The sequence below is a fragment of the Manduca sexta genome, chromosome 9, assembly GCF_014839805.1.
Source record: "Manduca sexta isolate Smith_Timp_Sample1 chromosome 9, JHU_Msex_v1.0, whole genome shotgun sequence".
NCBI classification, from domain to species: domain Eukaryota; kingdom Metazoa; phylum Arthropoda; class Insecta; order Lepidoptera; family Sphingidae; genus Manduca; species Manduca sexta.
In genome coordinates this window covers 11,673,243-11,745,331 of record NC_051123.1, presented here as the reverse complement: position 1 = coordinate 11,745,331, position 72,089 = coordinate 11,673,243, and the positions used below count along the sequence as shown (strand labels likewise).

The 72,089-nt window shown below is 35.8% G+C and overlaps 2 protein-coding genes across 3 annotated transcripts; both read left to right on the top strand.

Moving 5' to 3' along the window:
- The first annotated feature begins 25,421 nt into the window (after nt 1–25,421).
- Nucleotides 25,422–59,800, top strand: LOC115442386 (4-coumarate--CoA ligase). Its single transcript, XM_030167410.2, has 12 exons — nt 25,422–25,650; nt 35,660–35,838; nt 43,320–43,524; nt 44,310–44,496; nt 48,095–48,214; nt 48,772–48,946; nt 50,282–50,416; nt 50,961–51,092; nt 52,128–52,205; nt 53,577–53,720; nt 58,085–58,235; nt 59,599–59,800. Exons 2-12 carry the CDS (start codon nt 35,662–35,664, stop codon nt 59,739–59,741), a joined length of 1,647 nt encoding a protein of 548 aa, XP_030023270.1. The 5' UTR covers nt 25,422–25,650; nt 35,660–35,661; the 3' UTR covers nt 59,742–59,800.
- A 2,538-nt stretch (nt 59,801–62,338) lies between these two features.
- On the top strand, nt 62,339–66,272 carry LOC115442387. Of its 2 annotated transcripts, none has more exons than XM_030167412.2 (4): nt 62,339–62,448; nt 64,183–64,344; nt 64,692–64,853; nt 65,608–66,272. In XM_030167412.2, the coding sequence occupies exons 1-4, from the start codon at nt 62,401–62,403 to the stop codon at nt 65,782–65,784; spliced, it is 549 nt and encodes a 182-aa protein (XP_030023272.1). In that variant the 5' UTR covers nt 62,339–62,400; the 3' UTR covers nt 65,785–66,272. The 2 variants fall into 2 exon arrangements, with proteins under 2 accessions (XP_030023272.1, XP_030023271.2); XM_030167411.2 differs by lacking the exon at nt 62,339–62,448 and adding an exon at nt 63,348–63,620.
- Nucleotides 66,273–72,089: the final 5,817 nt, after the last annotated feature.

The window sequence follows — 72,089 nt, the reverse complement described above, 5'->3', positions numbered from 1 at the left end:
AGTTCGGAACGTGTCCCGGTTTGGACCACATTCTAGTGAATAATTACTGGGCGTTATGAGTAATCGATTTAATAGTTTGTCAGCGTATAAGTTCGAAATATTGTTTCAGCCGCGTTTTTCAGGTTTGGAATGCGTGAAATTATCGATTCGATAAAATATGTGTTGCCTAATAATCAAATCGAGGCCAGAGAATGTCAGGAACATTCTCGTCACAAAATCGTGACACGGATATGAACCCTGCTAATTATGGGTGAACTAGTAGCGTCCCTTGCTAGCTCTTTAGCTATTAGAGACCTAATACTTAATGGTTTTTATGGTTGTCAGTTATGAGTAACTACAAAGTACACTTTTGCTGAGCAATAACTATTGTATAAACAACAGTTTAAACAGATAAAATTTCGGAAATGATATACATTTTATATAAAACGAGCTAACCCGACAGACGTTGTCTCTTAACTATGAATTTGCAGCGCGCATTCTGTCAATCGCTGACAGTTATTTCAAACAATTGACAGTTATATAAAATTAATATTTTCGTTAAGTTTACTTAAATTTTCTAATTTTCCGCGCAATTTTTTAATTTTTTTCTTTCATAAGAACCTTTTCCTGACAATAACAAACAAAACAAAAACAAAATTGTGAAATCGGTCCAGCCGTTCACGCGTGATGGCGTGACCAAGGGAAATAGGGATCCATTTTTAAATATATAGATAGATACATGAAATGATAACTCGGTATCTAGACGGCACAAAAGCAAGCACGTTTGAGCTGAAATAATACTAGAACAGACCTAAAGCAAATGTAATATTAGGTCTGAAGTGAGCAACTGTTAATGAATCCGTATGACGCAGCGGCATTCTGAAATAGTGTCTGCTTTATCATAGAAATATTTTATTACTGGCACTGCATATATACATAGCCTTCTGAGTTTAGTGGTAGCGTATACTGTGGACTGAGAAGTCTTGCGTTCGACTCAAGGGTTAGGCAATACTAAATACAGTACATTTCAAATTTAACGCCTAATTGTGAGAGTTTACTTATCTCAGTAGCCAGTAATCATTGCTCTTTAGTTTTATATAAGCTCACCCCAGAATGGACCTTTAGGAAGAATCATATCGATGCTAAAAAGATAATTATATCTAAGCGTCAAATTATAAAATTTATTTTATAAAAATTTATTAAATATATATATCGCCTATAATTAAATATATCGCCAGGTTTTTTTAGCTTCGGTTTTGTAATTTTAGGACCATTTTATAATAATTAGACTATATTTTTATAAACTAACCCCTTATTCTCTCTTTGTTTATCTGACAGCGAACTAGATTAAAGTTGTATTTCAATATTAGCCAATCACAACGGCCTTATGTCTACGCACTGTGATGGCTGCCATGCAGTCAGCACTGAGAAACAGACTTATTATCACAGCAATGCTCCGTCCTTAGATAAATAACGTTTATGCATACGGACGTATGTGTTTAATTATTATGAATTTTCTTAATAAAATTAAAATTTTATCTCGGGTATTCAAAAATTGACTAACTGTCGCTTAGACAAGGAAAAATATCTGGTTTGCTTTCTCCAAGAGTATTTAGATCTTTTTATAGATGTGTGTTTTTGTAAGGAATGGCGATTTTACAAAAAAACTAAATAAATCAGACATAAAACAACTATTCAAGAACTCATCATGAGACATGAGTGATAAAACAGTTAAAGCCAGAAACTTTTGAGCACGTAACTTTTTAATTTAAAACCTAGGATACGAGTTTCATGCTATTAAGAAACTACTTATAAATTATCCTTTCATCTACAGTTTTACTAATTTTTATGTAAAAAAGAAGAAAGAGCTTCAAAATGACCTTTTTATGTGTGTGGTATAAGAAGAATTATCACTGGCTGGTTAAAGTCTTTAATTATTTACGTTTGAATATAGAACATGAATGCATTATTTTTTACAGAAGTTTTTTTTTATATAATCTTAGATCGTATTTAAAAGAACGAGGGTTAATTCTGAAGAATTAAATGCAAGAAATTGCTAAATAACAATTGAGATATGAATCGAGTCTAGAAAATTCTTGTTCACATTATTTTATTAACATAAACGTACATAAATACCCACATAAGAAAAAAAATCGCAATCATTTAACCTCCGGATATAACCCCTTACTTGGTGAATCAAATGAGAGCAAATTGTAATACACTCAAAGCGGAACACAAGTTCAATCTGCAGCGAATTTAATCTCGTCTCGGGCTAAACTTGCCGGTGCATATTTCAAACGCAATATCCATAAGAGGCTCGTTTGACTCCTGCCTCCGTCCTCTTCAGTAAACATAATCTTGTTCTGTTCTCCAAAGCGACGTCCTATGAATTTGTTTCGAGCTTTGTACACGCAGAGATATTTCATATCATATTTGCTAGGACCAGTGGATGCAGTTTGGAAATTAGTGTTTATTTATAATATAATATATTTATAATACTGTACTAGGGGAGATAGTTGTGTTACCATACTTATGATTTGTCGTTGATATCTTACAAGAGATGCATTTCTGTGTAAATATTTTTGAGAGCATTATTTCTATTACCAAGCTGTATGGTAAAGATGAGGTCATGAGTTAAACTATTTGGTTAACGTGAAATATACACACACACAACATCACGCATTTATCCCCGAAGGGGTATGCAGAGATGCAACCAAGGCACCCACTTTTCGCCAAGTGTGTTCCGTCCCATGATGTGATAGGGGGGCGAGCCTATCGCCATATCGGGCACAAATTCCAGAGTCCGGGCTGATACTGAGCAGTAAAACCTAAATATCACTTTGCCCGAACCAGAATTCGAACATAGGACCTCAGAGCGCTGTCGTACCGCGCATGCAGTACAACTACGCCACCGAGGCAGTAACGTGAAATATGACATATATAATTATTGTCTACGGATGAAATGAGTATTCATTTTAAAAAGCTTGTCATTGTTCTGAGTGAAATTCACAGTGAATTTTATTTCTATAATTGTTTATGACCGATTTCTTATGTTTACACGAATGTTAGACAATAGAATAAAACCATTTTGGGGTCGCGAGGCGGATTCACCACGAATGCCGCAAAGTCTGTGAACCGTCGGGAAAAAAAATATAATATAAAAAACTGTGGTAAAACTCGTATAAATAGTTTTATTCAAATATTTATGAGGCTTCATCGTGATCAATCCTTCACCAATATATATTAAAAAGGAAATATAACGTATAAAGCTACACATTTATAAGTATTGCTAAAGCATTAAGGGCGAACATTAAAGGTTAATTTACAAAAACCTCGAAATCAAAGTGACGCCGCCTCGAGTCCGTCCAATTGACTTTTAAATGTTTTTTCCGTATACACTTAGAATGTTTCCGTGGTACACTGTACAATACGATTCTCAGTTACGATATTTACTTTACGACTTTGCTTTTCATATTCAAATAACTAGTAAGCTAATCCAAACTTATATTATATAATTTGAAAATCTGAGAAAGATATGGGCTACTTTTATATTGAAAACGCTTTCTCACGCTGACGGAGTTTCATGCATAAGCTAGTATATACGTTTTTTTTTATCGCTTGTAAACACTCAACTCCGTAGACATTATTAATTTTTTTTGCACCAGAGTATAGGAAAATGAGCAAGATTATTGCCTGATGGTCTGGTGTTACCATCTATGCTGCTACAGAAACTGCTTCCAGACAATTAAGGAAGACAAATAGGGATATAGAAAGACGGACGGCATTTATTCGGTATCCGGTAATCTAATTGTCAATAGAAAGACAACTACGATGTCATTTTACGCAGAATTTCTATAACACGTAGATTCAGCACTAAAGGTACCGTCTCTATACTGAATCACAAAAATATCAGCTACATAATTAAATCAAAAATATGTAGTGCTTTTTAATAATGTATAAAAATAGTATCAGCCTTGTATTTTATAAAATATACTGTCTTGCTGCTGGGCACGGTCCTCCTCTAATACTGAGTGGGTTTGGGCCCCAGTTCATTACGTTGGCCTAGTGTGGGTTGGTAGTCTTCACATACCTTCGAAAATATTATGGAAAACTTCTCTGATATATGTGGGTTTCTTCACGATATTTTTCTTCTGTTAAAGCAAGCGATAATACGCAAAGTATACATACTTAAGAAAATTCAGGGGTGTGTGCCCTTCGTTTTTTTTGTTGATTGAAAGGACATTGTTCTGTGCCCATACATAATTCGCCCTGGAACCAACAGCAATGGGAAAATGTTTGTAATATTTAGAATCATTAATAAATTCTCATGACGTATTATTTATAAAACGGACAAGCTGGGATATCGCATCAATCCAAAAAAACGATGAGATTTTGAGGTTATAATTGATAGTAAACATTGAAAGCTTTTCAATGTTCAAGGTAGATTTATAGTCCTATCATTTACGCTTTAAATATGATTTTTATTGATATAAGTACCTATCTAATATATATAAGCCCTAAAGATTCATCACTATGTAGGTATCTGATTATTTTAAATCAGGCTATTTTAAGACATGATTCATATATTTTTTTATAAGTAAAAAGGTACCTAATTATATAGTTATAGTATTTACATCTTCTAAGAATACCCTTCAGATTTTATGTATTTTCTATATATACGTACGTCGTACGTATTCCCCGAAGAGACAGACAGAGGCGCACTGTTGAGCATTCACGCTTCATCAGAAGCATGGCATATTTTACACACTTTTGGTAGACTCTTAGGGCATGTAGGATTAAATTAAACAAATAAAAAAATATTTTTAGTTCATATTATTTATTTTCTCATCACCTACATTGTTTTATAAAATATTATCTGAGTATTGTGCAGGAGGGTTGTTGTTATGGTATTATTTATCAATTCAGTTTTGCCAATCACAATCACCGAGTCCGGAGTTCCAACATTCTATTACAGAGCACGCAGCTTCTACTAACATTGTTACAGCTGAAGTATGTATAGGCTCTTGGGCCGTGGTCCAACATGCTGTACATATAAGATCAAGGGCTACAACCTGCAAAAAAAAAAAAACAAACACATTATGCTCAAATTAGAATGGCAATATATTAATATTGTGTCACACGGAAAGCAGATTTATTTATTATTTCAAATCTTCCAGCTGAATTAAATGTAAGAAACCTTCAAACATATGACACACATTTTTTAATCAACAATATTCTTGCTAGTTTGCTCTTAAGTTGTCACAGCCACATGCTAAAGTGTGTAGTAGGTAGTATACAGACTCTGTTCGCTGTCTCCACGCAGTTACCAAGAACAGGAACTGAGGAGCGAACTAGAAGTTTGGCGGCAGTTAAACATGTACGATTAAAGAAAAATGTGCTTACCAAACGAGGCGCTGTCCATTGTTGTATAAAATGGCGAATCTGCTCGTTCTCCAACACCATGGATCCGCCAGCAGAGCCACAATTAATGCAAAAAGCAATTTCCATTTCGTATCCGTTATCAATGCCAGGTAAATTGTTACATCAGTTCACAAAGTCCAGAAATCACAGCCAGTGTATGTCGATATCGTAATCAATCGCACAGAGTCTTTATAATAGCCGAATCGTCAATGATATAGTGAGAGTCAGAGAATTATAATATATTATATGGAAAGTGAGAGTCTGGTTTATTTGTCTCTGATGAGTGAAGTGTGAGCGACATTAAATTGAATTGAAAAATGAAGTAAGAATTAGGGATACTACTCGACTAGATTCTGGATCGATTATATCGATCATTTATACAAAAATCGATTTTATTCAACATGGGGTTATTTTTATTCGGATAAATATTTAGCGGGACCCTTTTTTTTTTTTTTTTTTTTTTTTACGTAGGTAAATCGTCAGTTGACTATCTCCCGCCTTGGGATGGGCGGGAGAGCGTGTCAGACTTTTACTGACTAAGAACCTACGGTGTTCCCATCCTTTGCCTATGTGCCTAGGTCCAAGATCCGGTGGCATTGAGACCTAGGCAGGCACCGGCCCTAAAGGGCCCCGCAAATTATGCTGACACTGCTCTTCGAGGCGCGCGTGGAACACTACGCGCCGTACACACGAAGCCGTTGGGGTGTTTCGGGCGACGAGCTACCCAATGCTCGTCACCCGACGGTCCGCGCCTACGGAGGCCGACGATCCTCAGCAGACGTTCGACGCCCGCGTCTTGTGCGTCTGCCGTGGCGGATGGGACGTTGGGCGCTTTGGCGCCGTATCCGTTCCGCCACCTCCTTTGCGAGCATCACGTCCTCGCAGAAGGAGGTGACTGCGTCCCACTCTCTCGCCCCGGAGCATGGCTTCTACCAGGCCCCGACGCGAGAGGTCTCCGCCACCGATGGCCGTTGTGAGAACACGGCGGTGCTCAGCCCAAGCTGGGCACACCTCCACCGTATGCTCCACCGTGTCCTCCGGCCGATCCGCACAGTAAAAACACGCGGGCGTGTCCTCCACCCGGATCCGATACAGGTACCTGCCGAAGCAGCCGTGACCGGTCAGCACCTGCGTCGTCCGGAAGAGGGACCCTTATCCCGGAAAATCTTTCACACGGGCGGATCCGATAGTAATTTAATATGGAGAGAGTTTGAGGCCCCCGGATGGAGGGAGAGAAAAGAACGCTACTTTTTATATGTATAATTCATAAATATATTGTACGACCGAAAAATAAATGTTCGCATAATATATTATGCTCTGCTATCTGTACGAAGCTAGGACGGGTCGCTAATATAGAATCTAAATAAACAAAGTAAATCAATATGAATTAAAAACTAAAAAAAAAACTTTTTTCATAGACGACTTGATCTATAATCAATTTAGTCCTAAAACTAACTACTTATTTGTTTGAGACGCATCCACTGCTCGATTAAATATTATTATAATAATTAAAAAACATATCGCCTCACAAATCGAATATATTAAAATGTTTCGATAATTAATTATCAGTAATTAGATTTATCGTTTTGTCGAACCGGTACATCTCTATACACAATTAGTTGTAAACATGTCGGCAACTTTGACTTTAAGTCGTTACAATACTTTTATATATTCATTTTGGATGTAGCAGCTTGTCCGTTTTATACACATATTTGCAAATAATATAAAAAAATACATAAATAATTATGGTGCTAGTCACACCTTTGTTGGTTCTGGGGCCGTTTTCGACAATGTCCTTTACTACAACTGAAACACATTTCTCTTTACAATTTCCTGTGAAACAAAATCCATAGAAAAGGTTGCAGAAATCGTTATCGTATTTTATCGTGTCGTGTGTCTTGGTAATGTTCATTCTCTAACACCACTTCGATATAATGCCTTCTCAGGAGAATTCCTCGGTCAACTATCAATGGATTGGGTTCCAAAAGAAATTTTCAGCACAATACATTATTTATTACCAAGATCTTTGATCTCGTTTATTATTTTTAATGATATTTCTTCTTCTTCTTTTGTATGACGACCCAAGGGTATTTCTTGAGGTACCTACTTGTTATGAGCGGGTTTCTGGTTTGAATTTGACATTAAGGGATATTAAGGACCTACTATATAATCTCGCGAACATTTTATTACAATAAAGGACAGTTGTGTGTAAAAATGTTAAGCGAAATATACTTAGCCCCTATTAACATCTTATGAGTTACGACAAGGAAGCTTGGTTTACAAGTGACTCGTGAGTTTACTACTATGGTACGTGCTCACCCTTTTTAACCGACTTCAAAAAAAGGAGGAGGTTATCAATTCGACGTGATTTTTTTGTATGTTTGCATAATGATTTTTTATGTTTACGCGAATGTTAGACATTGAAATTAAACTAATTTTCGGATTTTATCGCGGTGTTCGAATTTTATTTTCTCCCGACGTTTCATATGTAAGAGGAGTCACCGACAAGATTGGCTACATCCTGAAGCGTGCTTCCATAAAAACTTATTTTAAGCCGCCTAAGAAGATTAGTCAGTTTTTACCACCTGTCAAGTGTCACATACCTCTACAAGAACCGGGAGTATACAAAATAGATTGCAACTGTGGCCTCTCTTATATCGGGCAAACAAAAAGAAATATAGGGACCCGCGTAAAAGAACATATAGCTGACGTGAAACACCGACGCTCGACGAAGTCTGCAGTCGCTGAACACTCTGAGGGAGGCGCCAATCATTATCTGCGACTAGACAAGCCACAAATCCTCGCCAAAGAACACCGATTCCTGCCTAGGATGATTCGCGAGGCTATTGAAATTAAAAAACATCCTAATTTCAATAGGGAAGATGGTTGGAAGCTTGCACAAGCCTGGGATCCAGTTCTACATTTAATTAAATCGGAACCCAAAAGACCGGCTGGCAGACTTCAAGACACTGTGAGCTCATTATGCGTAGATCGGACCACCAACAGCTAAAATTTAAAAAATTTAAAAAAGTTGTATAATTGTAAAATGTAGGTAGATATTGTAACTTTCACTTTACGGATGAACAACACCTCAGTCCCCCCCGTGACCATGAAGGCTGCAAAGTCTTCGAAACGTCGGGAGAAAATAAAATCCGAACACCGCGATAAAATCCGAAAATTAGTTTAATTTCAATGTTTTTGTATGTTTGTTATACAAGATGACATCGCTTGCCTGGTGTAAGCCAAGCTTACTAATACGCGGTAACAACACTATCTAACGCATACGTCGACTAATGCGGAGAATATACAAATAACCAGTATCATCAGATTTGTCATCACTCCGGTGTCACGGTCTTGTAGGTGAATTAATACCTTTGCTGGGGTTAGGATATATATATATATATATCCGCCCAGATATTGACCACCGCACAACAAGGTGCTTAAGCCCACCATAATGGTCCAAGTAAGTGTGTCGCGTTCCGGGATCAGCCTGTGTATGTCGATTTCAACAGGCCGGCATAATTAAGTCGACTGAAGGAGTAATCATCTCTCGTCGGTCGATATTTTATTGGAACCCACTCCGCTTACCATCAGGTGCACATTGCCGTGCGTATATTAAAAAAAACCATACACATGTTTCATTCTATAACCGCTATAATATAATAGGTATAAGTGATACTAATACGAATAGAATTACAGATAACATCAGTAGACAAACCCAGAAAAGATCGTTAGTAAAAGTTGTTTGCCCTCAAAAACATCAAACTTCTTTAGCCTTCGGAAGGTCGATGCTAAACATAGAATTCCGTTAAAGATTTTCAGAGGAACTCGTTAAAAACGGCCTGATTCCATCAAACTATAAATCTATAGTCCATAAAACATTATAATCAATCATGTTTCAGATTTCACACCGTCATGTGCGAAATAAACAACAATCCCTCGGGACGAGTCGCGTCACGCGTCGCGCGTGTCTACATCACGCCAATATTACACAACATGTTTGTCACGTGGCACGTTGTACTACAAGTTCCAAATATAAAAATGCTGCAGATAGTGACGTCATAGTCCGAGAGATCTTAGTATTTGCTCTATTTATTTTTATTTCAATAATGAAACGAGGGTAGCTTTTTGTTATACCAGTTTATAATACGCTTCAAATTGCAAACAGCATATACAAAGATACTCTCAGTCAACATCTTGAGACTTGGGAAATTCGTCTCAAGATGACGAGCTAAGCCACAATGTGCTTCGCATTTATTTCATTGCTGATATTTCTAGTGTACTAGGCCAGTGCTTATCATCAAACAAGACATTATCAGTTCTTGATTTATAAACAAAAACATATAGTGTACTATTGTCACAGTCACTCGAAACAGAATCAAAGATCCCAAACACTCTTACAAGATTACCGTCAACAGCCTTTAAAGATAATTTCATTTAATTTCATGTCAGTTGCCAGATTACGGCTGAGTGCGACTGGAGGAGGCTTAAGTGCTGTTTTACGACACGCTCGCTGCTTTGGATTGTTGAGATTTGATCAAATGTTTGTTAATAAACTCACGCTTTCATTTGACAAGACGATTTTAACTTTAAACAAAGGCAACTAGCTTGTACAATCACTTGCTGCTTATAATATGCTTTCCGTGATATGATCGGCAGTGAGCCTATCACCATATTGGTCAGAAATTCCAATAATATTACTTTTGTTCATAAACAGTCGTATCGCTCACCATCTAGGTAAGGTATAAACATATCACTGTACACAAAGAAAAACATAGACTCTTTCATCGCCATTTGGTGCAGACGTATACTGGAACAGTCCCCAAGTTCTTAAAACCTGCCATAGTCCTCATGTTAATGTGTCACAATCCGGGATCAGCAGACTTCAAACAGACCGGCATAATTATGTCAACTAGCGAGGAATAATTATCTCACGTCAGTCCACTTTTTATCAGGACTCCATTTCTCTTACCATCTGGTACATCAAATTGTCGCGCTTCTATAGAAAAACAAAAAGGAATTCTATTGTTATACCCTTGTAACAGAATTACGACGTCTACTATAAAATTCTGACTTAATATAGTTGTACATGTTACTTAACCTCGCCTGTACGTCAGGGCCTGTCTTGTAACACTATAATATTTCCACAAACATATGACGTCACTAGTCCTTGAGAATATATAGGTAGGGGATCGTTCGAAATACTATTATGAAATTGTATAGTAATTTGTGCTTTTAAATAAATTAATGGTGATAATAGTATGGAATAACTGCTAACTCATTACTGCAGATTCTATGGAATGAGATAAATCATGCTGTTATCTACGAGGGTTTGTGTGGATTCTGTGTGTAGTGAAACTTAACTATGTTTATAACAGCTCAAAGTAATATCTGTAGATCATACAAACATAAGCCTTTGCTTGGGCATTGAATCCGCCATTTTCCGTTTACATCTGAACCATCGATGCGCCAAGCAGGAACCATTATGAAAATAACAGAAAATACTTTGAACAAGCGAATTTCATACTAATTAGAAATCCATAAACTTTTAAACGTTGTTTAAAACACGCAATTAAAAGCATAGCTGAGCATAAATTATGCTTTAACTGTTATTACCGGAATTTCATCGCAACAGCAGCAGAGAGAAAGAGGGGAAAGTATTCCCGAGCGGACTGCATTCAGTAGAATAGCTTCCTAGGGAATAAAATACTTGTTAAAACACGGAATACACACGCGGGGAAAACTAAAATTTACATAATTTGTATCGCAATTGAATGCCGAAACAAGTATGTCGCTCGCCTGATGGTAAGCGATACGACCGCCCCTAAACAGTATAACCATCGACATAATTATTTTTTATAGACACGAATGTCCATATAAAATATTTGTTCAAATCTGAACTAAAATGGCAACCAAAACGTCACTGTTATAACCTATTTATTTATTTGAACAACAAACAATTTTACTTATTTGACTAATATTTTTTTATTCAAATCCAGGTTTACATTTAGACTCGAGTTTTTATATCATGAACCCCACACCGTACACAATCAGAAACTGTCAATACTGACCATACTAAAGTCAGTTTGAAGGGATTACAGTTCATTTGAGTTGAACTCAGTGAAAGTTTGGAATGCCAAATTAAGTACGTAGTACATATTAAAGCGGCGATAGCCTAGTTGGGTGTGGAACGGACTGCTGAGACGAATGTCCGCACGTTCAAATCCCAAGGGCACACATCTCTGACTTTTCTAATAAATCATGTGAGTATTCTTTGTGAATTTATCGTTCGCTTTAATGATGAAGGAAAACATCGCGAGGAAACCTGCATATCTGAGAAGTTCTCTATAGGAATTTCGAAGGTGTGTGAAGTCTACCAATCCGCACTAGGCCAGCGTGGTGGACTAAGGGCTAATCCCTCTCAGTAGTAGACGAGGTATATAATAATAGAGGTATATATAATATCAGCCCTGTATTATATACTTGCCCACCAGTGGCGAAGGGTGAACATTTTCAAAAGGGAACCCGACGAAATATTTTTTTCTACAGTTAACATAATATAATACGCTGTTCACAATAAATTAAAATCAGTAAAATATCATAATTATTTCCTTCTAACATAAAAATTATGTTTAGTCTCTAAATTTACAAAATAATCATATATTTTGAACATAGGTACCTAAAAGAACCCAACAAGAATTAATAATGCACAAAGACTAATTATACATTCTAAATTATTAAAAATATTTCGCGCCAATGGCTCAACATGAAGCCTCAAATTCTCGGGTTACCCTGAAGTACACAGACACGCACGCACACATGTATTTTTACGTCACTTCCAAAAGATTAGACAAAGACACCGCGCTGCGTGTGAAAGAGACAACAATATCGCGAGGGAAGCTATGCGCGGCCGGGTTCACTTCGAACACTATAAGGCGCGAGCACTTTCCAGTATTATATATTAGTCTATGGCGAGCACTGCGCGCAAGTTACGATTTAACAAATTGATATGAACGGCAGATATCATTGAAGTATATGAGTAAGGTGTAGCATTACGCTAACACAGTAGTATATATATATGACTTAGTATAATCAGACACTTATCACACTAATTCACTATACCACTGGTAACATACGCACTCTACGACAGTTAAGGCACAACTTCCCCTATTCGCCCAATGCTGCCTCTTTTATAATGTTGTTTGACAAATTATGTGTAGAGGGGGAAAAACTGGTGTTAGAATATGAAAATGAAGGTAGTTTTGATAGGTGCGACAACATCCGGCCGTCCTGCTTACGCGTTCGTCCTCGAACAGCGTTTTGGTGTAATATAGAAGCTGGAAACGTAATGATGCATGAATTAGTTATTTATATTTTATATATTATTTAAACAGTTACATCGTGCCACATGTAGTGTGCTTGAGGTTAGTAGAGTGTGTTATCCCATCGTCGGACAACACACTCATCACCTGTGGTTTTAACTAGACGATGTTCATTCAGGATCGTTCTAGTTGTATATCACCACCTGTACTACAACAGCGTTCACAACGGATGCCTGTTGCAGGGTGTCCAACCAAACAACTATACATGGCCTCATTATGTTTGAAGCGGATATATTAAACCTTTTAATCATAGGTTTGTTGTACTGTAACAGTCTAAATATTTAAAAGGGTTAAACTGAATTAATACTGATTAAAATTGATTACCTTTCGACAGTTTTGTCAACAGCAAAATGTCCTACCTCGTCATGATTGGCTCGAATCACGAACCAGATACATTGCTTGGGTACTAGCCAACGTCGCCCAAACTCAGTTCTTCGATAAACTTTGTTTCCCAACGATTCATACTCATTGAATATTGTTTATTTGTCTCGGCCTCACCTGATTGTAATATGTCCCTAATACTACAGATGTCAGGGTCTTGTAACTAGACTGATAATAACCAATCGCCTTCCGTTATGGTGTTAACGTTTTCTGTTACTGGAGTGTTGTCAAAAACGACGGGGTTTCTACTTAATGCATCGACGTGCTGCATTTGTGACCCGGCTCTGCGGAGGTTTGTGAACCCTTGCGTCGACGGCGCTTACTTTTTCGTCGCTGTCGGTCACTGCTACTACTCGAGTAGGAAGTAGACGAGCTCGAGCTAGTTGAAGATACTGTTCTTAATCTTCTTTTGCGACTACGCGACATAGACACACTATTCGGTGAGCGTGGCATTACGTATCCCACTTCTGATATGAGTAAGGTGTAGCATTACGCTAACACAGTAGTATATATATATGACTTAGCATAATCAGACACTTATCACACTAATTCACTATACCACTGGTAACATACGCACTCTACGACAGTTAAGGCACAACTTCCCCTATTCGCCCAATGCTGCCTCTTTTATAATGTTGTTTGACAAATTATGTGTAGAGGGGGAAAAACTGGTGTTAGAATATGAAAATGAAGGTAGTTTTGATAGGTGCGACAACAAGTATTGATTTAATTTAATAAATATAAGATGACTTGTTTGAATATACTATTTTTATTCTAGTTATATTGTTATGTTTTTCTTTTATTATTTTTAGTTAATTTACAAAAGGTAACCCGGTAGGAATCGGCTTGTATGGACGCTTCGCCACTGTTGCCCACGTGCTTAGCAGTGGGCAAGTATATAATACAGGGCTGATATTATATACATATTATATATCGATGGTAGTGACACTATAAAGGAATTTGAATTACAAAATAATAAGTGGGACTCCACTGCGCCCGTCACCTTGAAACATAAGATGTTAAGTCTCATATTGATCAATAATTATGCTGGCTACTTCTGATGTGTGCTTAGTACAAGTATCTTCAAACAGTAACCCAACAGTACTTGCAAAATTCGTAATAAGATACCTTCCAACCATAAAGGAAAAATAAATATCCACTAGTTTTATATTCCGTGGCGAAAACTCAAGGAATCAAAGTCTTCGGTTTAAACTGCAGTCGTACGTGACGGTTCAACGGGCGATTTCCCCGGGGAATCCAGCACACTGGCTCTGATTTGGCATTGCGATGTTTTGATATTTGCACGTGTGTATCAATTCGTTTATGGTTTTATAATGAGCTGGATTGATTATATTAGGTCCAGAATATATTTGTTACAAAGCATGATATTTTTGTTCGGTCTGATTGCAAAATATTATTAACGGTAAAAAGCAAATTGCCTAAAGCGACATACGTTTCAAAAATTTAAATAAATACGTTTAAAAAACACAAAATTGTAAATAGTGAAAATTTTTAGAAAAAATATTGCTTAAATATATTTTAGCAGGTGATATAAAAAAACACGGAAACATTGATTCCAAATATATAACGCTGTCGCACGCACGCACGTCGCAAAAATATAAAATCATATGAGTGTTACCGCTTTATGCCCAATAATAGTCGAAGAATTGGTAAATAATTGGAATACACAAATTTTATTTTTTGTTTTACGTTAAACAATTTGAGACCTCGATGTTGAGAACAGTATAGATATTTGAATTAGAAATAAATTAGTTCACCAGCGAATGCATTCGTTCACTCCCCATCGCCCTCACTACTCTACAGCTCCTTATATCACAGACATAGGGTGTGAACACATATTTTATATATTTAGGCCATGTTTCACGTGTATTCTGGTCTTTTGAGTACTAGGAACGCATAAAATCGAAACGGTATCAACACTACCTCGATGGCGTAGTTATATTGCGTGATAAATTTCCACTTTCAGGTGTTGGGTTCAAATTCCGGTTCGGGCGGAAATAATGGGTATTTCCTCTCAGTTTTAGCCTTGAGTTACATCATGGTATGGTATACACTCAGGAAGAGTAGGTCCAATAGTTAGAAGATATCATCAATACATATTATAAAAGTCCTGTCAATTTAATTTTAATACTGGCCGTTGCTTAATGAAATATGTTCGCTGTGAGATATGAGTAGTTTTTATATGTAACTAGTTAACCCAGCAGACGTTGCTATGAATTTGCAGCGCGCATTTTGTCAATCACTGACAGTTATTTCAAACAATTGACAGTTATATAAAATTAATATTTTCGTTAAGTTTTCTTAAATTTTTTAATTTTCCGCGCAATTTTTTGATTTTTTTCTTTCAAAAGAACCTTGTCCTGACAATATATGTAGGTTTTGAGACAATTTTTAGGGTGTGCATATACAAGTATTTACAAACTTACAGCTGGGTATCTCGAATTCCGAGATTCTTACCTAATTTAAGCTTAAATGACTGGACTATGGTAGATGGCGACAAAATCATATCATGGAAATAAAAAGGGATGGGGGTCCTGGATAAGGGTGCTTGCATTATATACGCACCTACTTAAATCTTGCTTGAGCTGTGTCGGGGCGAGAGCGAGCACGTGTTTCCGACATCGTTATACCAGGGCAGCATAAACGTGTATTAGTATAATCTCGCAAATTGTGCATCATCTATCTAGTACAAAAGCAGTTTACCGAAACTTATTATTCAGTTTAATTAAACTGTATTTTACGGTGTGATAGTAAACTTACCAATAACGTATTTTGTAACTGAATATTTAAGTAGTTTTTTTTAATAGTACTAATATTATAGGTTGTTTGACAAGAAAATAGAGAGTGAGATATTATGAAGATTATCTCATAAAGTCTGGCATGATCTAATGCCGTCATTAAGAAACCAGCTATGATCAAAAAATCTCAAGAAACCGTGAACTCAATAAGCTTTTGTTGGAAGTAATCTTTGAGCTTTAGTATCGCTCAATGGGAAGATTCCCGAAATCTCGTCTTTCGGCACCTTTTCAAACCGATTCTGAGTTAACGCGATAACGAAGCCTAGATTCGTAATAGAGCATTCAATTTTCCCATCGAATTTAATTAAAGGTTATTGTCGTTTATGGTTCAAAATAGACTGTAATTTTTATAATATAGTACTTGATTTGAAGGAACCACAACAGAAAAGAGTGTTTCTTTTATTATAATTAATTTAAGTCATTTTAATTTTGAAGAAGCTCACGGTCACGGGGCTATGCTCAGTGTTTTTCTACGCGGTCAATCAGAAGTGAAGAGATCCGTATAAGAACGAAAGTCATCGACATAGTCCAGCAGATTAGTAAGCTAAATTGGCAGTGGGCCAGGCACATAGTTTGCAGAACTGACGGCAGGTGGGGCACAAAACTTCGGATGGAGACCACGTACTGGCAAGCGCAGCGTTGGATGTCCACCTGCAGGGTAGACAGACGACTTGATAAGGTCGCAGGATCACGCTGGACGTAAGCCGCTTTCGACAGGTCCGTTTAGAAACTTTAGCGGAGGCCTAAGAGTCACTGGACTTTATGTGGTTAATGATGAGTGATCATGAATTTCGAAGCCAAATTATTTTAGGTTGTAAAAAGGCAGTTCAAAAGTATCATGATCCGGCAAATGCAGAAGATGTTCGAAAGTGGAAAAAGCGAAACAAATGTGCCAGAATCGGCAAAAGCAGCAATCCATAGTCTTTATATACAGGTTATACACCCATCGGATAGGAGTTTGTTATTTTGTATGTATGTAAAACCGCCTTGTTACTGTTGGTTCCCAGGTTCATCAAACTTTTGTAATCTAGAATTGCGTTTGATATGACGATACACTCTCTTCGCCTCTACACTATGGAACGAGAATACCAATTTGGAATTGACAGGCCTAGAGTCAGAAAATGTAAAACAATCAAAATTAAAACACAAAACTTTCCTTTTATTAACGTCCTTATTAAGTGTTTTAATGAACCACAATCTTATTAGTTACTTACATGCATGTGTTAGATTTTAAGTAGAGACATTTTAAAATAATTGTGTATTTTTATACACAGATCACTTAAATAAGCAAACGAACATATGTATCAATCATTTTATACCATCAGGACATCAGTGATAAATACGTTACGTCAGTAATCAAGTAGGGAAGGGCGGATGCGTTTTCAAGGAAACAAGGACCACTATATTTGTTATACAATATATTTATTACCTATATTATGTTGATATACATCAATAAACATAGTCAGTGATATAATGTTTCATTAACATTAGGCATTAGACATTATTATAGCACCAGTTATATATCTATTATATCTTTTGTATATTATACAATATGTTAGGGTATACACCCTAACATAGGTACGACTCCCAAATTATCAAATGTTTAATCATATTAATAATAATATTTAATTGTGAAAGAAACTAAAATAAAATAAAGTATATTTACTTAACTTGTCACGTCTCTTAGTATTGCTCCGCTCAACGGCTCACGATGAAATGCCCCGTATCAACCAAGTGGCTGGTATTTATATCATTTCGAACGTCAAAACATTTAAGGCGATACCTCAAGATCCATTTTCATACATTTTGTTTCACCTTTAATCTGGGTAACTAAACAAGTATTGGCAAGTAAAGAATTTAAATTCACGTCTAGTTAGTGATTAGTTCTCGCAGTTGAAAGAAAAACGTAAAAATAATTAATAATCATGGATATTTCGGCCTTTAAAATTTCGTCATATTAAATTTTAAAGGCCGAAATATCCATGATTATTAATTATTTTTACGTTTTTCTTTCAACTGCGAGAACTAATCACTAACTAGACGTGAATTTAAATTCTTTACTTGCCAATACTTGTTTAGTTACCCAGATTAAAGGTGAAACAAAATGTATGAAAATGGACCTTGAGGTATCGCCTTAAGCACTACCGCCATTTCAGACAAATGTTTACAATTTCTATTTTAGTTACCTTAATGCATTTGTTTACAATAACTTACACAAATAGTCACATTATAAATAGTAATATAGCTTTTTATAAATAATCTATGCTATTACATGCTCATATCCCGCTTACATATCCCAAGATGATAGGCAGACACGAAACGTCCATTACCTTTTTCCTACGAAATATAACTCAAAATTAAAAATAAAGCATTGATTAAGTTATCACTATGTTATTGATATTTAAAAGGCCCTTCATATTCAAACAAATTTAGCAAAACGCCTGTGAGTTTCAAATGGCAATTCCGCTCAATTTGTTTGACATAATATAATGTTCTTGCAAGTTTTGCAAAGCGAAGTTAGCGAGTTTTTTGCTAAATGTGAAGGCTTTATGACTATCGCGGCTGTCTGCCGGGAAAGCGACAGGCGTGTCTATTTTTCCTTTTGGATTCGTTTTTCTGCTGTCAAAAACGGAAAGATAACGAATATGAATCTTTTTTATAGAACATAATAACGTGCTATATTTTTTAGCTGATAAGCGATGGTTATTGGAACTAGAAAATCTTATTTTATGAGTGTTTTATTCTCAGATAAAGCAATAGCAGTGTTAACCCAGTCATATTAGGGGTTTCACCTCGGAATGAAAGATAATAAGCTGGAAATTGGTAAGAACCTTTGTTTTGTCGCCCTAAATATTGTCTCAAAAGTCACAAATGCTATTGTGTCCGCGTCTTAAGATATTGAAGGTCAAAGGTCACAAAAAACGATTTTTCGCGAATATCTCGGTTTCTATTGCTTAAATGATATTTTCACCTATCATCAAAGTTGTAGAGTATAAAATTCTCTACAACTTTTGTCTAAACTTTTTTTTTATACGATCAACCGTTTTTGAGGTAGAGCGCGAAGAGTGCGCAGCGTACAGTCTATATAAGCTAATGTAGGGTCAAGCGTGAGTTACGGTTATCAGTACGTAGTATAAAGTCAATTATTGACAAAAAAATATATAATTATTAAGCAATGCCCATTATTTCTGTACTTATTATTAATTATTTATATTTAATTATTCAACTATAGTATATTATTAATTCTGGATTATCTATTTTAATTATATTTTAAAATGAAAAGACAGTAAGGAAATATATTTTAGATATACCTTTATTTATCATTAAATATGGCATGTTATACATTTATTAAAATGTGAGTTTAAATATTAAAATAATTTGTGAATCGAATGAAATTGCGAATGGAAGCTAGTTATCTTCTTCTTCGTCGTATTCTTCTTGTTGACGCTCTAAAATATTCAATTCATTGTCATCATCCTCATTATCGGTCATATTCATTTCCAAACCTTCTAGAATTTCAGGATCGTATGTGCTTTCTTCATCGGGATTACTTGGATATAGTGGAACGTTGAGGCAAGCTTGTCCATTGCACTGGCCACAAGCTAAAGAACATAGTAGCCCTGACTTTCTGCATCCACAGCGGGAACCACAACCATTTTTGCAATTGCAAAATATTGTGTTTAGTAGTTCGGCTGGTGCTGGAGGTAATAACGTTGTTATGGGCTCCAGGATTTCATTTTCAAGCTTCCAGCCCCATTCTTGAGGTTCTAAGTTCTTCCTTAGCCACGTTTGAATCTGGTAGTAGACATGATTGATATGTTGACGGGCTGCTACACTTGTTGGTGGAAGTGTTGACAATTGTACGGGTTTATTTAGTTTTGTTAATTTGATGAATAATTACATATAAATAATTAATAATAGGTACAGAAATAATGGGCATTGCTTAATAATTATATTTTTTTGTCAATAATTGACTTTATACAACGTACTGATAACCGTAACTCACGCTTGACCCTGCATTAGCTCATATATGACTGTACGCTGCGCACTCTTCGCGCTCTACCTCAAAAACGGTTGATCGTATAAAAAAAAAGTTTAGACAAAAGTTGTAGAGAATTTTATACTCTACAACTTTGATGATAGGTGAAAATATCATTTAAGCAATAGGAACCGAGATATTCGCGAAAAATCTTTTTTTGTGACCTTTGACCATCAATATCATAAGACGCGGACACGATAGCATTTGTGACTTTTGAGACAATATTTAGGGCGACAAAACAAAGGTTTTTACCAATTTCCAGCTTATTATCTTTCATTCCGAGGTTGACCCCTTTTTTTACCTAATTTCACTGGGCTATGTGAGTTTGACAATTTGAAAGATACCGTCATCTATATCACATCCAAAACATAAAGAAATATGAAAATCAAGTCTAATACTAGGAATTGACGTGGTTGTCAACTTCCCTGATAAAAGGATAAAGATCTAAATGAGTGTCAAATTTTGGATCATAAATTGTTCTAAAATTAGTTTAAAACATATTTCTTTTATTTTTTCTGAGTCAAAAAGTTTGATATTTAATATGAAGAGTCAAATTATTTACTCAAATTTAGGATAAAACCAAGTCAAATCTTGAGTTATCCAGTTTATCTCAGATGCAAGCACGTACTGCTTGTTGCAATGTTTGATAATGATGATTGTCAGTCCAGTGATTTGTACCCGCGCCAACACTGCCTACCATTTCAGGGTAAAGTGGGAATTATATTCAACAGAAACCATAGTAAATGAATGCGGTTGCCTCGAGTTTCTAAGTAGTGAGTGTGGTGCTACGGAAGCGGTCGCCGCGGCCGCTGTAACCGCTGCCAGCGCTGTAAAACTTCTTAAGTTAATAGAGGAGCCGTTGCAGTAGTAGTAGGTATATAATATAAAAGATACGCACATTCGCGCATATAATACACACTTAACTGTGAGCATAGAGAAATATCCTTCCGTGCATGGGCGTGCATTTGATGTGGAGACCAAGCGCGAATTCCCTCGGGAGAGATCAATGCTGGGTTGTCAGCCTTGAACCCTGTGACACAAAACATAGAGAATACAGTTGTCAGTTCTCTATTAACATAAAATATGCAGGTTTTCATTATTTTCTCCTTTGCACATGAATATCATACTAATGTCATATCATATCAAACCAGACTTTATCTTGTGATGTTATCTGATTATGTAATGACACTGCAGGCTTGTTAAGATATGGTTGTTACCAGGTACACGTTAATCGGGTTAAAAGTTTAAGCTTATCCTTTTACGTGTTACCCCGTATATATCAGTAAGGGTTTATTATTCATTATGGCCGATTAAAAACAAACTCACATCATATCTCTATCGCCATAGGGGTAGATGTACAATCAGAGGACCAACTTTTCACCACAAGTTTCGCTCAACTTCCTTAATTTTTTCTTTCATATCCTTCTCCTGACAATAACAAACACAACAAAAAAAATAGTGAAATCGATCCAGCCGTTCACGCGTTATTTCGTGACCAAGGGAAATAGCGATTCATTTATATATATATATATATATATATATATATATATATATATATATATATATATATATATATATATATATATATATAGATATATTTATCCCAAAAAAAATATTTTTAGGTCGGCGGTGCCCCATTCAAAGCTAGTATATAATAATAATAAATAATAATAATATACATCTGTATTAGACAATAATTTTCATTTGTTTTCGTATTGTAATGTCCACATAATTGCATAACAATTTTATAGTATATTTTAATGAGTTTGTAACAGTTTAGCCACTCAACTGATATTGACTTAGGTGACAAGCGATTTCCAATTATGATAGAATTTTGTACCCCAACTATAAAAATAAAATACTTTATTTGTCACGTCGGCGAACAAAGTCGCACTTATGATACGCCAAAAGAATAATAATTAATATTTCTAAATAACAATTAAAATCACTTATATAACAACGCTCATTTTAAATTAGGGATAATATTTATAGGAAACATAAGGCAGTAGGCAGCTCGGGCTGGCAGGTAGAGTCTGGTACAGCTAATACGTTATCTAGACAAGTTTAAAGCATGCTCATTATCAAGTACATAATCTAGTGGCTGTATGATTATATGCAACATAATTTCGCTCTGATGAGCGATATCAGTTGAGGTGATGCCAAATTAAAGTCTGCGTCTGTTTATCTGCATTAAAATGATAAGCTTAGGTAACTGAATACGTAGGTGTATGTTCTGTTTTTTTAAATCGATACAAGTATTTTACTATTGTAACAGCTTTTAGCAGCATATTATCTAAGAAGTGGACCTTAGACACATACATAATTGACTCAGTGTTACTAAAATTAATGTAAGCTATATTACTATAATATGAAATACATTATCTATCTGGTTGAGTTCGGAACTTACTGCTAAAACGAAGGTCCTTAGGTACAATACCCAAGATACATAAAATCTGACTTCTCGAAGTTACGTTTGTGTCATTAGTCGATTATCACTTGCTTTTACTGTGAAGAAAAATTCCGCGAAGGAACATACACACCTAAGAACTTTACATAGGAATTATGAAGGTATTTAGAGTCTGCCAACCCACTACGCTAGCGTGGTAGACTAACATCTAAAGCATCTCAGTTTTAGAGCAGGCCCACTCTCAGCGTTACCTATGTTGGTCTTTCGTTACTACATGCGCACTTGGTTCATTGAAACATTTGGAATATTTAGTTTATTTATTGATTTAATGACATACCAGCAGTATATAATACAATAATAAAATTAGTAATAAAACCATTATACTAGATAAAAAATTCCGCTGCACAGTAATTGAAGATTGATTAAGGTTGGAGGTATGTACAACAATCACGTAATACGAGTTACATTATTATATTATTTTATAAGGCAGATAATAGAGAGATAAATTAAATAGAAATCGAAAAAAAGCTAAAAAAAAAAAAAACGATACGATAACAATATTAAAATATAAACTTATTATGAATTTCTTCCATATTTCCAAACCAATTTTGATGGCATTCAAGTTCCTTCTCTTTTTCTTTGTATAAGAGGTTGAATAGAAAAATCAAACTAATTATGTGGGGACTCTGATGTATGAAAACATGACGTTGCTCATTCCCGCCAATTATGTCGTGTTTCTAGATTAAGTCACGTCTCTGCAGCACCTACGCCACATGAGCATTTAATGTTAAGTTTCCGTTTTAAAAATAAAAATAAATAAAATAAAAATGGTTTATTCATCACGTAGGCGAACATAATTGCACTTATGATAAGTCAAGGTACATGAGAATATTTAATTATTACTTAATTAAATTAGCTTATATAAACAAACACAATTTATATTGAAAATAAAATAAATGACAAATATAGTAAAAAAAAAGCCAGCTCGGGCAGGAAAGATTGCCGCCGTGGTATGATCTTTTTGCATATGCTGTACGACTAAGAATAAACTCATGGTTTGAAATACACTCGGCGGAAGGTGGGTGCACTGGTTGCACCTTTGCCTACCCTTTTGGGAATAACATGCTCGAGTGCGTGTGTTAGACCAATTAGTAACAGAAGTAGAGCCTGTTTAACAAGTTTCAAATAAATCTCAATCAATCAATTATCGTATTAAACAGCTAATGTACTCAAACATTCCATTACCATTTATTTGAGAGCATATAATGCGGTCTTTGTATTGATCCAGCTCATACATTTATGTGAAGAGTACCTTTTACTTAGAAGTAGTGATACAGGCCCTTATTATGTTAATAATCAAGTGCCAGTGACGTAACAGTAATATAGTACTATAGTAATATAATGGAGACTGTCTAATTGGTATTACTGTACCTGATTTTACCATCTTGCAAGCAAACACTATCGTGTATTAGGAACGCGGGACTTCACAGCACTCTGAGCCAGCATAATGTTTCCTTTCAAAAAATAGTCAAGAGACAAGTGCATCGAGCCTGCTATCTTAATCCGTGTCAGAGCCGCGCCAGGGCCTTTTTTTTATTTCTTTGTATGACGAGACGAGCTTGTCGTTCGCCTGATGGTAAGCGATACGACCGCCCATAAACAGTACAAACACGATCCAACACCATGAATTACAAAGTATTGTTTGGTATTCCACTGCACTCGCTATCCTAAGACATGATGTCCAGCAGTCACTCTGACTACAATCTCAATGTGTGTACAATGCAGTGACTATAGACACTGCTGCTTGGCGACAGAAATAGACATTGCGGTGGTACCTACCCAGGCGGACTCTCACATATGAGAGACCTATCACAGGCAGAGAGGCCTCTCAGCTGTTTTGAGTTTTTTGGTATTTTCCGCGATACAACATGCAAATCTTACTTTATCAGCGACAGTAAATGTCTTGATCACACTCCAATTATAGTGTAAACACTCTCGCATTCATAATATTAGCTTTTGCTGGCGCACCACCGTAAGATTCCATACAAGTAAATACTTCACAAGTATATAAAATATAACTCGGAATTAGGATCGCTAATGCAACGGTTTCACAGCTGGTTTACCCGCTGAGTTATCGATGCAGAAAGTAACCGATTCTTGATACATTCATTATTTTTCACAGTATCATTTTAATCCATGAAAATAAAAAGTCGTATAAAAACGAAAAATATGTATTTAAATAAATACTTATTAGCATAAAATAGTTATATTTATTTAATTAGTTATATTATAATAATTAATAAATTAATAACATTTTTTAACATGTACTTAAACCTTTTTTTATAATATATTGGAAATATAAATGAGAATAATTAACTTCACCAACACAATGCGTAAAGTAAACTCTCGAGGGAAAACAGGGTTGCTCAACACGTAATTTAGGAATCAAACTCAGTTCCTACAAAGAATAATGCGCGATGTGTGTGTGTTCAAGGTTATATCAAGAAGTGTAGAAAATTTAAATGTATCTTACATAATGGTATTTTTTTTTGCAAATACAACACATTAAATAGAATATATTCATATTTTACGTTACCACTGTCAACGTTATCTAGAATAATTAGGTGAGCTAATATACCAAATAAAAATCAATATCATAGTGTTAATAAATTACTATGGACTTTAGATCTCCGGACGATATTAATGCAAATTACAAAAGTTGGGAGTATATCATTTTTTTTTTTTTTTTAGTTAGTGGGGAGTTATTTATTTACATTTCGAAACTAGCTAGTGGATACTTTACAGTCAAAACCCGCCAAAATGGCCCACGTAAGTGTATCGCGTTCCGGGATCAATCTGAGTATATCTGGTTGAAACAGGCCGGCATAATTATGTCAGTTGGCGAGAAGGGATAATCTGCCTGTCGACACTATCTGAGCCCGACTCCACCTACTATCAAGTGCAGTGAGATTACTTTGCCGTGCGCGTATAAAAGTCAAGAACTGTGACAAGATAAATAAATGTCAACGCGATATGCAATTCAGGAAATTAGGCAATTAATTACTTCAAACAATATTATATATTGAGGGAAATAAAAAATAAGTTACGGTCAGATAAACGTAAGGAAATATAAAGTAGTCGGCAGTCAAGAGGAATATCGCGCAGTCGGCTGCGTCGGAGCGTGTTCATATCGTTAAGAGATAGTGATACACAATTAAACCGGTAAATATATTTTAATACATTTTCATGAAATATAAACTTAAAATAATAATATAAATTCTTTCGTTAAAGACAAATTATAATATTATTTTATTTTTATTATCATTTTTTGGTCATAAATTAATTTCTTTGCAAAATACTTAAGTGATTATTTATGTCAAGTCATGCTAAAATAATATTTTACCTGAAAGTAATATAGCACAGTAAGTATTTCTATTACTGAATAAAATAGTGTGATGCACTTAACGTTATTTAGAAATCACATTTTCAATCGTAAATTAGTTTCAAATATTAACTACATTTTCAGCTGAATTCGAAACATATTAAAATATAATTCCAATAATCCGAATGCATTGAACCGTAAACGTCGATTGATTAATTAAAAGCATTCCGATAACATTTTCAATAGAGATCATATTAAAACTAAATATGTATTAATACAAATAAATTGAAATTTCAATACATAAAAAACTTTAATGTGGCGATAGCCTAGTTGGGTGTGGAACGGACTGCCGAGACGAATGTCCGCAGGTTCAAATCCCAAGGGAACACACCTCTGACTTATCTAAAAAAAAAAAACATGTGTGTATTCTTTGTGAATTTATCGTTCGCTTTAACGGTGAAGGAAAACATCGTGAGGAAACCTGCACATCTGAGAAGTTCTCTAAAAGAATTTCGAAGGTGTGTGAAGTCTACCAATCCGCACTAGGCCAGCGTGGTGGACTAAGGCCTAATCCCTCTCAGTAGTAGAGGAGGCCCGTGCTCAGCAGTGGGCAAGTATATAATACAGGGCTGATATTATTATTAGACTTTAATAGCTATTTCGTAGTATGGAACGCGTTTTGTTGTTCATGAATTTGGTGCAAATAACTACATAGATATGCAATTTAAATATTGCTTTGCATATGTTTACGTTTATTTCACAAATTTTGTTTTAGTTCCTTTGTGCAGTATTTGGGAGCAGTCAAGTTTTATTTGTTAAAATAATAAAAATAAAAAACTGCTGTTTCGAACAATAATAAATACATTTTTGTTTAGTGAGTGCACGCCGACCACTGTGTTTGAATTATTTCAATTATTATTTCTGTTTTGTTATATTATTTTCATGTAAGGGACTTTTTTGTCTTTTTGAGAATAAAATGATTTAATCTTAATAATATGTTAATAAATATAGCTAATTAATGATCAAATATAATTGGAAAACTAGAGACAAGATTTTTTGGAATTAGAATTGTATAATTAAGGTATATAGCATGTAAAATTAGTCGAGGGACCTGTTTTTTTTACGGGAATATTAGCATCGAGATACTTTCTTAAGCACTTTGGAACCCTTTTTCGTAAATTTTTAAGGTTTACCATTGATCCTAATGTTTTTGCGTATAATTTTATTAGTTACATGCAAGTATGAACTGCCATGTGCTTTAATTAGTCTATCGACTAAAAATATATACTGTATATACCTTGTTATTTTGATATAGGTGCATATACCTATAATGTATAGGTACTGTCCTGTATTGTAATATATTGCCCACTCTTGAATATGGATCTCTTTATCCTCCTCCAGTACTAAAGTACTGAAAGCGTTTTTAGCTATTAGTCCACCACGTTGGCCTAGTGCGATCCGGCAAAATTTATGTTACCTTCGTTCTTATGTAGAGTTTTCAGGTATGTTGTTTTCCTTCACCGTTATATCACGATAATACATAAACAATATAGGTAACTTCAGGAAGTCAGGAGCGTGTTCGGGTTTTGGAACTGCGAACCTCCGTTTTGCCGTCCGCTCTATTCTTGACTGTGCTATCGTGCACTTAAATGACCTCTAATATTGACCAAAGTTGAACAATGACGATAAGCGATAAGACGAGTCAGAGATAGCTCGCGCATGTTTCTGAATACTACTAGCCGATAACGGGTACGAGATAATGATTTCTCATGTTTACGCGAATGTTAGACATTAAAATTAAACTACTTTTCGGATTTTATCGCGGTTTTTAAGGCGGTCCATGAAGGCCGAAACGTCAGGGGTACGAGATAATGTTTTTTGAGATATTTGTAAGCGGTGTCAGCCAGCTGATGTTAACTTCCGTCGCCCATATTAATACTAGTTGTTTTCTTCGCGGAAACAAAATGAATTATCGCTACCGCCACTGGGGAATGAGTGAAGCGGTTATTTTTTTTTTTTCCGAATTCTGACTTTAAAGGTAGAGTAGACTTCTAATGGTCTCAGAACCTTTTAACTCTTATAAGCAATGAGATCGATCGGCAGCAATTAAGTTTTCATAACTCTCTCATTACTTTTCTGATATTTTTCAAAATATCTCAGTATCTTTGAAAAATTATGGTCAGTCTTCTAAAAAAATCTTATAGTTTCACCGGTTATGTTTAGTTTCCCTTACCGCCGCATCTCGACAATCCCGCCGTAGAGTTTATTTATTATTTTACTATATATGCGAGAATTTTTGAAAAATTTTGTAGGGGTGTTAGAAGTAAAGACAGAATAAAGTGAACTGGTTTGGATGGACGGATAGACCATGACTTGGATTAATATATAGGCAATTTTTGATTCCAGTTAATTGTTCCCGTGGAAAAGAATGAAATTTTTATCAGATTTTTTAAAGGGGGACGCTGGGAATCTCTCCGCCAACGATGCGGCATTGTTTAAGCTTCGGTTTGATCTGATAGTTTTATGTGTAAAATAATAAATAATTTTAGGAGATACAATCAAGACATAGATTTTATTTAAAGAAGAATGACAATAATTTTTTATATTCCATTTTTATAAAATAATATATTTCGTAATTCGATGACAAGCAGCCAGTACGTCAGTTTCGATTTAAAAAGTTTTTATTCATATTATGGCTGCAACATGCCCCCAGCCGTTGAAAGCTTGCTTTCAACCCGAAGTTTCTTTAGAGGGGACAAATCTTCGAGACAGCTCTTCTTATTACTCCACCTGCAGTCCGTATGTCAGCCACCCTGCAGATATTATCAGTACCAGGGTGTAGTGCTATGATTCGACCCATCTTCCATTTAATTGGTGGTAAATTGTCGTCCTTGATGTTGACAAGGGCGTCGATTTTTAAATGATAATCTTTGCCACTCTGCCATTTGACTCTTTTCTGAAGTTCTGAAATGTACTCTTTGCTCCATCTCACCCAGAAATGTTGCCTGAGTTGCTCGATCCTTTGATGCCGAGTCAGGCGGTCATAAGAGCAGTCCCGCAAGTTTTGAACAGGTAGCGAAGTAAGTGGTCTTCCGATTAAAAAGTGACCTGGAGTAAGCGGCAGCAAATCTTCAGCGTCTGATGACAGCGGAGTGAGCGGTCGAGAATTTAAAACTGCCTCTATTTGGATTAAGGTGGAGTTCAGCTCCTCATAGGTTAAGTGACAATTGCCCAGCACTCTAACTAAATGATGTTTAGTGGATTTAACACCCGCCTCCCAAAGACCACCAAAATGTGGGACGTAGGCAGGAATAAAGTGGAAATTGATTCCATCATGAGCCGCATCTTCAGCTAAGGAGTTACAATTGCGCTTAAGGAATGTAGAGAGATCATTATAGGCTCCTACAAATGATGTCCCATTGTCTGAATAAATATGAAGAGGCTTTCCTCTTCGGGACATAAACCTACGCAAAGCCTGTAAGTAGTTGCTGCTCGTCAAATCGCCCACTAATTCTAAATGTATGGCTTTAGTCGTAAAGCACACAAAAATTACAATGTAAACTTTCATTAGTTTACATCCACGACCTTGACGATTAACCGATGTTATGGGACCCGCGTAGTCAACGCCTACACTTTGAAAAGGAAAGTCAGCTGGTGACAATCTGCTTGATGGCAAATTGCCCATTTGTGTTTGAACAACTTGTCCCTTAAAACGTTGACAGCGAACGCACTGACGATAGCATAATCTGGCTAAGTTGCGACCACCCAAAGGCCAGTAAGTTTCTCTTATTGTGGCCAATAATAATTGGGGACCTGCATGCATTAATTTTCGATGCTCATATTTAAATAAAAGTTTTGTAAAATGATGAGTGGACTGTAATAAAATTGGATGTTTTTTCTCAAAAGAATATTCTGAATGATGCAATCTACCTCCTAAACGGATGATTTTATTTTCATCCAGAAAAACATTAAACTTAAGAAGTCGATTTTTATGAAGTAATTTCTGATTATTTAATAATAAATCATATTCAAAAAATGATTCCTTTTGTGATTGAATAATTATTAAATTTAGTGAATCCTGCAGTTCGTGAGCGGATAAATATTCACTACTAATTGACTGGCCCTTACACCTTTTAATGAACCGAAACATAAAACAAACCACTCGTTGTAACCTTATAAAATTTGAAAAACGCTCAAAATTAATCAAACCATTGTCAAAATGTTTGTCGTTATAAATGTTATGAAAACAAACATGTGATTTGAGTTCGGGTAAAGCGTGTAAAGTTTCTTCAATGAAAGGCCATGACATGCTGTCTTTTCGTAAGAAAGAAGGACCAGACCACCACAAATCTAATGAGTGCATAGTGGTAGCTTCAACCCCTCGTGAGATGAAATCCGCAGGATTATTATGTGTGGAAACATGTCTCCACGTACACAAACTAGTTGTGTCTAAAATTTCTGAGATGCGGTTACGAACAAAAGTATTTAATTTTATAGGAAGCATTTTTAGCCAACCTAATACTACCATGGAATCGGTCCAAAAACTACATTCGAGGCTTGAGTTCGAAGTGACATAGTAACTTTTTTATATAAACGAGCGCCAATCACGGCAGCGCAAAGCTCTAGCCTCGGTATAGTCAGATATTTGATCGGACTAACACGACTCTTGGCCATTAAAAGACGGACATCGACTTCACCTTTTGCATTGATACTACGCACATATAAACAAGCACCATAAGCGCGTTCTGACGCATCGGTGAAAATATGAAATTCCATGTGCTTATACGCATCAATAACAACACGGCGAGAGATCGTCAAATCATTAAGTGCTGGTAAGGCTTTGATCAATGACGTCCAAGCGGCAATGACCTCAGTGGACAACCGTTCATCCCATGTTAGTTTTTCAAGCCATAGCTTTTGAAGTAACATTTTCATACGAATGACACAAGGCGATAATAAACCTAAAGGATCAAATATTCGCGCAATAACTGATAAAATGTCACGTTTTGTATTTTCGACCTTCTCAGGGACGTTAATAGGAAAGCATAACGTATCTGTTTGCGTTTGCCAGCTAAGCCCTAAAGTCTTATTTATCATGTCACCCTCTATATTTAGACTAGGGAGTGACTGGCCAGACTGGGTCGAAACTAAGGCAGGTTCGTTAGACTTCCACTTCCTTAACGGCATGCAAGCGGAAGCAAGAGCATTAGTTACCTGATCACGCAACATATAAGCTTCATCAAGTTGATCTGCACCGGTCAAAAGGTCATCGACATAAAAATCATGTTGAATGATTTCTGCAACCCGTGGATCTTTACATTCAAGCCCAACTTGTTTGAGGCATCTTGTTGCGAGAAATGGAGCACTCGCCGTACCATATGTTATGGTATTTAAATTGTAAACCTTGAAAGGACTAGCTTCATCATCACGCCATATTATTTTTAACAGACGCCTATCTAATGGATGTATTGACATTTGTCTATACATCTTTTCTACGTCTGCCGAAAGTACATATTTGTACATCCTAAATCTGAGAAGTATCGATGTTAAATCGTCTTGAACAGTAGGCCCCACCATCTGTATTTGGTTTAAAGAAATCCCTGATGTGGTAGGAGCACTAGCGTTAAATACTATACGTAGTTTAGTGGTAGTACTACTTTCTCGTAATACGCCATGATGCGGTATAAAATATGACACGTTATCTTCTTCAACTTGACACTCCGACATGTGTCCTAAAGAAATATACTCTGACATAAAGTCTTTGTACATTTTGTCGAGTGATGGATTTTTCCTATTTCTACGCTCTATGGCTAAAAAGCATCGTTTTGCACGATGAAATGAATCACCTAAAGTATCAGAAGATTCTTTTAACGGAATTCTAACGCAGAACCGACCGTTTTCTAAACGTGTCGTATTCTTAACAAAATGTTCTTCACAAAGTGCTTCTTCAGCTGAATAAGTGGATGACTCATGCTGGCTTATTTCTTCTATTTGCCAAAACCGCGTTAACTGAGTTTGTAAGTCATCTAATTGTGAAGATTTGTCATTAGCAATGGTTACAAAATTGCATTTGACAGGTTGATTAAACTTATTAGCTAAACCGGTATTAATTGGGCCACTGACTACCCAACCAAGTCTAGTTTCAAATAAAATAGGCTGGTGATTCCCTAATACGATTCTTTCTGATCCTAGTAAATTCCAGAATACATCAGCTCCTAATATCATGTCTATCGGTGCTGGAGTGTGATAATATGGATCAGCTAAAGGTATATCTGTTGGTATATTTAAATGCATCTGCCTATGAGGCACATTATCGGTAATTGTCGGCAAAACCAAACATAATAAATTATCACAATAAGATTCGCATAGCGACTTAATACGAACACGACATATTTTCTCTACTTGTGACAGTAAATTATTAATGCCTTGTATAGATTTATTAGTATATTTAGATGGTATATTTAATTGCTTAAACAATTTTTCTGACATTATACACGACGAACTGCCTGAGTCTAGAAGAGCACGTGCAATGTGTTCTTTATTATTATTATCGTAACATCTGATTAAAGCAGTCGACAGAAGAATGTCGGGCAAGTTGCTTGTATGCGAATGTGCAGTAAGATTTGCCGACAGTGCAACTGAGTGAGCGTTAGAGGTAACAGCGCAGTCGTCGGCGCCCGCGGATGGGGACACTTCGGACCGTTCACTACCACTCGAGCAATGCTTTGATTTATTGTTAATATGTTTTGACTTATAATTCGTGTTATGAATCAGCGTATGATGTTTATAATTGCAAACTTTACACCCTGATCGTTTACAATTTTTAGGATAGTGCCCGCGATGAAAACAGTTATAGCAAACTTTATATTTAGGCAAAACTGACATTCTCTCGTCAATGCTTAATGCTAGAAATTGTGGACAGGTATTAAGGTAATGATCTCCATTACATTCCGGACAAAGAAAACTATGAGAAGATGAGTTAATATTATCGCTCAAAGACACCATAGACTTAAGTTTCGCATTATGCTTTGTCGGAATGTCAGGTGATTTTTTAGTTTTAGAAAGCTGAGCGCGTTCTAATGTCTCAATAAAGTCTGCACGTTCTTGCATAAACTCCATAAACTGCTTAAAAAGAATGGACTTAGATTTGTCAAGTCGCTTTTTATACACTTCCCACTCACGAAATGTCCTTGCATCTAATTTGTGACTAAATAAATGAATTAACAATGTGTCCCAGCTATTAACAGGTTCGCCTAATTTCTCACAAGCTCGAATATGTTTATTAATTTGGTCAATCATAGATTTCAGATTGTTTGATGACTCTTTTATGAGTGGATCGTGGTCAAAAATAGCCGAAATATGGTTTTGAAGCAACAAACGTTTGTTGTCAAACCTACCACATAAAAGATCCCACGCCAGTGAGTAATTTTCAGCACTAAAATCTACTGATTGGATAACATCAGCAGCTGACCCCTCCAATTATGTCTTTAAATAATGAAATTTATTAATTTCGTCGATGTCGTCATCTTTGTGGATTAAACTAATGAAAGTATCCCGAAATGCGAGCCAATTTTCATATGAACCTGAAAATATTGGTAAATTGATAGTGGGCAATTGGGCGACCTTACGCTTTGAACTACTGTTTGTTGTTTTGAAATCATCTTCATCCGCTTTCGTAACAGTTAGCCTATTCTTTGCCTGGGCAAATCGTGCATAGTATTCCGATTCAAAAGCAGATCTTTCAATTAATTCTTCATCTAAGTTATCAGACAAACATTCAAGCTGAGTTTGAATATCATTAAATTGGTCAAACAATTCTCCTAACCTATCGACGCGCAATTGTAACTCCAATACCTGGTCGGGGTTCAGTTCCGAATCCGTCAACTGGGATAAGTAGGTCGCATAAATTGTTAATCGAGCTTTACAGCTGCCTCGTTTCCGCCGAAGAACTTTGATGTCGGTCATTTTAGGAGACGAGTGCTGCAGTCCTCCAACTTTACATAAGTAAATTATAATTAAAACACATAAAACTATAGTTAGTAATTACAATATTATGGTGGTAAGTAACAACGCTTGAAATAACACTAACCTTTTACAATGTTAACAATAATAGGTCAGCTTACCATTACCTCAGTACATATTAATCGAGAGTGCTGGGTAAAAATAATTAATAAAATAGCGTTACTCCACCGTCCAATATTATATTATTCTGATTCCTTATTTATCCGGCTCGAAGGACCATGTTTAAGCTTCGGTTTGATCTGATAGTTTTATGTGTAAAATAATAAATAATTTTAGGAGATACAATCAAGACATAGATTTTATTTAAAGAAGAATGACAATATTTTTTTATATTCCATTTTTATAAAATAATATATTTCGTAATTCGATGACAAGCAGCCAGTACGTCAGTTTCGATTTAAAAAGTTTTTATTCATATTATGGCTGCAACAGGCATAGTAAATAAACATTTTGGTAGAATATCGTTTATTGTAGATGATTAAATGTGTGTTGTTGGTTCTAACCAAATTATTGTGAATTGTCGGGTTAGAATTTGTGCCTGATATGGTTCTCCGCCGTATAATGGGCCTTATGACCTGTCGCATAAAATATAATATTATTTCCGTTCTTATATCACTACTCATTACTCATAAATATTTATTATCTTATGAAACAATTAACATGTTATTAAATAATATAAGATAAGCTCATTTACTTACATAATATTTAAATATGTATTAATGTGTGTAATTTGTAGGTATTTACTTTGGCCACAGAATCCAAAATAATAAGTGCACAAGTATCAAACATAACGGTTTTATCTGAAATGGTTAGAAGAGGTACAACAAGGGCACCCACTTTTTGGCAGGTGTGTTTTGTCCCATGATCGGATAGGAGCCTATCACTACATCGGTCACAAATTCCAGACTCCGGGCTGATGTTGAAAAGAAAAACCCAATATTACTGCTCGGCCTGGGGATCGAACCCGAGACCTCAACACTGCGGTCGTACAACTTCGCCACCAAAACAGTCTATAGCAGCACACCAAATATTAAATAAAAAAACGACAAATAAAAAAATACCGTAACGTCTACACATAGAGTATTTTATCATTAATCTCAATTGTTTCAAACATAATAATGTCAACTCACGGTATAATACCTCGTGCCTAAACACAATCACTCATGTCGAAACACGCCACTTGCCATATTTACCATGTCATCAACCGATTGAGAATTTAACACTAATAAAAAGTACATTCACTCTATAAACAAATTGTTAAATATTTTTGAAGAAAGTAATGTTTAAATTAATTTAGATGTTCTATTTTAAACATAATCACTAGTCTTAATTAGTAAATGTTTGTACTAAACACTTTTTAAAATGCTATTCGTCAAATAAAATGGCCGACCAAATACAAACTCACGCTGTCTACTATGCACCCAAATAAATAACAATCATACGAGTACTTACATTTGCAGAATATTTTGAATAACTGACATATAACATTAACTTGGCACTGTACCAGGATAATTACTGAGCATTATTTGAAGTCTCAGGGTGACGAGTGCAGTGGGGTGCCACGCAGTGCTTTGTAATTCAAAGTTCTTTATAATGTTGCTACTCTTTACGGGCGATCGTATCGTTTACCACTAGGCGAACGGCATAACAGTCTGGTCATTCCTCTGCAGTAAACTTGATCATTGTGAACCCATTTGAAGATAACGTTGTGGACTTTAAATAAGATTTATTAACTAGTACGTGTTTGATTCAAATTGTATGAGATTTGTTGTCTAACCTGAATAAATAATATGTGAAACAGTCTCTTTAAAAACGATTTTGTTCCAGTAATGTCGCACACAGTAGTAAGAGGTCAGCCCACAGCCGCGCAGCTATATTTGGACAAAATCCTAAAAGAAATACTCCTTGCCAAAGGAATAAAAGACAATTTCACCGAACGAGATAAACTTACGATAGCTGAAATAATATTTCACTGCTTGAAGAAAAATCCCAAAGATGTTTGTATGGTAAGTGCCTATTTTTCATTATGTTAAGGTGGATACATATTATACATACTTTTACGAGTGTTTTTGGCAAGAGCTCAATTGAGGGATAGCTATATATATATAGTTATCTAAATATATAGCCTTTGCCTATAATAACTTATGTCGAATAATGTGTAATGTCAATTATGTTTCGAATTTCACCACGTTGTACAAAGGAATACTGAGGAATTAAAAATTTTGTCTACGTCTTAGGGTGACGAGAGCAATACTTTATACTGTTGGTTTGCTAAATAAAAATAAAATAAAAAATACCAGACATTTCCTACTTCATCATTTAAATTTTATTTCATATTCATTCTTATTACGGTTCATTAAAGAATTACCTGACTAGTTACATACCGGTCTGCTTATGGAAATAAGAAAAAATAATAATACTGAGTTTTTATATAATTTGTGTTGTATAATGTCATAAAATACATTGTTGAGTATACGCGAGAGCGTTAAAGTAAATGTAATGTACTCTCGCCTTTATAACCCGTATATCGGTGCGCAAAACACAGAAAAATATGACTGACAGAGGTAGAGTAACATAATTCATCACGCCGTAACCCCTAAACGATGGACATAGGAAATTTTATCCGCGACATTTCCATCCGTAAAAGAGTTGAGTTACTGGTTGTAAGACATTTGTATCCGTCCGGATACAGAGCACCGCATACAAAGGTGTAGAGCTCCTAATAATGGCAAACGTATGCCGTCTTCCGGGATCAGCCTATGTAAATCCAATTTTAAATAGCCCGGCATAATTGTGCCGACTGGCAAGAAATAATAGTTTCTCCTCAGTCAACACTCTATCTGTCTACTATCAAAATTAACATCAGATGAATTGAAGTCACTGTGTGCCCGTATATTTTTTTTGTTTTTTTTTTTATGCTCCGTTCGTATTATTAACTGGGATACAAATCTGCATCAATTTAAAATCAAAGTACGCTGTGGATGTACTATTATGTCTATCACGTTTAATCAGAAAAACTAATATTTCTGCTGGGTTTCTAGCGATGTATTTACTCGAATTGAAAGAGCAAAACTTATCACGGCAATATTTATAATAGACCCTTAAACAAGCAAGTGACGCATTAGATCAAATAATCTCTTTCACACATAGATCATCACTACAAAAATCTTGGATGCTTTCCCCATCATTTAGAGTTTGGGGAGAGGAAAGGGGTCATTATTATGCGACAATGCTATCCCAGGTGGAGTGTGTAAAAGTAAATTCTCGTTAGAAACAAAACAATGCAGTCCTAAAAGTCATTTCAAAAGAAATAATAATACCAGCTCTGTATTTATACACTACCCAGTACTGAACGCGGGAATCCTCGACTACTGAGAAGGTCTAAGCATTAGTTGACTACGCTAGCCTGGTCAGGGTTGGCACATTTCGCATACATTCAATATTAATTTTTTGGAGAATTCGCTCCTCAAGATTTTTTCTTTTTCCGTTAAAGTAAACGATTATTGATAAATAATACACACATAACAAAAAGTCAGAAGTGTGCCTTGAGTTATGAACCTGCAGCGATCCGTTTCAGCATACCGTTACATTCTCAACTATCATGCTCTTCTCAAAAGTAAAAGTAAAAACGTATGTAATTATATAGTTGTTTGGTTTAAATGTTGCAGTATTTTATCACGAACTTTATTATTGTGTTATTCACAGAGAGTACAACATTGGTAGGGCATCATTTGAATGTTTACATTAGTATTATATGACTTTGTTATGATTTATAGTATGCTATGCTAATGGGATTACCCCGTCGAAAACAGAGAAACCATGAATAATGATTGATAGAATTCGTGGGCGTCATGATTACTATTAGGAAGGCGCATTGGCGGCAACACACACTAGCCATCTAAATAACAAATTAAAAATAGTGTGGGTAGTTGAATATGCTTGGCCATAAAATAACCTCCGTAGTCAATAGTCCGCATTGACAGATTTATTCAGTGACTTAAATATGTGTCTAGGCAGGGAAGTGCACGCGCAACCCTTTTGCGTACCTTCCGGTACCTGTGATAAGAGTTTATTCACAATACCCCACCTTTGGGTCAAGTGGCATCTCGTGATTCAAATTATTTTACGTATTTCTGCACAATCAAGTACTAAAAGTTCGTTTTCTATATAAAAAAGTAGACGGCCTGGTTGTACCTCTGCCTACCATTTCGAGGATAAAGGCGTGATGCATTTTATTACTTGGATGTTATAAGTATAATAATGTGTAGGTAAGTCCAATAAAATAAGTCGTAACTGGCAGAGACTATTTTTTGTATGAATAATTGTCATGCTACATGCGGAAATGTTATTATAATAATATTATATTCATAAAAAACTAGAATTACTCTTCATAATAACTGACTTATTATTATAACAACGTTATTTTTAAAAATATCTCGCTTATTTCAGTACACGTGTAATTAACCAGTTTCTCATTCATTCTGTGTTTGGAGAAAAAACCGGGTCAAAAAACAAATATTACGTGTCGGTCATAAAATAGTTTTCTTGTTCCTTTGTATGTAAATAGATGTGCGAGACGCTGGCTAATTATATATTTTATATTATTTTTGTATTGTCTGCGAATTAATTATGATTCTTTTTTTTCGATCGCCTCGGTGATGAAATTGTATTGCATGCGAGTTGCGACATGTAACACCGCATGAGTTTCTGAGTTCGGGCAGAGAGATATTAGGTTATTTGTTCAGTATCAGCCCGGTTTTTAGAATTAGTATCGGATATGTCGAGAGGCTCCCTATAACATCACGGGTCGAACAGACTTAGTGAAAACTGGACCCACTATTTGCAACTTTGCTCATGATTTTAAAATTAAACTATTTTTCGGATTTTGTCGCGGTTTTAATGTTTTAGTTTTCTCCCGACGTTTCAAAGACTTTGCAGCCTTCGTGGTCGCGGGCGGGACTGAGGTGTTGTTCATTCGCAAAGTGAAGTGATGAAAGTATGTGACCCATTCTGCGTAGATCGGACCGCCAACAGCTAAAATTTAAAATGTTGTATAATTGTAAAATGTAGGTAGATATTGTAACTTTGACTTTTCGGATAAACAATACCACTCAGAACAAGAACAAGCATAGAAGGAATCTAAATTACCCTCATATACTTGTCCTTTTTTTCAAATAGGCCAAAACCGTTGAAAAGAGCGAGACAAATATTATGTTGCTAAGGTCGGCTTGCGTACACTTTAAAATAATCAAATGGTTACCTTTGGTCCTCTTTATGATGCCGAATTAAAAAGCAAATAAAATGTCAAATGTTCCAACTTGCCAACCTCAAAACAATGTCACAAACGCGCCCACACAATTTAGTTACGTTATACTTCAGCGCGTGCTTTTCAAAAGTGGCTGCATGTTTTGTAATATTTTTGTAGTTAATTCTAATAAATACACAGTGCTGTTTAAGTATAATATAGCCCTACGAACAAGCAATGGCCTGCGTTATTATGGGGTGTAAATCTCATTCTTGTCGTAAAGAAAATGAAACTGAAATCATCAGCTTCCATCGGTGAGTAAACAAAAAACCTAATATATTTGCTTAAACCCTGTACATAAGTGCAAAAAGTATTATTAATTAATCTTTATTATGCTGTAGTCATATTATAATCTGCTGTTGGCCATTTGATACAGTAATTATTAAGTATTTTTCATTTTTATCAATTTACGTAGTCGTGTTCAATAGTGTTGTTCTGCATATTCTGTCGATAACATAGATGTTAGTATATTGTAGTTGACTATTTTGCATAAATTGCGTTTTACTTTCAATATACGGTGGTGAAGTGGTAAAAGCCACTTGGAAACCGTGCGCGAAGGCTGGGGGTTGAGGAAACTATCTGATTTTCATAGTGTGTTTCATTGCAGATTCCCCACAGATGATGCTATGAGGCAAAAATGGATCGTTGCCATAGCTCGTCCCAATTGGCATTGGAAAAAACAGCACCGTGTTTGCTCTATGCATTTCGACAAAGTTTTATTAACTTTGAAATAAGTTATCAAACATATGTGACATGAATGATACCGCTGTGTTTTAATTTTACTGTCCCATTTTAGTAGCTTCTGTCAAATCACACCTCTTGGGTATCTTTTAATCCCTAAGAAAGTCAGAAAAGAACAGAAGGCGTACTGGCTTTCTCCTAAACGAAATTGCGGCCGATTTCTTGTTTGTTACTTACAGCGGTTTCCATTCCTTCCGAAATTTCTAAGATTTTCTTAATTTAATAATCTAAATGCTAAACCATTTTTGTGTGAATAACGTTTCGGAAGGCATGGAAACTGCTGTAAATAGCAAATGAAAATTGGATAAAATTTAGCTCGAAGAGAGCCGGTAGTTCTATAGTTTATTGTAATTTAACAGCTTCTTAACGAGTGATTTTATATACCCAGACCTCATTTGGTACTTGAATACCAAATTAGGGTTTTGATATCTTTTTTAACCTTTATCTAAAATAGCATTTTGCAACGGTTTGTAGTTGACTGACCGAAAAGTGTTTATTTTAGCAGGTCTGTGAATTTACCATAGCCGATAGAGAAAGCATCTATCGATATCGATAAGATGTCAGAAGAGATCGCAACACAATTTAATTTCTTGCTGTCAAAGACAGAGTACACTCAAATGTCATAATGTTACTTCTATGCTTGTCATTGTTCTGAGCAATACCAGCCCCGGGATACGTCGGGAGAAAACTAAATCATTTAAACCGCGATAAAATCCGAAAAATAGTTAAATTTTAATGTCTAACATTCGCGTAAACATAAGAAATCATTTTGACAATGACTTGTCAGATAAAGGATTGACTTGTGTTTTTTTTAATTGTTTTAACCTGTCGTATTTAATAGATTTTTGTTGACCTGTTTACGTAAGCACGTACCTGCCTTCCTCGATAAACTGGCAACAAAAGATATATATAAATCTGTCTTATTAATTTCAAAGATGCAATGCCCAAAGTTCGTCCCGAGAAAAAGCAATTAAAATACTAGTTTTTCGTTTGAAAATTAAAATTGCATGTCCGGCGTAAAGTTTGTTAGGACTATGAACAATTAATAGTAATTTGTTATTTATTAGATTTTATTCGCGATATCGCCCGAAGAAAATTCGTCCGTAATATAAAAGTCCTTACCTGTAATAAATATAAATATTTTTTATTTCTGTTCACGGTATTAAAATTAGCATTCGGGATAATCCTTACTATTAGAAGTTTCAGAAATAGAACAGCTGCAGTGTCAACTATTTGCGTGTTCAAATAAATAAGAAGCCGATTCAAATTTTTTAATAATATTAGTATATTTAATTTCAAAATTCTAAACTGTAGCTATACTAGTTACATCACTGTCTCTTTTTTATTAAGTAGTAACAACCTTGATGTTATCATTGTTATTCTCCACATGTATGACTTTCATGACTATTGTCAGATAAAAATCATTTGCAAATATTATTATGAGTTTGCACGCGACCCCGTCAAATGAGGCCGCTAGAAACATTTCAGAATTATTTACCTGCATTCTATCATGACTTGAATTTTCAGAAATTTTTACTGGACTTCGAGGTTAGAAAATGGTATTTAAGTACTTTTTGTCGACGGCATGAACCAGTTCAACTGACTTTCAATGAATAACAGACAGCCTTAAATAGCTGTTACGTATGAATAAGATTACCAAACGTCTTAATATTCCTCACAATGCGTACTTATTTCATTCCAAGTGCATATTGTGATTCTTCTGAAATTGTAGATATTTATAGGTAAAAATGTTTAATATAAGGCTATAATTTTGGCTTGTTTGGCGGACTAATTAAAACTAATTATCAGTAATTTTTGTATGTAATAACATTAAATTAATTGGCAACCAGGTTTCATACAATACACTACAACAACAACAGCTATGCTATTACCTCACTACAGAGCGCTGAATTCGCAGTGAAATCTTTACTAGCGCCACAAGATGTGAATGTCTTGAACTGAACTATTAACTTAGTTAAGATCTTACGTATCACGATAATCGGTATCCTGTAAATAAAGATATCGATAGGCAAACGAACATTAGCGTACAATTTCACCCTAGAAGTCTCACTTCACGCGAATTGTGTTTTTACAAAATCTCGCTACAGGATCTGAAGCCAAGATGCCTTTCTACAATTGTGATGCTAACAAAACAGAAAAAAATATAAAAATGACTTCCTATCGATAAGTCTTTCGGTAAGATATGTCATTACCGTACACGACGTTAGCGTAAGCGATTGTAATAAGATATCTTCGCTAATGTTCCTGTAGTGGAATTCTTTAAAAATCAGTTAGTATGAAGTGGTGCCTGTAATGTATAGTTACAATATGTTGCCTAGACAGCATCACTTGATGACTCATGATATTGACTTTAAGGAGTTGTTATGATATAACACAGGATATTTTTATTGTATACTAAGTGAGGTCTTCATATGTTGATCTATATACCCTACATATAACTTCTTCTTCTAACCAATCATGAGGTGGGCCTAAAATGCGGTCGGCAGAATACATTTATAATTGTGTTGCAGAAACGATTTTTGGCTTAACGCGGTGGTTCCCCAATAAGTGGGCGCCCTAACAATATATTCCTGCATTACTTTAGTTGTTTAGTTTTTTTTGTAATGTGAATATAGTTTGATAAGTTTCATAATGAAAATGCTACTAAAATTCATGATTACTTGCATCTCTTCCCAAAGTACCCATCATATTTATTTGCAACCAATACTTAGATAATATAATAAGGAGTATTTTAGTATTGTCAATTTTTAAAAGGATCTAAACTGTTAAAGATATTATTCGTAAATATGCATATTCCCGCCCGTGTTCATGCACCGTAAATGAATTAAACGAATGCTCAAGGCCGTTTGCTCGTGTGAGGGTCTTAATACCTCGAATTTCAAAGTAAAGTTAAATATAGAAAATGTCTGGCGGTGATGGTATTACTAGTTACAGAAAGATAATAACGTATAGTATAAGAATATGTCCATGAAATCTGGTTCTCTAGAATATTATTTTATAACTGCTCCGTTACAAATATTTATAGATAACTTGACCCGCGTTATGATGTTTAAAATTTGGTAGATAACCAATTAACAATATTTTTTTTCATTAATGTAAACACATACAGACAGATAAAAATACACAAATCATTCATAAAATTTCGGAGTTAGTAAGTTTGAATGGAAAGAAAATTGTTTCGCCAAACAGAAACTAAATGTGTGGCGATAGTATGACGAGATGTAGTTTTTTTTTAAATCTTAATATTTCAAATAGTAGTAAAATTCGTTTATTTTTCAATGTTCATACATACACTATAGAACTGAATTGCATTAGACATACTATGTTAACCATTTTGTCTTAGTTTAAAAAACACAATTATTATAAAATAGTCAACGGTAATAAATATTGATATCCAAAAATTTTCAAAATACGTTGTAGATTAATGGAGCAACAGGCGAGAAGTTCACGAATGAGTACATCCTGAAGCGTGCCGTCGTGCTCGCACGGACGATGATTGCCAAGGGTCTGAGAGGGAAAACCGTGATGCTGATGATGAGGAACCACCAGCGAACAGTAGCAATGTACTGGGCGGTGATTTTCGCCGGCGTCGTACCGTTCATGATGGACCCTAACACCACAGTTTGTAAGTGGATTTAACAACAAATGTAGCTTTTTTTTATTGCTTTGAGTGACGAGAGGAGCTTGTCGTTCGACTGATGGTAAGCGATTCGACCATCCACAAACCACCCAAAACCTTGAATTACAAAGTATTGTATGGTATTCCACTGAGCTCGTCATCCTGAGACATGAGTTGTTAAGTCTTGTTATGTCCAATAGTTATACTGGGTACGCTTTATTAAACAAATATTTTGATTTCATCCAAATTTTTTAGGCACGGTTAAAAGTGGACGTACGGAGCGACATAGTCGCGAAATAACGAGCTCCTTAAATAAAGATTAAAAAAAAAAAAGTTTACAAAATTCGTTTATCTACCTAATTTATAGACATAGTGTGGGACGAAATGCTTATAACATTAAGGGATGTTACACGCCCACATTCTCAGAACAATCAATTCAATCCAATACAATTCAATTCTTATGATAATAGGATAAAGGAAGGGAGCCGGGTGTTCGGGTATCTAAATATTTTATTATACGAAACGCAACAGCAAAACCAGGCTCTATAAGCTCACCATCTATGACATTATGGCACGGACCACACTTGGTGAAATGTGCCCTGCCCTTCTGCCTACCCGGTCGGAAAAAGCCATGGTGGGTTTGTGTGTACTGATCAAATTGCACAATTTATCTTATACATAAATAATTCTGTAGCTTAGCTAATATCTGTTTTTTTTGTACTCGTATCAGTACGAGTCTACCCCAGTTTTTACGCTAATCGCCTTTAATATCCTATATATTACCATCGCAGATGAAATAAGCAGTTCCCTGAAGCTGATCGAGCCGCACTACGTGTTCTGCGACTTGGAACTCCACGGCAGCGTTACCGAGGCCAACAAGTTAGTTCTTGAGGTGAACACTAACGTCGTCATAGCTGACGAGGACCAGTACTTGGAGGAATTCACTGATGGGTTCACCGATGATTATCTGGGTTTCCAGTAAGTTGATATAAAATATTTCTCATGTAATTAATCTGATCGCACGGCAGCGTGGAAGGTAGGCCTCATGCTGCCGTTGAAGCCGAGAGCGTCCTTCGGTTGCGCGGGGGCTTCTGAGTACCCGAAAGGAAATGAGCCACAACAGGCGGCACCACGCAGGGACGGCTGTGGACAACGGTTTAGACACTTCTGTCAGAGAAAGCAACTGGCCATTCCTAATGCGCCGAAGAGTTTTAGTTGGTATGCCGTGTGTTGTATATAGGTTAGGAAATTAGCCCAGCGGTCGTTCGAAGGTCACTATCACATCCGGGCGGCTAAAGGCCGTAAGGCACGGCGACCCCAACATAAACGCTCAGTCGCGCCCATAAAGGCTGGGCGGTAGTCATAAGGCACATTCTCCGCGAAAATAAATAATGTCCTATAAGCATGATATTATCAGCTACAATAATATCGGCCCTGTATTATATACTGTCCCACTGTTGGGCACGGGCCTCCTCTACTACTGAGAGGGATTAGGCCTTATTCCACCACGCTGGCTTAGTGCGGATTGGTAGACTTCACACACCCTCGAAATTCCTATCGAGAACTTCTTAGTTATGCAGGTTTCCTCACGATGTTTTGCTTCACCGTTAAAGCAAGCGATAATTCACAAAGAATACACATAATTTTATAAAAAAAATCAGAGGTGTGTGCCCTTGGGATTTGAACCTGTGGACATTCTTCTCAGCAGTCCGTTCCACAACCAACTAGGCTATCGCCGGTAATGTGTATAATTATCAGCGATAATTATACACATTAAATTCAATAGTAGTGGAAATCCTATGGCTAGGAATTGAATTCACGTCTGCTGTCCGTTTTACCTGCAAAGCTATATAAATAGCAGGATAAATATTAAAACTAAACTTCCAAACGGGAGGAGTCACCGGCAGCGCTAGTACAACATTAATCTTATAAATTGCGCTGTTTTGTATATTACGGCGCTCAGCATCGTGAAGATAATTTATATTGAGGTTCGGTAACATCTAACCGGCGAAGTCCGAGCGGGGCGTCCGACACGGAATTTAAACTCTTAGTTTTGACGTCTTAAGGCTAAAATTAATAAATACATTTCCGCTTTTTATATAATACTAGCTGACCCGACAGACGTTGTCCCGTCTTAACTATGAATTTGCAGCGCGCATTCTGTCAATCGCTGAAATTAACTTTTCTTAAATTTTCTAACGTTCCGCTCAACTTCCTTAATTTTTCTCTTTCATAAGATTCTTCTCTTGACAATAACAAACACAACAAAAAAAAAGTTGTGTAATCGGTCCAGCCGTTCAGGCGTGATACGATGACCAAGGGAAATAGAGATTCATTTTTATATATATATATATATATATATATATATATATATATATGTGGGGAATATCCGATCGCTTTTAAGATAATTATTAAAATGTTTTCGTAAGCGTATCCGATTTTCGATGCATGAGAAAGGTGAAAGTTTTTTCTCGCTCTCTCTCGAAAACGATGGTGGATACTCAGAGGTGGATACGGCAGACGCTCTGGCGTGCGCGCAACCGTGTATTTAATCAATAATTGGGTCAAAAGTAAAGACTTTCAGTGGATTCCACTTCTTTTATTTGCCCCTCATCCCTACATATAGATTACGTGTATTATTATTAATGTCAATTAAAGATGACAACAACGACCTGTCAATATTTCGTTTTCGTCTTAGAGTTTTCTCTGAGGAGTTTTCGTCCAATTTTTATGAAACAGAATGTTGCTTCATTTAATTGTTAAACTAGTTATCAGCTCTTTGTCAATTGCTTCAACTAATTGCTATGCAAAACATATTAATAATATAATTATCAGAGGACCCGTGCTGCTTTGCTAGCAGTTGTATATTTACACCTCGCTCGCCTGCGACTAAACCAATTTAAGGTAGCAAAGGCTCAAATGACAGCTCGATACAGCGAGTGCTCTAAGATAATATCACATGCGGTATGAAGCTGAGTAATAAACAAACAAAACCACGAAAACATATGAAATATATAGGGCGAAATCGCGTTTGACTATAAATTAGATAGGGTGACAATTAGGCGATTTTCGACGCCTAATGACAAAATTTTGCATGAATATTTAATAACATTTTATAACAAAATAATATGCAAATTGGTTAGATAGAACAACCGGACGGATTCTTATTAATATATTTAATCTATTTTTTTGTATACAGAGGTCCTTCACGTCATCTAGTTCCTAGTCTTCAGATGGCATTTTTAGGAAAAGTTATTCCCCGTCATACAATCGGCTCACAAACCCGTACGCAACATAACATTTTATTCTAACTATGTACAATAACTCTAACTCCGGTTATAGTTAAATATATATTTTCGGTGAAAAATATGTATGTTCACGTATTGTGTAACAAATTTGCTAATACAATGGTAGCACACCAAAATGTACTTTAAGATATTATATATTATGCTTTTTTCTCGTCAACATCACGGCACGGACTCGTCATCTGTGTGCGTCCGAACCTTGATAATAATTTGAAACTTATTATATTTTATATTATTTTTTATATGGATTTCAGGGTCATTATTATTTTGGTTTTCAAGATACATGACTTTGCTAGAATGGTCTATGGTAGGCGAAAAATATGGATTGCCTCGTCGTTACTATTACGGTTACGATTGAACGTGCTAATTAACGCATCTAAAAAACTAACAAATAGGAGGCAGGAGTTGTAGTAGAAAATAAACGTCGTACGAAATATACCTGTTGGGGTGCCGGGAGACCTTCTGGTACTCGCGGCTGCTGGGCGTGTAACTGAGTTGAGAAACTCAGCCGCCGGTACCCAGCCCGTTGTTTCTTCCCACGTTGCTGTGATGCCTCTTAAAGGCGTGTAACTGTGCGTATGTAGGTGTGGGTGTGTGCGTGCTCGTAACACCTGAACAGCGGCAGGTGCAGTGTAATATAGGGAGGTGGCAAATAAGAAACAATAATTTATAGATCGTAATGCCGTGCCAAGCGCCACCCTATGGTCCTTAATACTCCCCGTCCCTATGACTCTTCTAATGTATGTCGTCTTGAATACTCTTGAGGAGTCTTCAATTTTCAGGAGTCTTCAGTTTTCAGTAGTTTTCAGTTTTCTTCGCATTCTTGAGGTGAATTCTTGAGCCCATCACAAACCCGTTAAACGAGTTAGCTTACCTGGGTCGCGGCTATACCGTAGAGAAAGCCGCGACCTATTGACCCAATTTCTACGCTATTTTTGTTATGGCACTTGGCATTTTCAGCAATTATTTAATTAAGCTTAAATCGTACACATACATGTTATATATTGATAAAAAGGTCACAGTGAGCACTATCCAATAACATAATGTCTGCTATACATTAAATCTACACTAAGTTACAGCCAATATAAGACCAAAAATTTACAAATCACCTTACTTGCTAACACTTTTCACTATCGTCGAGACATGTCACAAACGCGCACTTGAAACTATTTTTCGTATCGGAGGGCCGGTACGCAGGTGACGGGGTCGGCGCGTCGCCAACAATACCTGTTCAGCTTTCCATTGAATAAACTTTATATTGTGTGACATAGGGTTGCAGAGTCGTCACCAGATGGGACGGTGATGTTGCTGCCAACGAGCGGCTCCACTGGAATGCCCAAGGCTGCCCTTATGAGCAATAAAGGACTGGTAGCTCAACTCGTCGCGCCGTGGTGAGTATTCTTGTCACTGTTTGTACGTCATAGATTTTATTTCTGCTCAATAGACTTGATGATTAGCACAAATATGAACTCTATCGTTTGAAGAATATGTTATGGCTTTGAAAGAAAACCTTGTAACATGTGGCTTTAAAATTATAATAAATAAACTAGCCCTGTATTTTATACTGCCCATTACTGAGCACGGACTTCTTCTACTACTGAGAGGATTGAGGCCTTAGCCAACCACGGTAGCCAAGTGTGGGTTAGTAGACTTCACATACCTTCGAAAGTCTTAGGGAGAATTCTCGAGTATGCAGGTTCCCTCACCATGTTTTCCTTCACCGTTAAAGCGAAGGATAATTGATAAACGATACACATATAACTTCTTAAAGTCAGATGTGTTTGCCTTGGGTTTTGAACCTGCGGACAATAATTATAACAGACCGTTGCATTTCCAACTAGGTTATTGTTACTGGGTGGTAGTGACGCTTCATCAGACAAACCTTGCTCGTCTTTCTTTTCTCGTAATTTAAAAATTGTAACAAAGAACTCTGTATAATTTTCTACAGGTCGTACCACACACGGATCCCCAAGCCCACTGAATTGGCAATGGTGCTGACGACAATCCAATGGATGACGTTCACACTAAGCGCCGCGGGATGCGCCGCACTCCAAGTACCGCTGCTCATATCACCCAAGAAGTCCTCCGTCGAACATGCCCTTGAGATGCTGGAGAAGTATCGGGTAAACAGTTTGAAGATTTTTATATTAGCTTCTACAAACCCGTATAACTAATTCTAGTGTCTGACCGAAGTTTAGTATTCGGAAAGTTTGGCGCCTAATTCGTTTATATTAAACTACATTTGGTCTTGATCGTGCAAATAATTTGGTGAATATTTTAAAAAAATACTGTAGCAATCAGTCCACCCCGTGACAATAAAGGCTGCAAAGTCTTTGAAACGTCGAGAAAAAAAAATATAATTTAAAACCACGATAAAATCTTCAAAACAGTTTTATTTCAATACTGTAGGAACTTTAAGTAAATCAATATTTATTGATTCCTTTATTGTCTACATAATTTATACCCACAGCCATATTTCATTTCATATTTAATAATATATTATTGAAATTGTTTTTTTTTAAGAGAAACTAAACTGATATAAAATTACATTTATAGCTGCAACATGTAGTTTTACAAAAAACATCAAATTCAGAAAAATATAATTTACAAATAAAAATTTAAGGATAATATTTGGTTTATATCATTTTTATATTCGTTTTTCGTGTTGTGCAATAAAGAGTTTTTGTATAGTATTATACAAAGAACAACAGATTTTAAAGATGCCATAAGGCCTGTCACTTTCGTACCTATTTGTTTACTTCCTAAATGGACTCCAAAATCATTTCAACTGCAGGGAATGAGACTTGATATTTATATATAATAGGGTCGATAAGATCAATAAATAATTCACCGTCGATATCGTTGTCAAAAGATAAAAATAACGAAGAGATCCATAAAATGTAACAATAAAACTGATATAATCTGTGTCATATTAGTATAAGTAGATTATATAAATAATTTGTCCCAGTAAAATTTAAAAGTAAAATTTAAAATTTATAAATTTACTACTTATTTTTACTGTCTATGTAGACAGTAAAAATAAGTAGTCAATTTTGCTTACTTTTAAGTAATTAGTAATGATACACATATTTTTCATCAAGCAATGGACATTAGTAATTCCCAAGAATAAGAGTTATCAACAATGTTTTCTGCTTACCTATATAATGTAAGAAATTGACATAAAATAGCATGCTCCTAAAACCATAGTTTTTAACCGTGCGTTGTGTATGAAGGCTTTTCTAATAAGGATAATATAGTAACAGCTGATTCCGCGGCGCTCACGTGAGTTCCTGTATTAACGTAATAAAATCCAAATATTTTCTGGAATATATTAATTGAAAGTAGAAATAGAAAATATATTATGTATGAGCGACTCTTAAGACCTAGGTTTTAAAAGTCTATTTTCCTAGACATACATAGTCCATTAATACAAGCTTTAACAACATTGTTTGTTATAGCCTTCCTGGACATTCTTTGGCCCTGCGTTCGGCAAGGTGCTGATAGAAGCAGCGAGACCAGACCAGCTATCATCTCTGAGGACTGTCGTTCTCCTGGGAGCCCCGGCCACGCCCGATGTCATCAAATCATTCCAGGTATATTTTTGGACATTGGCCTGGAAAAGTAACTCCTTTCTCGCTCGAAAGTAGAATAGCGCAGTATCTGACGAATGATGATTATGCCTCATCAGGCAACACAATCATGCCGACCTATTGGAAACTGGATAAATTCGCCGCACGTGGCATACTTATGTGAAATATTTTGTCTGATTTTCACAAGTTGTGTACGGTGATCGGTTGTCGAAAATGTTTATATTCTTTCGAATTCTTCTTTGAAAATGTTTATATTCTTTCGAATTTTTTCTTTCAGTTATATTACAAAACCCTTTCGGGATTTGTAATATAACTATACAGACTTGTCAAATAGCCCCTAATTGTAGCTTAAAAATTGTTTATTCAAATCACAGAATCATATTATATCAGATCTTTTCACGGAAAAAAAGCCTCTTATAGCAGATTTTAAAGTTGAATTTCCCACGGGTTCGGAGAGCTAAACCAGTTTTGAGAATGTTTTTTTGTTATTGCAAACGATGTTTTATGATAGCCTTTTAAATTAGTATTTATTGTGTTTGTTTTTAAGACGAAGTTACCAAAGCAAGCTCGTCTATGCGACGGTTACGGCACGACAGAGACCCAGGGGTTCATCGCTATGCCCGACAGAGATGCACCAGTTGACTCCAACGGACCAGTCTTCAACTTTATGCATTATAAGGTATTGCTAGTAGAATTTCTTGCAAGGAGTAATAAGAGAAAATCAGTTTTCAAAACCCTTTAATAATACTCGAGTATGTTGTAAGAATAAGAGCACAAAATGGCAATGCCTATACCTTGCAATTTAAATTCAAATCATGGGAACTTGAAGGAGGCATTTGTGTAGACACAGCCCCCTGGCTTTCCCCTGAAAGAAAGGTATAACAAGGTGAAATAGATCCAAGTGCAAGCGAACAAAGTTGCGGACACGAATAGAACCATAATTATAAAATATTTTGTTAATTACGTAAGCTTACATGGTAAAAAATTAACAGACAATGAATTAAAATAATTTCTAGTTCAATATTTTTTTATATACGTATTGCACCTGACGGTAAGTGCAGTGAGGTTCAATAGAATGTCGCATAACGAGAGATGTTTACTTCTCGACAGTCGATACAGTTATGCTGGCCTAATGGGAACCGGATTAGAATTGCAACGTGACTATAAAAACATTAATTGCATCTAGAATTTCTACACTTTTATTACACAGAAATAAGCAACGATATCTAACTTAGGGAAGTGGAATATCGATACACGGCGCCTAAGATGCCATTCCGAGGATATCAGTTCGCAAAGATCTTAGGAAGTTTTAGTTTTTGCTTCGCTACGCGAGTGTTACAGGTAAGCTGCTTTTCCGAAGTGGCTCGATGTTTACGCGGGGTTTGGACTGAGGATTTGTTAGACTCTATGGGTTTCGATTAATTCTAAGTCTTCCACATTGCTTTTAAAGACAAGCGATGGAGAAATGAGACCCTGAGATCGGCGGTTTTCCATAATACAATAAACTCTAGGTTTTAGTATAAACTGACAATTCTGTAGAGATATTCGCAACAGATTTGGAAATACTCAAATAATTCTAAAAAGTCACTATAGGAAAAGGACATTATCTTACACTATGTTTACTTAACAAATTTAATTTCTGAATGGGTTTCACGCTATTATAACCGGAAATAAAAGCTTAATTTTATATCTGTAAGCTACTTGTTCGTTGCAGGTGATAAACGACGATGGAGTGGAATTAGGGCCTGGAAACAGCGGAGAGGTCTATATAAAGGGAGAATGCGTTATCAAGGTTTGTTAGAATTTTTTTGATTATATATCTAATTAACAAACTGACAAGTGTGTCGATGAGAGCTCTACAGGATTAACTTTTGACATAGATATACAAATTATAAACAATCTTCTAAGTATATTTACAAGAAAATATACTTAGAAGATTGTTTATAATTTTTGAACACATAAAGATAAGTATTCACAGATATTGAAAAAAATCCAGTCAACAAGAAAATTACCAATTTATGCAAATACTTTTTTGATGTCTAACAACCTGTGCTTATATGTTTTAAAAGACATAACATCATAACATCACGCATTTATCCCCGAAGGGGTATGCAGAGACACAACCAGGGCAACCACTTTTCGCCAAGTATGTTCCGTCCCATGATGTGATAGGGGGCGAGCCTATCGAGCACAAATTCCAGACTCCGGGCTGATACTGAGCAGAAAAAACCCAAATATCACTTTGCCCGACCCGGGATTCGAACCCAGGACCTCAGAGCGCTATTGTACCGGGCATGCAATACAACTAAGCCACCGAGGCAGACCGAGGCCGTTTTAAAAGACTATGGTCAGTAATAGTAAATAAATTTCACCGCACCTTATACAGTATATATTGATTACTTAAGATTTCTCACCAGGGTAGTGTGAGTCTCTTAAGAGTGCTCACCGCCCAGTAGGTAACGGATTTACTATGACCCTGACAGTGCTGCATTCCATGGGTGGCGGTAGCTTACCATCAGACGGACCACTTGCTCTTTTCCCTACTAAGTGAAAGAAATTAGACACATAGCAACGAATATAGCAAATGTTGTCAGTATGTTGTGAAGGTGTTGTGTATAAACTACCTAAAATCTAAAAGGCGGCGATAGCCTAGTTGGGTGTGGAACGGACTGCCGAGATGAATGTCCGCAGGTTCAAATCCCAAGGGCACACACTTCTGACGTTTCTAAAAAAATATGTGTGTATTCTTTGTGAATTATCGCTTGCTCTAACGGTGAAGGAAAACATCGTGAGGAAACCTGAATACCTAAAAAGTTTTCTATTGGAATTTCGAGGGTATGTGAAGTCTACCAACCCGCACTAGGCCAGCGTGGTGGACTAAGGCCTCTCAATAGTAAAGGAGGCCCGTGCCCAGCAGTGGGACAGTATATAATACAGGGCCAATATTATTTATTTATTTATTATCATTTTGACAATATCCTTACAGTACCTTAAACCTAATACAATATTGTCGCTAGTAACTATAATAACTATTAACTAATACACTACTTAAAACTACAATATCAATATAATATTATTATTATTTATTTATATTTATTTATTTATTTAAATTCGATTCGAATTGAAATCCGATAAAATACTAAAATAACATTATATTTATCAGGGTTATTACAAAAACGACGAGTCGTACAAGGAATCGTTCGTGGACGGCTGGTACAAGACCGGGGACTGGTTCCATCTGGACAAGACCGAGAGATTGTCTTACATCGAAAGGAGGAAGTTCAGCTTCAAGTTTATGGGGAGCCAGGTCGGTTGTTGGTTGAATAGCTATGTTAATATGCTTCTTTCTACTATTGAATTTATCATCTTAATATACATTTATTTAGTGATGAAAATTTTGGATGTTTGAGTATTTTGATTTAGACATTTGTTAAGAATTAACAAAAACAAATGGATGAATTTGAATTCAATTTTGGCACATTTGATTATTTTTAATCCCGATAATTTTGTCGCGTGAGAAATATTTGAATTATTTACCTGATTTTTTAAACAGATAATGGCGCTTTATATCGCTAGAATAATTTGGGGATTTTTGTGGCAATTTACGTAGACGAAGCCGCTTATAACATCTATTTTATAATAATGTTTTTGTGTTTATTACAAACGCATAAACTGTTGAATGGGTTTAGATAGAAGTTGACCCGTATATAGACTAAGTAATTATTTAGGCTTCCTTTTATCCAAGCGCATTGCGTCTTCAAGGACAATCTTTATGGGCGGTAATAGCGAACTATTTGCATTGCCTCAGTTTTTAAGAGAATATATTTTGCAGACCATTTTGGAAGATCGGTCTCGTAATAGACAACGGCTTATCAGCCTATCCTAAAACATTTTCTCAAAGTCATCGCGAGCTATTTCTAAAAAGCAATATTTTCTTAGAGATAAATAGATTCTATCGCTAGTTTAACTAGTTAGATTACTCGAGTGCAACTGACTTTAATATAAATTTCTTTATAATTTCGCTCTTTTTATATCGAGACCCTTTTTTTTTTTTTTTTTTTTGTTTTCGCGGAGAAAGTGCCTTATGTCTACCGCCCAGTCTTCGGGGGGGGCGACTGAGCGGTTATGTTGGGGTCACCGTGCCTTACGGCCCGGCGTTGAGCCACCCGGATTTGATCTTGACCTTCGGGTGACCGCCGGGCCGAGTCCCTAACCTATATACACGCACGGCATACCAACTAAAACTCCGCGGTGGCCGTCTTCGGCGCATTAGGGACGACTGTGGGCTTCCTCTGACTGAAATGTTTAAGTTTTCGTCCGCAGTCGTCCTGCGCGGTGCCGCCTGTTGCGGCCCGTCTCCTATGGGGGCTCAGAAGCCCCCGCGTAACCGAAGGACGCTCTCGGCGTCAACGGCAGCATGAGGCCTACCTTCCACGCTGCCGTCCATCTCGGGGGTCATCACAATGTGCGAGATGTGCACAACGTACACTAAGGGCGGACGGCCCCCAGCCGCCCGCCGACGACCCCCCGATGGCCCCGAGTAGTCGCCTTGTACGACAGGCAGGGGATACCGTGGTGGAATTCTCCAAACGCCCCCATTCCACAGGGCGGGAGACGCCGGTCAGTCGTCCGCCCGGCGCCTCCTACGTCTCCTCTGGCGGCGGGAGGGATCTTCTCTCCCGATCCCTCTCGGCACTCTCCTTCTGCGAGATGACTACCTCACAAAAGTGGGCCACCGCACGCCAGGATCTTTGGCTGCCGACCATGGAAGCGACCACGGCTGGCAGCGAAAGATCTCCTCCGACGACTGATCTAAGGGCGCTGCGCTCTTCGTCCCAGGCTGGACAGAACTCCAAAGTATGTTGGGCCGTATCCAGCGGGCAGTTGTCACAGTGGTGACACACGGCCGACACCTCCGTACCTACGATCCGGTACAGATACTCACCGAAGCAGCCATGCCCGGTGAGTACTTGTGACAACCGAAAGGTTGCCGCACCGTGGCGCCTGTCTAGCCACTCGGCAAAGACAGGCCGCACTGCCGCAACGGTCCGGAGCCCCGCTGTCGGGGCCTCCAGCCTGAGACGCCACTCCTCCACGGCGGCTCGTCGTAAGGAAGCCCTCTTGGCCTCCACCTCCTTCAGGGCCGGATGCTGCCCGCGACTGAACGCCTCCTCCCGCCAATGAAAGGCACCAGACAGAGATTTGGCGTCCAGATCCCAGGGCAGGAATCCAGCCAATAAGCAAGCCGCCTCGAACGAAACCGTGCGGTATGCCCTGATCGCCCGCTGCGCCACTACGCGCTGCGGGCCCCGCAAGTTATATCGAGACCCTATTAAATTTTTTAGCTTAGCTAGAATATTACCACATTACATGACAATTTAATTAAATTTTCTTTTTTTATTACCCAGTATACGAAATTGAATCAATTATACCACGTCATGGAACCAAATAAAAATAAAAAGGAGAACACCCATTCTTAAAATACAAATAAATTACACCCGATTTTAATTGAAGTCCTATATTTAGTATAAACATGATAATAGACTTGTCCCTAATTAGCTTTAACATTCTTATAGACTTGGCAAACTGTAGATGAATTTTTTATACCACTGGCCTGACATTTAAACCATTCAAGGAATGATTTTTAAATAGTACGATGCTATTATTTTAGTATAAGGAACAAGGATACAAAATATCATAATTCCAGAGCATTTGGTAGTGCGTTGTTCGTCAACGTTGAAAATATATGAAATAAATAACACTGGGCTCTATTTTACAAGTTTTATTTTACAGTTCTCGTATTAAGCAAGTAAAGTGGATAGTACTCATTTTATTACCATTTATTTGGAAGCATGGGTTAGAGTGTGGATAGTCGGTCAGCATATACATTTATGTAACGAATTTACTCAAAAGTTGTCACACAGATTCTAAGTCCAAAAATTCACTATCTAAAACAAATATTTGTAGATTGTATAATTTGTCCATTGCAATCATAAACGAACGACTCATTTAAGAGCTTTTCTCCGCAACAGGTTGCCAAAAACAATATATTTTGTTCCTACACCGGCTCTCGAACTGTATGAACAAAGGCTTGAAGCCTTGTTAAAGCCATACTAGTCTAAAGCCCCGAGGCACGACTGTTAAATAACTTAACCCGACAGCTATTTTCTTTTCAATTAACCAGCGATTAGTTTCTTCGGCGTGCTATCAACTCATTATTCAGCCCTCGTACTGCGCTTGACGTTAAACTAAAGATAAAATTATATTATGCCGGTCTATTTCAATTATATAAAACTTAAAATTCCCTTCTCGTGAAATTTTCGCTTAGCATTTTTAATTTGTTGTTTATTTGGTTTTGTTGCGGTTTTTAGAGGACACTTTTTAATTTCGAGAGACAAGTTATTATTTATTAAGTTTTATTTGTTTTAATTGTCTAGTTGCAGGATATGAATTGTTAATCGTGAGGTTATGAATTTAAATCTTCGTCAATTTATTTCCAACCAATTTCATAAATTCCATTTATGAAAAAAAAAGTAAATATACCAGTCCTTTCAATTTACTCACCGCCATGAACTGTGGAAACTCGAAGTTTGTCCTTCAACGTCCGACAGTCAATTTACCACTTGCGACTTTAACAGCTCGTGCTCCGAATATGTTCAGCGAAATTGTGACCCAGCTATGATAGGCGTAACTTCGCTGTGACTACTCTCTTTAGGACGTTATAGAATTAGCAACATTACTTACCTACATAGCTAGATGTTTTGCTAGACTAATCATACTTTTACTTACTAATATCATAAATGTAAAAGTATTTAAAAATGTTTGGATGCTTGTTAAAAGTAAACTCAGAACAGCTGAACGGAATTGAATGGAAACGCACATTAGCTTCTGAAGAAAACAAGGATATACTTATCTAATTTTTTAAGTAGATGACACTAGTGTCGTCCATGTGGCGCCATAGATCCCTATCGTGTTTTAAAGTCTTTAAACGAGAAAGGCTATTTACGCGGGCGAAACCGCTAGCAACACCTAGTACATAATATAAATTACTTTTTATCTCGTATAAATATCGTATTTTCGATATAATAATATACCGGGAATGAACTCCTACGTGAGTGTGTCTCCGAGCAAAACCTAGCATAACCTCTATGCCTAATGGCTTTGGCTCGAATTAGTAGGCTTAAAACATCTAACGTCCCGTCCAACTAATGAAAAACCAAGTCACTGAAATTCAAAAGGATGTTAATTCTAGGTTATCGTTTTGGAGACAGAAAGTATAGCGCGGGCTAGCAATAAATCGTGGGAGTATTCCTTACCAATCTAGCTAAGTGCTGGTAGAGTAACGAGCGCCAATGATAGGTGTGCCTTCTTATTGCGTTGATTTAAGAGGATTCGTAGATTTTCCCGTGAAAAAACTGTAGATGTGAAGTGTTCCAAGGTTTTCCTATAACAGTAAAATTAAAATGTTTGTAATTAGGAAATAGGCCTGTCTCACTTAACCTTAAATGGTTGTTATCATTTTCCAAAAGTTAAATATATTTTTATAATGTTTGTATGTTTACTTGTCTTGAGTATGCTGACGAGACTAAAGGAACATTAAAAAAAACTGAAATAGATAAAATAAACTTATATTTACTCTGAGACAAGTTTGAATATCTGTTTTTTTTACAGGTGTCTCCCGAAGAAATAGAAGCGGTGATCGGTACAGTACCAGGCGTGCAGGAAAGCATAGTATGTGCGACTGACAACGGTCCCGCAGCAGTGGTCGCGATAGACCCTAAATACACAGTGCATAGAGAACATATTCATAAAGCAGTCGATTGTAAGTTTACGCTGCTACTATCGCATAATTACTCTTTCATACACAATAATAAACCAAGATAAACAAAAAGGAGCGGTATGTATCTGATGCATTATATCAATGAAATATCCCGTCTTGAAACCAAAATTAATAAGCCATATAAGTTTTCTTGTTTTAGAGTTTAGTCCAACCGCATCATTGGTAGAAATCGAGTATGAAAATAAGCTCCTCAAACCGTGGATGCCTTTGCTCCACGCCCTGCTACTATAATTCGTAGATAGATGTGTGGAGGGTGCACTTATGTTATTTACACGTGTATGTATGTATGTAGTCGAGCCTTTATGGTCGTGTGTCAAATCACGTGTATTCAGCGGGTTGAGTACCAGGACCTCATAGAAACGAAACAGTATCAACAACATAGATTATAAAAATGCCCTCTATTTAATTTTGATACTGGCTGTTAGAAATTTGCTTTTTGCTCAATGAAATTGGTAGTATAGTTTCACTACGAAGTTAGGGATACACACAAAGGTACAAACATCTTTCATATGAAGTATAGATAAATTTTGTTGGGAAATTTTCAACTGTGTTGTTCTTTTCTCTCTCTGCATATATTTTGATTCTACAATACAAGATATAATAAGAGCTTTTTCACATATTATATAGATTAAAAAATATTTTTTTTAGCGAGGAATATTATAGCCGTCTAATAGAGCGGTAATATAGGAATCAATGCACTAGACCTACAATTACGACTGTTTACTTTCAAACAGCTTTAATTTTAAATCAATGCATAGCTAAAAAAAATATCGCACTACATGCAGTTTTAATATTTTGATTGTGAATCCGAATGTTAAAAAATTCTGTTAAATCTCGTCATATATTTTCCACTGGTTCAATAAATAAAATTGTGAGAAGATAGACGTGTCTGAAACCGTAGCAATCTATGGCCACGGCGAGAGCGAGCACGTGTTTTGGAACATCATTGTACCAGGATAGCATAGCCGTGTGTCGATGTGTTCTCACAGATTGTGAACATCTGTCTAGTACAACATGGATAGCAGTATACAAAAAATGAAATAGGTATGCAGTGAAGTTAGCAAGTGTTGCGCTTTGATATTATACGAAACTATTTTGACGATTACCAATATTGTTTAATGAACTAATTGTAAGCTCAACCATATTTATTACAATTTTAAGTATTTGTCATCTTTTTGTATCGCTTCACCGTCCGCCGACTTCCAGGAGACACTTAGTTTATCAAATAAAAAATCTAGTACCATTATGGCGTACTGAACGAAAATGTGTAGAAGGTACGCAACCCTCAATTCACGAGTCTTAATAAAATCAAATCATATTTCATTTAATATTATCTTCATTACAGCCACACTGAGCGACCACAAGCGCCTGCGCGGCGGGATTGCCTTTGTGGACGCGGTCCCACACACCCACACAGGGAAGAAACACCGGGGCGAGTGCAAGAAACTGATTCAAAGATTGATCGAAACTGGGGAATGCGTCTTCTAATGTTAATTTATTACTAATAATTAAAAGTATTATCCTAAAAGAATTATTTTTGCATTGTGCTTGTTGTTTTTTTTACAATATTTTTTAAGTCTTCAATAAATAATTTTATTGATTTTTTTAACACCTGACTACATTGCTCTATAGCACTCATTTTCTTTCGATTTATTATTAGAGATAAAATGAAAATGTATTAATATTTACGAATAAATTAATAATCCTAAATCACTTTTTAATATTTTTAAACCTCGAACGGCAGTGAGGTCGTTGCTGCCTTTCAGTATCATTTTTCTAGTACAAGAGATTAAATATTTTTCCATTTGCGCTCATTTCACTCCAATGTGGGATTGGCTCACAGTTTTACACGACTTTTTCAATACATTAACGCCCGAATACTCAAACGCTACTTAAATATTTAAGATGGCCTCACGGATTTAAGCATTCGTTATCTTTGAAATTGGTATACTGAAACGTCACTTATTTCCTAACCTTAAATTTAAGGCGACGAAGACTTAAGGTCCGCTTATTGATTCAAACGGTATTCACAAACCATGCTTAAAGTTTGACAGCTATTTAAGGCCGCCTTATATGGCTGTTAATTGAGATTAATTTGAGAGTGCTTGCGACTACTCTCAAATCTTTACGCTAAAATATTTATTGTTGTGTTAGTAGTTATTATATTCTCTTTCGATTTAATAAAATGTCTTTTTCTTCACTATCATCACTGTCTGAAGAAGAATATAGTGTCAATCGAAGAAATCGAGAGAAATTAGACACTTTCGAAGAGTACAGTGATGATGAATTTAAAAGAAGATTCCGACTCAGCAAGGAAACAGTTCTTCATTTATGTTCATTAATTCAGGAATTGTCCTAAATTATGCTTTTAATTCAGGAATTGTCATTTCAGGAATGTTCATTCATCATATTGATTTAAACTGGATATTGATCCAGCCTAGCCGGTCATAAAAAGAAATACCAGATATTTATTGCCCTTCGTTTCTTTGCCACAGGCACCTATCAAAGGGTCATCTGGGATATTTTTCATGTGTAGTAACCTACGGTGCATCATGGTGTACTCATATCATGGCACTAGTTGCGCCTGTGCTTATATCATGGAACTAGTTGTGCCTCTGCCTTCCCCTTCTAGGATGATTAGCTTTATTATGTGTATATGTAACAGTTTTAAGGGAAATAAATTTTATTGAAAGTCTGAACATGTCTGAATGAAGAAATAATTATTAGAGAAGCAAGAAGAAACTTTATTGTAATTATTATATTTTTTAATTTTAATTCTTATATATCAGAGATATAAACATTACAGACAATTTGCTACACATAGTACATATATATAGATATGAGTACAATATGGTACATCATATTGTACTCATATCATGGAACTAGTTGTGCCTGCGCTCATATCATGGAACTAGTTGTGCCTCTGCCTACCCCTTCTAGGATGATTAGCTTTATTATGTGTGTATGTAACAATTTTAAGGGAAATTAATTTTATTGAAAGTCTGAACATGTGTGAATGAAGAAATAATTATTAGAGAAGCAAGAAGAAACTTTATTGTAATTATTATATTTTTTAATTGTAATTCTTATATATCAGACATATAAAATTTCATTACAGACATTTTGCTACACATAGTACATATATGTAGATGCCTGCAGAAGTCTATTTCTTGAATAAATTATTGATTAATTGATTGATTATATATATCACACAAGAGAACCCACGGCCTCTCACTTCACAGCCGGCTACTCGCCCACAGCTCACTGCCTGTGTTCCTCACGGGAGCTGCCAATAAAACAAATATATTTTTAAAAATTATTTAACCAAAAAAAAAACATTATCAGCCACATGATATCTATTGCTGAACAAAGGCCTCCCGCAAAAATTTCCAGATTGAATGTCGGAAGCAGCCCGCATCGAGCAATGCCCTTTTTTCTTAATTAAGTCGATGGTCCTCCAAATAAATCCAATACTTACTTTTTCACTATATCCAGCAGTTCTTGTTTTTCTATTTACGTATAATGTCAACCCCTTTTTGGGTTTTGTTATTTGAAGACTCCGTTCATAATTTATATACTTAATTACAAAATAGAAACTTCTGTGGTAAGACACGAAATAAGAATTATGAATATTGTTAACAAAGAGAATATAATCACTTCCAGAGACCAATAAACTTCATCAATAAAAATCACTTCGATTTAATTGTTGACGAAAATTTGACAGATACAGAAGTTTTTTTTTTCTAAAGTGACTAATGTCAATACTGATCATACTGCCAAATGGCAAGTATAAATAAGTTGGAATGTATTTACTACATCAATGTTGAGAATTTAATAATTAAAAATCATTTTAATTAAACTGCGTATTACGTTATTTGATTTTTTTATGTTTCATAAATTATGCTGCGTGAAACGACACATAAATATCATTTTATTAAAATTATGTAAACGAAAACAAACTTTTTATAATCTATAGCAAATTAACTGCTCCTCAACTGAGTTTTCCGTAAAATCTTTTAATGTACGTTTGAGAATGCCATTTAAATTAAGTAGCCTGTTAAATTTAAGTAGGCCTCAGACAAGTTGGTTGGTTGAGTAGCGTTTCAGTATTCGGGCGTAAGTCTTAGAATAGTATCAAAATCAAGCTATGATCAAAATTAAATCTTTTACAATGCAAATTGAATTTCTTAGTGAGGTAATAAAGTTTGATATTAAAATAGATAGATTGACTGACCTATTTTAAGGCTAGAATAATTAATATTCATAAAGTAATAGTCGCCTTTGTTACCATGTTGTTACATGAATGTCAAATGGGCTTTTATATTATACTTTTAAAGATGATATATTATTTTATAGTTTAAAATTACCAATTTGATTTTCAACTTTATGACAAGATTTTTTTTAAAGAAGACTTATAACGACCAAAAATATGATTTTTGATATGATATTTATCTATTGACTCCCTGAACTACTGCTGCTTCACTTATCCCTAACTTAACTATTGCTTATTAACTTATCCAATTTTATCCGCAATATTATTCAAAGCATGTGTGTGTATGTTAGTAGGTGAATTTCTATGTGTGTGTTTAAAAAAAATTTGTGAAACATATGGACGCAGTCACATGTTCCACGCCACGCAAAGTACTAGGAAAGCATATTGCTGAAGAACTTACATACGTTGCAGGTTGGAAATGACTGCAGGAGAAATTTCGTATACTGGAATTTACCCCGAACATAACTCAATGAAATGAAACTGCGGCAGACGAAAACTAAAAAAAACAATAGTTATTGCCTAAGAACTTTTTAAAACATATAACATATCAGAGAATCACGACTGCTTTATTACAAAATTAACAAAATATATTATAAATAGCCTTTTATATATGTAAATAGCTTATAAATGCCTCACATAAACCTTATAAATAGCCTAATATTACAAAGAGCAAGAAGGCAGTGAGTTCATGACTAACATTTAAATTTGGTCGTTTACACTTACTTGGTAGTAGAACAATAGCAAAACTACGTCTCATAGACTTCCACACACGTAACCTCTATCATCTAAAATGGATGACAGAACGTTATTACAATTCGTATAATTACAATGTCACTGCAAATCATCAGCATCATTCATCCGATTCCGATTAAATTTTAACGTACATATCACAGGAAATGTCAAAATGAACCTTCGATCCCTATCACTTGCATCACGACACCTTTGTTATATGTATGAAACACGTAACAAACCATATAAATAGGCACATACAGCTAGTTCGTGTTCATTCATGTGATCAGGTGCTGATAATGTATAGAATACTTTTTTGTGGTCTACTGGCCTTGGTCGTGCATGGTCAAAGGGATCAGATGATTGTAAGTAGATTTTATTTCGGAAATTTGTTGACTGTGCACCTGATGGTAAACGTATTGATGAATAGTTGGCAAGGGTATTGAAACTCTCAATTAAACATGCAGAAGTCCACACCTTCATTTCCGAAGAAATAAGCGAAACCCCAACTATTTCTGGATCTACACTACGTTACGCTTATATTTCATAATTTACAAAGGGGCAATGTTTTTTCGGCATAAATATCAACTTCGAGTAAATCAAGTATATTTCTTTGAAATCGAAAACACCACCACACCATAGATAGCAATCCCCATACATAAAGTCTAAAACCCACCGGTGGCCTTCGTATGTGTGTCTCATTTCGATATCGGTAGTGTATATCCGGTTTTAAGGCCGGTATAATTATGGAGACTCGCGAGAGGTAATCAACTCTCGTCAGTCGATACATTATCAAGACCCCACTCCATTTACCGTCGAGTGCAGTGGCGTCACTTTGCCCAATAAAATAAACTTTGAAGAAGGCGTATTTCGATGGTTATTCTTATTCAATGATGATGAATAGACAAATCATTTACATCTCAACAGGGTCCTGGGCTATGGAATATCCTTAACATCTACAAGTATGAAGGTGAAGGGCAGGACGAGTTCTACCTGGACTACGACATAGTGAAGAGACGCCTGAACCGCACCCATGAAGGGTACAACATCTCCTGCGACCTGCAGAAAGACTTCGATGACTCTCATGCGGTGAGGTTTAAATAATTTTTCATTATCGGGTTATATTTTTTCAAATTCTATATTTTGAATAGTGAATTTAATAGATTTTATATTAAATATTGTAGTAATATTATAATTAGTAGCGTTGCGTATATAGAAATAGGGTAGTGCAATTAATGTTTAATACTTTTATCTTTAAAATACGTTTGAAATTAAAACATTAAGACGTATACAAATAGCTTCGCAATCAAAAGTATACATATATATATATATATATATATATATATATATATATATATATTGCATTAGGCGGTGTATTTCTTTCTATGAATATTGTGTAATATAGATAGTTTAATCAGCTATAATCTCTTTGACAGATGCATATAGATATATGCAAAAAGGTCGATGGTGGATGCAAGCCCTATCAAATATTAGATGATGACAGCGTGGTGCACTTCATAGAGCAGCACTCTAAAGAAAACCTGGAAAACTTACTCACTGCTGCAGGTGTAGACCCGCCGGAGTTCCCTATTCCCAAGGTATTTTTAAATGGATCTGTAGCGACATGTACGCAGTCTCCACTGTAGAGGTACAGGTGGTTGCGTTTCTCCATGGAGGGGAAAATCTCTCTCGCCTGACCGGTTGTGGTCCCTCCGACGGTTTCTATTCTGCGCGTCGCACAAATTTGCTACCGTAACTTAGAATTGGCTATCGCCATCTAGCGTAATTGTCGTGAATCGATCATCTTGCTGTTCGAGTGATGTTAACGAGACGGCGATGCATACGAATTGTGCCGCCACAGATGACAACGTGGCTCCACGGTATTTAATAGTGAGTGGAGTAGCGTCTCAGTAGAATATTAACTAACCGATGAATATCTCTCACCAGTCATTACAATTATGTCGGCCGATTGTTAGTAACTATACTGGTTCTACTAGTTCTAGTAATCTTACACTATTCATAAGAGTCACTATTAAATATTTAAGTAATCTATTTTTTTTAAAAAATACTTTATACCTTAGTTGGCAATAGAGCGAACTGCTAAGCCAAGGTCCGTAGGAACCGAATCAAAGGCTATGTGTGTATGTGTGTGCTATTTTAAAATTACTACTCATATTACTCGCACGGATAAGAAAAACATAGTAAGGTAATCTGCATACCTAAGAATTCTCCATAAGATTTTCGAAAGTATGTGAAGTCAGCCAACCAGCACTGTGTCAAATTATAACAAAACTTGTATTATTAACTGTATTATAATAACGTTTTTTTAACATAACATGATATTATTCTCAGGGCAAGTACACAGTGAATAACTTCATTATCGACTACTGCGATCTCCCGCCCAATGGACCGTACGGGGAGTACGAGGCTGTAGCCTGCATCATGAAGGACGCTGTGAAAGCTTTATGCGTGGTCACCAATGTGGAATTCGTCGAAGACGATGACGACGTGTGTGGGAGAAATGATTAATAAGTTTTATATTTATAATTGCGATATTTCCACGACAGCAGGATGAAATGGTTTAAATTTATATAATGAGAATTTAAAATTAAATAGTATTTAAGCCCGACCAGAAAAATTTAAAAGCGCGTTATGTTGTAGTACACTTTGGAATTAACTTCTTGTACGTTAAAACGAAGTAGCAAAAATGGCGGCTCCAAACCAGGTTATTATTTCCTAGTCAGGCTGTTATACGTGCTTATTATTTGTTTCAACTCCAATTCATTTCATACTTTTGTTTCTGTTCAATTATGACGTTACTAAAAAAATTATGGATGGCGGTTAACATTTGGTTCATTTTATCGTCAAAAATCTACACCGTTACTGTGGTCTTGTATAAAATTATATATTGTCCGAAACGTGTCTTAACGCCTGTCAAGTTCTCTTTAAATTAACATATTTGATTCTGGTTTGTATTTATATTTCTACTAGGTGACCCGACAGACGTTGTCCCGTCTTAACTATGTATGCACGCGCGCATTCCGTCGATCGCTGACAGTTATTTCAAACCACTGACAGTTATGTAAAATTTACATAGTCGTTAAGTTTTCTTAAATTTTGTAATTTTAAATTTTTTCTTTCATAAGAACCTTCTTCTGACAATAAAAAACACAACAAAAAAATTGTAAAATCGGTCCAGCCGTTCACGCGTGATGGCGTGACCAAGGGAAATAGGGACTCATTTTTATATATATAGATAGATTGTATAGTCTTCAACCTTTTATGGAACTATTCTAACAGCAGTCGTTTAATGCAATAAACATGTTTTCTACTAGGTATATTGACCCCGTCTTTTTTATTTCAAAATATTTGCTGCTTTATTTGTAAGATTACGAATTATTTATTCGGTTCTGCATGTAATTATTCCAGAGAGTACCCTATTTAATCCTAATATTTCGTTTTTCCGAAATTTCTTATAATCATCAGGTGATAATGTTTGCCGGTTAAATTTCACAATATTGGCATAGACTATCCCTATCTACAAACATATAACATATACATAAAAAAATTAACGCTATTCTAGGATTTTTTTACAGCATTTACATAAAAAGTGTCACGCCGATAGCCTAGTTGGGAGTACGGACTGCCGTTACAAATGTTCAGAAGTTCCAAATGTAACGGCACGCAAGTCTGATTTTTCTAAAGTTAAGTTTCTTTGTGAATTATCGTTTGGTTTAACAGTAAAGGAAAACATGGTAAAGCCTGCATATGTAAGAAATACCTAAGAATTTTGAGGGGATGTGGAGTCTGCTAATCCGCAGTAGACCAGCGTGGTGGACAATGGCCTAATCCCTCTCAGTAGAAGAAGAGGCCCGTGACGTAGTACATACCACAGGGCTGAATTTATTATTAAATTAATTTAACAAGTTTTTTTTTTTTTCAATTATGATGCGGTAAAGTGCCTAAGTTCAAGATGCCCAAAACATCTCTTTCGAATAATGTTTGTGACTCCTAACACTTTGTAAATTCCACCTGAAGACTTAAATGTCAGCGTCACAAAATCTCTGTCATAACTTCGTTCAATTTGAATTCAAAATTTGGAATTTGTATTCAATGGTTCCATTAGGTAATAAATAAACTTAGTATACGAAAACTTGGGAAATTGTGTGTTATAATGCTGAAATCATTTCAAATTGCCTCCTTTTATTGGAAGTGATTAGGAACTTTAAGTGTATGAAATTTATTTGTGTCGATATTTAGTTATTGAGAAGTTGTGTATAATATAGAGCTATATTAGAATTAGGTCCATAAATATCTAGGAAACTAAAATTGTTATAAAAAAAGTGTTTTCTTATTAACTGTTTATTAACCGGCTTCAAAAAAAGGAGGTTATCAATTCGACGTGAATATTTTATTTTATGCACAACCCAGTCCTATCCTGTAACCTCACGTGTTCGTTAGTAGCTCGAATACCAGGAATGCATAAACCAAGAGAGATTATGGTAATTGAAAGTTGACCAAAGGCTGGTTATCGCAATTTCACCAATCATTGGACACTGAAGATTGGTTGGTATACACGTCATAGAAACTTTAATTAGGATGTGGTCATTCAATGTTGCTATCGGTTTGTAGTGCACGTGATTGTGGCACTTCTATATTTGAGACTATATTTCTATTGAAGTTAATTATGTCATGGAATAACATATTCCTATGAGAATAAAAGGCGTGAGAGTGTGTGTTTTTATAGAAAAAAAAGAAACATATTGATTCCAAATTAATTAAATTATATGAAAAATAAATCACACAGAAATGTCTTATCGGTGTGGCAAAGCTATTGATCAAAACATAAGACGAGTGTATAAGTAAGATTGCTAATACTTAAACAAGGGGCTTTATTCTCCATCCCGCACATTATTTTAACAGTGCGTAACAAACACGTAACACAACGCGTCATGTTTATGACTATAGAAATTTGGCTTACAGAATACCATTCCACGCACATTTCTCGAAGATAACATGACACGGCCGCGTTACGCGTTTACACTATCATACAGAATAAGGGCCCTGTTTTAAAACAAAATCTTAGAGTGATTTGAACCCATTCTAATATAATTTTTTAATACAACCTTAGTATGCAATGTATGTTTAAAATAAAAAAATACAAAACAGCAGTGAAGATCACGTGGATCTTTGTAGGTTAAGTACCAAGAGCACATAAACACATAGAGCTACGATCAACCCTGAAAATTACAGTCTAAAATAGCTCCCAATATAAATCTACTCTACTGGAAACCCTTCGCAGTTCGGAGATATCAAGTAAACTGTGGTGCAGTAGTTCAATGTTTATATATTGATAGTTATTTGGGCATATGGAATATATTGTGTGGGACTTATATTGTGAGAGATATATAAGTACTGTCTATCTTCGTCTGTTCTAGGAGGAACTGTAAATGTTTCATTCAGATAGTATCCTGAGAGTTTGCCATTCGTATTCATAGACAATGAAGTCGAGCAGTATGGTCGTAGTATTGGCAATTTCGTAGTTTTCTTTGTCTTTATACAGCTTTGTTTAACTGACAAAGAATTGAAGTAAAGTTGTACCTCAAAACTAATCAAATCACAGCGCCCCGTTCTATCCTTATTCTGGATTGCTATGCTGAAAGAAATGAGAAACAGACCTTTATCAAAGCATTTCCGTGTCCTTAGTAAGTTTTTTTTGCTCTAAATGACGAGACGAGCTTGCCTTTAGCCTGATGGTAAGCGGTTCGACCGCCTGTAAACAGTAGAAACACCACCCAAAACCTTGAATTAAAAAGTATTGTTTGGTACTCCACCGCGCTCGCTATCCTGAGACATGAGATGTTAAGTCTTAATATGTCCAGTAGTTACACTGGCTACAATGTCCTTCAAACTGGAACATAACAGTTACTACACACTGTTCCTTGGCGGCAGAAATAGATATTGCGTAGTACCTACCCAAGCGGATTCTTCATATATATATGAGAGACCTGCCACCAGTAAAGTTTGTAAATACGGGCGGTACGATAGATGTTTTTGGTGGAAGTAGAAAAGGATACTGATTATAAAAATAAAATCAACGATCATAACTTTGCACCTCAGGTAACAAACTAGATGACATAATTAATAAGACCACATTTCAAGGTTTCAAAATCCAGTTAGTTTCATATTGTTTGGCACCAACAATGCCGTAGAAGATACTGATTGTCAGTGGGTCCACGTAGAGAAAAGGTCGACTTAAAAGTAAATAATAAATAAGTAAATCAGAGTTGAATAGAATATTTTTAAATAATTCTTGGTGAAAATCCACTCCAGCTATATTACAGTAGAGTACAACAAAAATATTTTTGACTCCATCGCTCTCACTCGCTCCCAGAATAAACCCAACTTCAGTAATTACTCTCCCATCCATTAGATATTTTAGTAGCTTTGTTAAGTTTCCAGAGCTAAGTTTGTAAATAAGATCAAACGGGAGTTTGTTGTCTTTGTAACTACTGTTTAACACAATTCGGAGGGAACGCAACCTTAACACACCAATTTGTATAAATCTAATTGCAAAATGCTTTGTTTCACCTTTAACATTTATTAATCCAATATTTTTATTCTATCTTCATGATCTAGTTTATTTGTTTGTAATTAGTAAAACTAGTAACAAAATTCGCAAAATATTCATTCAGTCGAGAGCAGTTTGTTTGCACGAACAATTCATTCGACGGAAGTCACGTGTATTTCTCGATACAAGTACCAGGGGTGCATAAAACTGCAATGCTACATGAAATGCACTCCTGCCATAGACTAGCAGAATTCTTAATTAAACTATGTTGTACTGAAAGGAAATCTAGCGCAATTCTTATGGTGATAGGCTGTGGTTAGTCCGTATTTGATGTATATGGAAGAAGCAGTCGATGAAACATGGAATATCACGAATTTAGTACGTAATTTCTTGTATGCGAAACTGTCTGAGCAGATAATAATGGGTACTATCGCTTTGTCTATTGCTACGCCAAGAATTTGTTTGCAAACTAAATGCAAACATTGTGATCAAATTTGTGTAGTTAGCTAAATTATATGATGTCATGTGACATCATATAACATATAATTTATTGTGTTATGATATTATAATGGTGGTGAAAGTACTTTGAAATGAAATGAAAATTGTTAATTTTTCTTCATTTTTTCGTGTCCTTTAATTGAAAATCATAATGTATTCTGATTGCTATGAAATCATAAATAAATAAATGGTCCAGTAAGAAAGTTAGCACATCGATAGGTTGTATTCTTGAGTAACGTATATTTAAATCCCAGAAAATTGCACTACATTTTATCACAGAAAAGGTCTTCCCAGCCGACGAAGGTGCGAACAAAGCCTAGTCAGTAATAAGTGACTAAATATTTTGATTAAATTCCTCGTTTCGTTTCCAACGGTATCATCGAATACAACCACAACTTTATACAAAACTTGATAAACAAGGAATTATTCGATTAAACTTTGCATTTAATATTTAGGGCGAGATAATAAACTTAGTTATTGTTTAGTTCACGGAAGGGAATCGAGATAATTTAAGTAAAGCTTTCGGTTAAATTTGTGTTTGATTTATTTAATCCCTTTGCTCTTAAACAATTTATAAAGGACATGGTTTGAATGATCTTACTTTCTAATAATGTATAAGAGCAAATCATCATCATCAGCCGCAAGATGTCCACTGCTAAACATGGGCCTCCACCAAAGATTTCCAGATCGATCAATTAAGCGGCCCGCATCCAGCGAGAAAATACTTATGGACAAATTTATAAAAAAAGTAGAATAACATACAAGTTTTAAAGATTTGTTTATGTGTGCGTGCATAACGACACAAAACGGTATATATGTGTTGTGCATTTTCTACCTATATGTTGTAATCAGGGATGTTATGGATATGAAATTTCGGATATGGATACGGATATGGATATAGGAATAAAATTATATCGGTTTCGGATACGGTTACGGATATGTAATTATTTCGGATTATCCGGTAGTTTCGGATAGTTTCGGTTACGGATATTAGATAAAAGTAAAATAAATTAAAAAAAAAATATGTAATACAGTAGGGCGACGAATACTAACTATCGTTCGTCGTCATCGTCGATTCTGAATCGATGAACTAATTGGGGGACATGGGTGTTAGGAAACCCTCTGTGTTTTAATGAAGTTTCAGTAAAGTAGTGCCACCTCCTCTCCGTGAAAAGTTTTTATCACACTGTTTACATTTTGCAAAATTACCTTTCACTTGAACAAAAAAAAAAAAAAAAAAAACAAATTAAATTACTTTGGTCGCATATTGTCCTTATAAATGAATTTAGTACGTATCATCAAAACTTTTCCTTCACTTTACTAAATAAAAAAATACTATATATGAATGAGGTTATGTTATGATTAAAAATAACAAACAAACTATACAAAATTCACGTAGCACGTGAGTGATAAAACAAAAACCTGTCGGAACATATTATCCGTAACTTATCCGAAACTTTTATAATGGATACGGTTACGGTTACGGATATATTTTTATTTCGGATATCCGGTAGTTTCGGTTACGGTTACGGAGCTCCATAACATCCCTGGTTGTAATTACATTGAAAGTGACATTTGTTCGCGGCAATAGACGTGTTCTTTATAGATGATCTTTGGTATTATGTATTTGGTTAAAGATCCTGGAATATAAGTAGTCTAAGCTATCAAATAAAATATCTATCTTCTAAAATTTCCTATTTCAACAATATTAAGTCTGTGTGTGAATTTTTGTAAAAAATTATAAAAATTATAAGAATTCGTTGAA

Coding starts and splice junctions, on each gene's coding strand:
- LOC115442386 (XM_030167410.2), top strand. CDS start 35,662: ATGTCGCACACAGTAGTAAGAGGTCAGCCCACAGCCGCGCAGCTATAT. Junction 51,093..52,127: donor TCAACTTTATGCATTATAAG/GTATTGCTAGTA, acceptor TGTTCGTTGCAG/GTGATAAACGACGATGGAGT. Junction 52,206..53,576: donor AGGGAGAATGCGTTATCAAG/GTTTGTTAGAAT, acceptor TATATTTATCAG/GGTTATTACAAAAACGACGA.
- LOC115442387 (XM_030167411.2), top strand. CDS start 63,480: ATGAAACACGTAACAAACCATATAAATAGGCACATACAGCTAGTTCGT. Junction 64,345..64,691: donor ACTTCGATGACTCTCATGCG/GTGAGGTTTAAA, acceptor TCTCTTTGACAG/ATGCATATAGATATATGCAA. Junction 64,854..65,607: donor CGGAGTTCCCTATTCCCAAG/GTATTTTTAAAT, acceptor TATTATTCTCAG/GGCAAGTACACAGTGAATAA.